Source organism: Cebus imitator, unplaced genomic scaffold (assembly GCF_001604975.1).
Source record: "Cebus imitator isolate Cc_AM_T3 unplaced genomic scaffold, Cebus_imitator-1.0 Scaffold105, whole genome shotgun sequence".
In the NCBI taxonomy this organism is placed as follows: Eukaryota; Metazoa; Chordata; class Mammalia; order Primates; family Cebidae; genus Cebus; species Cebus imitator.
Window position 1 is genome coordinate 748,484 of NW_016107420.1, and position 72,089 is coordinate 820,572.

Genomic DNA, 72,089 nt, shown 5'->3' on the forward strand with positions numbered 1-72,089 from the left:
TCCAGACATCCTATCAAACTTTACAGGACAAAAAAATAAAAAAATAAAAATAAAAATAAATTACAGAATGTTTAACATTTCTCAGGAGCTGTGAACATAAATGTTGACTAAGATGGCCTTAACATTCCCCTCAACTTGACCAAATTTTAGACAGATTTTTTTTTTCCTGATGATAATTCCCTTATCTCCCTTTTCTTAGAGCATTTACTTTCAAAAACTTATAATTGTAAATTCTTTCTCTCCCTCTTTGAGATGTAAATATCCCGAACTTCTGCCAGCTTAACAACACAGAATATCTTTCTCAAAGGTTAGGAAACATTCCTTTGAAATAGAGCCCTTAAGGAAGACAGGACCCTTATTTCTCAGTCTCTGTGATAGGGTAGGAGCCTGGCTCCTGTAAGCACCAATGTCAGTTAACAGATGGTCTAAGTGATCAACCTCTTCAACATCCTCCAGTGTTTTTCAGCTAGCTGGTCCCAGCACACATAGAATCTCCCATGGTTTGTTGCAGTGAAACTGAGTCCAATGTTGAATAAAGTCTTCCTTTCCTGTTTACCTCCATCTGAGGCAATTTTTCTTTTAAATTAGAGAACGCTCTATAGAGCTTTGTCTTTTTTTTTTTTTTTTTTTTTTTTTTTTTTTTTTTTNTTCGCTCTTGTTGTACAATGGCTCGATCTTGGCTCACCGCAACCTCAGCCTCCCAGGTTCAAACGATTCTCCTGCCTCCACCTCCCGAGTAGCTGGAATTACAGGCATGCGCCACCACGCCTGACTAATTTTGTATTGCTTTAGTAGAGACGGGGTTTCTCCATGTTGTCCAGGTGATCCGCCCAGCTCCCAAGTGCTGCGATTACAGGCATGAGCCACCACAGCCGGCTAGAGCACTGTCTTTAAAACGACAAAATTTGGTAGAAAAGGTAGAATAAAACTCATGATTACAAAGCAATAGAATAAATGTAATTGTAGTGATATACACATATTGTAAAATGGGAATGCAGAAGGGTGCCACCAATAATTGGTATGAACAAAGTGTAAAGCCTTTCTGGAAGTGAAACTCAAGGCCAGTTTTAAAGGGTGGTTAGTCCAGCAGAGGAGAAAGCATAAGCAAAGATCTGTTGATGTTATGTGTGGCCAAGAGAGAAGTTCAGACTTCTTTGAGATTGCTAAGCTAGATTAAAACTGAGGCTAACAGCATCAGGGGAACATATTATACAAGTGATGTAGAGAATAAGCCTGAGGAGGGAACATTAGAGATGAGCAAATTAATCGAAAGTTCTTAGGAAATATTATAAGCCTGAAATAGGGAAAGGTCTGTTTGCATAGAAAGTTACAGACACATGCAAATAATACATACGATGTGGCTCATGTCCATAATCCCGGAACTTTGGGAGGCCAAGGGGAGAGGATTGCTGGAGCCCAGGAGTTCAAGACCAGCCAGCCTGGGCAACAGAGTGAGACCCTGTTTTTGCAAAATAATAAGGAAAATTAGCCAGGCACAGTGGTGCATGCCTGTGAGGTCGAGATTGCTGTGAGCTGAGATTGCAATGCTAAACGCCAACCTGGGTAACTGAATGAAAACACTGTCCCTCATGAAAAAAAACAAAAAAAAACATTATATGTATATTATATAGGTTCCACCTCATATCTATGAGGTAGAATCACTGTGCTAATTTAATGAATTTGGGCTGTAAGAAGATAGAGAAGAGACAAGAATGTTTTACTCTTGTTTTCAGGCTCTTCTTTTGCATGACCGGTAAATGTTCATGTTATAAAGAGCTCTGTCATTGCCCTCTTTGTCTTCTCTCTGGTATCACGCAGTTCCAATTGACCTAAATATCTTCTATATGTTTTAAAATGCTTGAAAGCTGAAACAAATGTGGGAAATCAAAGGAGTCACTGAGGACAATGTTTAGACTAATGGCTGTCTAGATGAGAAATGCTAAGTACTGGAATTATGACAGTGATCAAACACACACATACATCGATGAGCTGTTTTAAGAGTAAAAATTGGTAGCAGCCTTCAGTATTGACAAAGAGACTAAAAAATATATATTTTTTAGGTACCTATAATTTGCCAGACAAAATCTAAACATATAATATTATAGCCAATATTTAATGTAGCTATTATTATACTGAAATTAGAGGCTTAAAAAATGAAGTCCAGTGAGTCACAGACTTGAATTTGGATCCCCAGTAGTCCACATACTGTGAAACTTTGGGTAAGCCACTTAATCTCTCTCATGCCAAAGGCTTTTTCCTCCAGTGTATATTATATCATTTCCTTTTTCTATATCTCTAGAGTTTCCTTTTCTGTTAATATGAGCTCTGGGCATAAAACAAGAAGATGTGCACTTAGAAAATTTGACCTGGCAGCTTAAGTAATTTGCCCAAGGTCATTCAGTGAATCAGTGGTAGATATAAGGGTAAGAAGCTATAATTCCTACTCCAATTTCCTGCCTGAACCATTAGATAGCTCCATCTGTTTTGATTCAATCATTAATATGAAGTCATATTTCTGTCTCTTAATAGAAATGAACTGATCTACTGGCTAAAAGTAGAGTATGAAAAATAATTTCCATAGTTTTAAATGCATCATTATTCTTCACAACTACAATCTTAAAGTGGTGCCGTTATACATTTAAATAATTTTTAAAATGTATTTATAATCCCAGTTTTTAATTATACCTGTAATTAAAAAAACAAAGTTCTTATTAACATGAGTATCAAATGGAGCTTTTTATGCTAAACATTAAGTTAAGCATTTGATGTTTTGATATATCATGGCAAAATTTTGAAATGATCAAGTGTTCATTAATGCCTGCTTAAGTTAAAAGTAACACTACATTAATTTGATCTGATTAATGTTAGCACAAGGCACAGTGATACATTGATAATGACTGGCCACTTTTCTTAAGCGATAACCAGCATATTATTATATAGTAAATGAATTGGATAGCTTCTGTAATGTCACTGTTCATTATTAATTCAGTTAATTAAATGTGTGTCTTACAAACCATTAATAACTTGATAATTCACCTCTCTTGGATGTTATCAAATCCTTTCAGTATAATACAATCCAAGAGAAATTGAATTTACAAATTTAAACGTTTCATGTCCGTGATATCTATTTCACATGACTTAAACAAAGTAATTTTCTTATTTTGAGTGCTAGGCTGGGATGTTTCCTAGATACTTGAGAGCTTCAAAATATTATATAAGGGTTTGTATTATTGCATTTACCAATTTAATTGTTTAAACAGATTAAATAACGGACATTTGTGATACTTTTGTCATTTTTTAAATTTTCTGTGATATATTTTTCATAAACATATTAGAGTTTTATTTTTTCAAATTTCTTTGCCCTATAACCTGTTCCACACAACCTTCATACATTAGTCCATTTTCCCACTGCTATAAAAATACTACCTGAGACTCAGTAATTTATAAAGGAAAGAGATTTAATTGACTCACAGTTCAGCATGGCTGGGGACATCTCAGAAACTTACAATCACTAAGGGAGGCAAAGAAAAAGCAAGTCACCTTCTTCACAGGGTGGCCAGAAGGAGGACCTACCAAACATTTATAAAACCCTCCGATCTCATGAACTCACTCACTATCCCGAGAACAGCATGGTGGAAACCGGACCCATGATTCAATTACCTCCACCTGGTCTCTCCCTTGAAAGTTGGGGGTTATGGAGATTACAGTTCAAGATGAGATTTGAGGTAGAGAAACAGCCAAACCGTATCACTCCACATCATTACTTTATCTGCCAATTGCCTTTAAATGCTAAATAAGTACCAGGGACAGATAAAGTCAAACTTTCAAAGAATTAAATATAAAGATTTGCATTGTTTTTCAATAATGGATTTCAAGGCCAATAGAATTTTACTTCAGTTCGATATGTGAGTCTAGCAGGGAGTTGGATATATGAGGTCTGAGCAGGAGATGTAGGTATTGGTAGTGTATAGATGCCCACTGTGTAAAAAAGTATTCTACCGGATCTAGTGAGGACAGACAGTACACTTATGTTTGTAGACACTAAATATTTGTTGGATTAGATTCAAGGACATGTAAGACATGCTATAGCTAGAGTTCAGAGCTCATTACTGTATGTCCTTCCAAGAAAAGATTGCAGACACAGGCTTTGTAAGTACTCTAATGTATTTCTACCATCCCTTGATATAGAGATAACAGGAGTGGCATGGTAAATTTTCCATGACCCTAAGGTAAATGTTTCTGTAGTCAAGAACAAACGAATCACGTTTTAACTTATTTTATTTACAAACATTCTATCAAACACAGTCATCAAAATATCCAGTAAAAAGTGTATTACCATTGTCAGTGAACAAAGTATTCAAACTGTTTTAGTGTCATTCTATTTATGTACGAAATCAACATCCCTTACCTTTTGTTTATTTTCATAGTAGCAAGTAGATTTCAGGCACCTGCCAATAATTACTTATCATAAGAGGATCTACCCACAAAAGATATGATATTTTGCTGTAAATATATGTTCTCTTCCAAAGTATAATCCCAGTTTGCCTGCAAATATGCCTCTTTGGAGTAGTATGCCTAGTACTCACATGTGCAGATTTCTAAATCTATCCCATGAGTCAAACTCTTGAACACATTTAAAATGAAAGTTCAAGTCTATATGCAATAACATTCATGAACATGTATCTTTTTTCTTGAAAATGATATCATGTTTTATATTTTTTCAATATAGTATGAATAGGTGTATAAGTGTATAACTTACAAAAATTGGTACTTAATAGTCAGAAGAAAATGGTGCAAGATATGCCAAACTTGTTTTACATAAAATTCTTCAAATAGAAAAGCAAAATTAGTTTAGAGCAGAACTTAAGATTTAAATATATGTTTTCACCAAAGAATACTGAATAGACTTTGATGAAAGAAAAACTGCAGCAGAATTAAATTTAAAGATGTTTAATTGAGTAATGAACAATTCACAAATTGGTTAGTCACCCTAGCCAGAGAAGGCTCAGAGGCTCCAGCACAGCCACGTGGTGGAAGAACATTTATGGACAGAAAAGGGGAAGTGGCATACAGAAAACGGAAGTGAGGTTCAGAAACCCCTGGATTGTTTACAGCTTGGCATTTTCGTTATTTGAACACAGTTTTAACAGTTGGCTACATTTGATTAAAACTCAGTGATTGGCACAAGTGTAGCTACCATCTGATTACACTTCCACTCATCCTAGTTCATGATATACAGAAAAATCTGTAGGCCCAACTTCCATGTGTAAGGAGGCAGCTTTAGACTAATCTTGATTTAACAACTTTAATATTACACTCAGCCATTTTGATTGACTAAATGATTCTTTGATTTATAAAACTTTATCTACCATGACAGAAGAAAGTAGTTTAGACTGCAGTTTGAAATCAGAATGTAAAATAACTAGTGAAGCTGGAGTAATAACTCTGGAGGTTGAATCGAATTGGCAAGTTTACTATATTATTGAGGTTACTCATTAAATGACGACTTATTAAATGATAATTTGGTGCAATATACTACAGATGTATTGAAGCAGTCTCTTTAATGATGGGATTTGAGGATCTAAATTTTTAACAAGTTCGCCAAATGATCATGATACATGACAGAATTTGAGAATGATCCTTCTGAAGATATCTATTATAATGTGTTTCACATATAGTACAATTAATTTAATACTACTCATGAAATTTAAACTTAAAGTTCACCAGTCAACTTTCTGTGTATTCTGGTGTCATACTTAATGAGGCTCACTGCTTCTTCATTAGCGAATGGTATAAACAAATACTGATTCATTGCATACTATATGTGTGGCAATGTTTTAGTCACAATGTTTTAAAGTGAGCAAAAGAGTTACATTTTTGGTTTTCATAGAAGTTACATTTTAATGGTGAGGAAAAGTGTTGATAATAACTACATAGGAAAATAACTAGCTTTTAGTAGATAGTGATAAGAGTTACAAAGAAACATCAAAAATAGAAAGTAGGACTCTTTACTAGACTCATCTACTATTAAAAAAAAAAAAAAGACCAAAAAATTATACAGTAGTCTGATCACAACAACCCAACATTCTTCCTGATTCCTAAACCTTACTCCCAATCTGAAAGAAAAGAAGATACATTTATGAGATAATGGATTAAAGGACAACCCTACATTAGCAAAAACAGGAAAAAAAAAACAAAGATTAATATAAGTATTACAGAAAGAACTGGGTGATATGACTTTGTGTTGTAACAACATATGTTATATGCATTGAGATTTGGGGTTGGTCAGTAAATATCTTTGAGCCAAAATTCCTTCATCTGAAAACGGAAGCAACACTTCCTGTTCCATTTAGCTTATGGGTGTAGTTTGTATAATTTATTCTTAAACCAAAAACATAGTTAAAGAAAAAACTTTATTTTTTTATAACTTAAATTCTGTCTCAAGTCATCATGAAAATATTGGCTCAAAACTTAGTATCAAACAATGATTAGTTTTTAAATCCTTTTACTTATTTTCCTCTTTGCTTCTTTGTCTTTCTCCTATATTCTCTGCTCTTACTTGGTGTATAGGAATCTCTGGATGTGTGTTGATATTCTAACATGTTTATGTTCCTTCCATGATCTTTTGTTACTATTATTTATTTCCTCTGGCATCTAATTAGCTATCTATAGTCACGGCATAACATTTACCCTTTATTTTATGCACTTCGTTCCTTCATGCTGAGTCCTCTGACTCTCTGTCAGAACTTTTAGGCGCCTCAGTGAGGTCACTATACATACATATATATATATATATATATATATATATATATACCCTATATATATATATATATATATATATATATATATATATATATACCCTAGATATACCCTAGGTTGCCTTGGACCACTGGCTCATGTTGGTTTAATGATTAATGATGCACTCTTGCATTCCCAAAGTTTCCCCAGTTTTGATGATAGATAGTAACCTTCGTGTTGGAATAGTCCCCCTGAGCTCCTTTGAGTCACTTAGTCCAGGAGTTTTTTCAGGTCTGCTTTAGCTAGACCTTTCCTGACATTATTGCAATTATACTACCCCCCATAGAATGATTACAGGAAATTTTTCTACAAGATTCTTCATTTTTCAGGCCATCAATGGCAAATGAGATAATATTCTCTTGATTCTATTTAAAGCAAACTCTGGGGTTTTACAACACTCCCTGCTGCCTGAGCAGAGGGTAAATGATACACCTGTACACCTGGCCCATTTTCTGAAACGCTTATCAAGAAATAATTTATTTATTTTTCCACCTTGTCTACAAAGTTCTTTCTAGTTTTGCTTGGTAAGGAAAGTGGGAGATTGGCTCTTTAATTTTTTTTTTTTTTTTTACTGGCAGAGGCTCTAAGTTTTGATTCCTTTGGGGTTTTGCTTTTGATATGCAAAAACAGGCTTTCTGAATTCTAAAACCTTTTCTTTCTCAAAAAAGATTTTTCCTTGCAAATCAAAACCCTGCTTTACAAGAGTACTTAGATAGTTAGAAGTGTATAATTTGTCTCTATTCTCTGTATCTGGCTACATCATTTTGCCTCCAAGGTAATAATTCCAGAACACCTTAGCTTAAGGTATGTATAGCTTTATAGAAACTAGAGGCAGCAGATAACAAAACAATCAAAAACACATTTTTGAACATGTGTGTATTTTTTTTCCCATTTATTTATTTTATTGCATTTTAGGTTTTGGCGTACATGTGAAGAACATGCAATATTGTTGCATAGGTACACACGTGGCAGTGTGATTTGCTGCCTTCCTCCCCATCAACACAACAAGTAAAGATCAAGTAATGTGTTAAAGATCAAGTAACGTGTTAAAAATAATGTGTTAAAAGGTAGGTTTTTTTCTTTTTTTTTCTTTTCTTTTATTTATTTTGTTTTTTGAGATGGAGTCACTCTGTTGCCCAGGCTGGAGTGCAGTGTAACCTCACTGCAACCTCCTCCTCCTGGGTTCATGCAGTTCTCTGCCTCAGCCTCCTGAGTAGCTGGGATCACAGGCACCTGCCACTACACGCAGCTAATTTTTGTATTTTTAGTAGAGGTGGGGTTTTGCTATGTTGCCCAGGCTGACCTTGAACTCCTGATCTTGTGATCCACCCACCTTGGCCTCCCAAAGTGCTGGGGTTAATAGGCGTGAGCCATCATGTCCAGCCCTATAAAAGTAGTTTATTAAACAAAAAAAGTGATCATGAAGTTATTAAGCTATAGAATCCAGAGCTGTCATTAGTGACTTATGATACTTGATTCATTAGAAAGGAAATGCCATGAAGTTAGGTAACAGCAAAGTTATTATTTTCACCTCTTACATGAAATAGGAAGTTACTTCCAGCCAAAAAGATTAAAAATATTGCTCTCACTCTCCGAAAAAGCAGAAGGCAAATTTCGGATGTAGAATGCAACCAACAGATAGAATTCTGTCAATCACAGAATTCAGAATTTTGTGATTCAGAATTTTCAGGTCAGTGACAGAGGTTAAGAGATACAACCTCACCATGAAACAGTAAAACAGGAAGCCAGAATTTTGGAGAATATATTGGAGGGAAGCAAAGCTATCTGTAGAAGATAATAGATTAAGATGTGATGTTTTAAAGACTATGCTTTGACCCCATGCATAGACAGACTAAGTCCCCTGAGGCAGACAACCAGCCCAAATGACCAAGCAAAAGAACTTTACTTAATTTTCATGAAAGGATTTCTAAAATCCTAAACAAGAAGCATTGAGAACAAATTAGAAAAAGTATATAAAAATAACTGAAACAAAACATTAAGGAGAAAATTTGGAGCATGGTATCAGAACCTACTGTAGGTATTTTTCATTAAAAAAAGATATATATTTAGAAATTTATGTGTTTCTCATTTCAATTAGTGAAGTCAGACATTTTTGAGAAATTATTTTTCAGTTTTCATAAAGACTTACAACTTTCAGTAAATATTATGCATAGATATTTGGGTGAAGCATTTCTATCTGACCCTAATTAAAGATTTTTCTCACTTAACATAGGCTAAATCAGTTAATTAACAATTACTAACTACAGTTCAATGTTGGGCTCTGTGCTATACTTCTGAAAATATAAAGTACTAAAACTAAATAAATAATATACATAAAAAAGATTATCACATTAAAATATTTCAGTATGACCCATTTAATGTTACAAAGTTTTCTTTTAACTCCCACTTCACAGAAGCCAGTCTAGAACTGTGATATGGTACAGACCTTGTTAGAACAAAATTCACTGAATGTGAGACAGCAGGGCATTCTTTCTCCCATCTAGAGTCCCTGCATTTTCAGTATTCTATGATGAAGCTATTAATAGACAACCCTGCTTCTTGAACCCTTGACCTCATATCCTGTAAGTGGATAAAGTATTAGTACATCAATATTTTATTGAAATCCTATAATAAGCAACATATGCATTACATTTCTTAGAAAAGAAAGAGACCATTTAAGTCACAGGAATTAGCACTCTATTGAGTATGAGATGACATTTGACTCGATGGGTCATTCTTTATAAGTCAAAATTTATTTAGTAATAGTAAAGTAGAAGAATGTGGGTAAGAGATCAATAAATAATGTACTCTGTTCTGGCTATTGGAGACACAAATAGGATTCAATCAATCATAATGAAGTTTATTTTTCTCATATATTCTAATTTGTTTTTAAAAAGGAATACCTGAAATGCTAATGGTAAGCAGTGCAACAAGGGATCTGCAGAAGTAAAGTTACATCCTTGGGAATGATTATGCATATCTATGACTGTAGATGGCACAGATGATGTTTTTCTTTTTTTTCTTTTTGAAATCAGAGTCTTTGCAAATTGACTTTACATAATGATCGCCTTTAATAATTATGTAGATATCAGTCAGACATTATAACCTCCTCCTTCTTTCTATCAATTATATTTCAGTTTTCAGGAACAAGCTCAAGTCCTAGTTCCTTTGAGACATTTGATTTGTTTTGTCTCTTCTGACCTCTAGTGATCACTCTGCTCTTTAAACTCCTACATTTTAGTGCCACACTATTTAATCTTTGTTTTTACACTGTATGTTTTTATTCTTAATAGTGTCATGAAAGTTTACAGTGTTGCATCAGTATAACCATAAGTATTTTGAAGTCAGTAAATGCGCAACAAAGAAACTCTTAAATTGGGAGGTTGACAAAAGTTAAGGCTGAGAAGAATTCTTAAACTGAGAGAATTAAAGTAAGAGCGGAGTGTGAAAAGGGAGATATAGAGGAAAAGGCATGAGCAACGGTCTTTGGTAGGAGGGAGCATAATATTTCTAAAAAACCAGAATTTGACCAGTGTAACTGGAGTACAGCAAACAAGATGGAGAATGCCTTAAGAGCCAGACCATGCAACATTTTCTAGCCCACATCTAAGACTTAGACATCTAAAACAAATCTACAGTTTACATGTACTTTGTTTCTTCAGAGCATAGAGAAGTCATCAAAGTATTTTAAGCAGCAGCGATGACATCATCAAGTTTGCATCCTGAAAAACGTCTTTCTGCAAACCGATAGAAAAAATGTTCCCCAGGAATTGGTGCTCTACCACTAGAGTGGCACAGTAAGTCCAGAGAAAAAAATGTGTCCAAAATAATATAATTCATATAACGTCTTCCTCAGCTGCAGAAGGATCTAAGAGATCATATGTCAAAAAGTGAATGAAGAAAGGAAGGTCTTAGGAAGTTCTGTTGTTGACTTCTGCCCCAGGATTTCAATGAGCAAGATACCAGATTGCTTTTCAAATTTAGGATCAGAATGAGCTAGCAGTCATTTTCAAGAATAAGGAAAATTTTAAGGCAAATGCACAAAGTTACTTTACCATTATTCATAGATAAACGGAACATTTCCCAGTGTCAGTTAATTTCAGGCAACACTGGCAGTTTAGGAAAATGAAAAGGGTCACCCTCCTGTGACAAGTCTCAGGGAGAGAGACAGAAACCCAGAGAGGCTTGAGAGAGAAGCAAATAAGGACATGCATGATGTATGCTTGGTTTCTTGGAAGAAGATGGTAGTGAAAATGGCTTGAAGATGGGAATGAAAACGGCTTGGTCTCAGAGAACTTCAGATAAGTGAGTGTCCCAAGGCCCCAGTAAGTGTACAAATAAGGAAGAGAAGTCCCTCTATTCTGCATGAAAGGCCCAAAGGAAATAAGAGCAAATTGCTGCCTTGAAATAATTTGTTAATTAAGGATACTTTATATGTGGATCAATGTCTGGATTCAATTGTAGGGTGCAGGTAATCCAGTGCCCTACGTAAGAAATTCAAGGTCATGCTGGTGCCACAAATGTCCTCGTTGAGGACTCTTTCTAGAGAATCATCACAGACCAGATACTTCACCATGAAGAAATTATACAAAGGCCCCGAATGTTGAGGCCGTCCTGAGAAAGAATAGGAGCAAGAAAATCCTAAATGGAGCAAAAAAAAAAAAAAAATCGACGTTTAAATTTTTTTTTCACAACTGTAAACATGTTGTGAAATATCATAATTATCCATATGTGTGTCTACCTATCCAGGATATGATAGTATAACATTTTGCTGTATAATAGGAAATAATATGAATAATATCAAAGAATATGAATAATAATAGAGTAAGTTTATTTTAAGAACGAATCATTTACAAAGGAACCTCCAGGTTAATGTAACCTGAGGTTTAGTTGCAGCCAAGCAGAACACCAGGTCAAATGCACTAAGAAAGAATGTAGTTGCTAGGAATTGGAAGAAAAGAACTGGGGGACATTTGTGGCCTTGAGAGAAGCAGTGACTATGATCACAGCTATCTCCAGACCACCCTGAAGGAAGAGAGCTAGGGAAACTCTGTGCTGAGCTCACTTTTCCTTCTGCTCCTTTCTCCTTCTGCCCTGCTGCTGCAGCTCTTCTTTGGGGAGCTCAACGGGAAACCAGAGGGCATGGAGACCAGCAAATTTGATACTTAGAATACAGGTTTCTGGACAGAGCAGGGTGAGGAAGGTGGAGAGACGATCTGTAGCACAAAGTCATTGGTACGCCCTGCCCTGCTTATCTTTAGAGGGGCAAAATGAGAGATCCAGTGAAAACTGCCTTCAGAGGAAGGTTTATGCCAACAATCTGGACTTAGGTGGTTCTACATAGAACTCTTTGAAGCACTACACAGAACCAACAATTTGTGACAAAATAAAAATCTGGTTTTGAATACTAAAGTGATGTTTATGCCATACACAATAGATTTCACAGGAATACTTCACAATATGAAGTAATATAAACATTCCAGAGGGTAAAACTTTGGTGTGCGGGGGACAATAAACAGGCAATTTGGCATCATTATGACAGACCCTGTGCCTTCCATATCTTAGCCACAATTGTGGAGCAAGGTGGGAATGCTGCCTTCCGGAACTGGAACTCTGGGAGGGTGGCTATTACCGAAGGGACGCTCGGTGCTCTGACTGGGTAAGGGAAAGAAAATAGACAGAAATGCATCTGAAATCAGGCCTGGAAAGGGCGTGATGACAGCTTGAGACTCAGGGCCTGTGAAGGACAAGAGGTCCAGGAGAAATATTTCATGCCCCTGAAAAGTACAAGCAAGATTCCTGGAGGAGAAAACTGGCAGCCTGATGGGACGTCCTGATTATGACCAAGTGATTGCAGCCTCGGATAGTAAAGTGGATCATATGAGCAGGAGGGCAGAAAAAGGCATCACAGCTTTAGTGATGTCCCCTGCTCCCAACACCTCCCTCAACAGCTAAAAAGTAATTATGATAAAGCTCCAAAGTCACAATGGATAATTGGATATATTAGCAGACATTTGTGCAGAAGAGTTCAAGAACACTCAAAACTCTTATTAACCTCAGAAGTTAGAATCAACTTAACATATAAAGAGAAGGAAGAAAGAAATTTAGAATTTGACTTGTAATGAATGAGAAATAAAGATATGAATGAATTTTAATGGAAATGACTAAATTAGGTTTTCTGCTTTGACGTTTAGCTTGATTCCATTTTCCAACCAAAATGCACTAAGGATAGTCAAAAGAAAACGAAGAAAGCCATATTTTTGCATGTCTTAATTTGTGTATGGTGAAAAATTGTATTGGCCATGGATAGACTGTGGATTTTGTGGCAGGAGCAGGTTGTGTTACCTGAAAAGCATCTATCTTTCAGATAAATGTGTGTCCAGATATTTTATTAGGGCTTTCTTTTGGGATCAGCACCTGCAGAAAAGAAGAAAAAGTAGAAATTTGAAGAGGAAGAAGTTGAACAGTGTTATAGCCTCAAAGGAAGATATAGCCAACACTATGGGGAATTCTGAAGCTAAGGGGAGCCTTTGAAATTTTCCCAAATTGGGTAAAAAAGGCTGGACCTTGCTACCCTTATGTCAATTAGTAATTTGATGTGGCTGCCCCAGGGAGGAAATGTGATTTGAGCAAAGAGGTTATCTTTAGTCCAAGCAATTCTTATAGGGGACTGAAAGTTTAGAGCTTTCTGGAGGCAGCATTTATGGTCCATCATTCCCAAAAGGCATTCCAGATGACACACGAAATCATCCATTACAGTCTACTCCTTGAACAGCTCTGATATGCTTGACTTGTGTAATAGGTCACCAAACATGAGAGTCGTTCCTCCAGGATTCTGGTGGGACTTATCTTACGCGGGAAATTTAGGTTAGTGGGATGAGAGACTGTTTCTGTCATTTAACTGGTTTCAGCTATGCAGCTCCCCCTTCTCACTGTCCTCTAAAATCTACATTCCTCATACCCTAGAGGAGTATTTTTTTGGTCTTGGGAGCTTATTGTTGGTATATCATAGGTCCTCACCTCTGAAGATGCAGAGCTCCTACTCATTACATATATCTCGAACTGTGGTTGCTGCACGTGCTCACTTATTGTCAAAATAAGGTAAGAGAGTACCATGAGATCTGCAAGGAGATTACTTCTGCGCAAGCACATTGTCCATGAGGCTATTAGGTAATAGATGTCTTAATTCCTCCTAATGATAGGCATCATTTTTCTCTCCCACAAAGGTAATGACATGTCTTCTTTCTTATTTCCTTGGCATGTGAAACCCAAAGCACAACAGTAATAGTTGTAGCTTATATTTCAATGGGACTCTTGCTCTGTCTCTTGGTGACAACATTCCCCCTTTGGGAACTGGAATCTTTAGACTTACATAGCCCAGAGCTGAAGAAATGAGAACCACAAATTTCCCAAAGTGGGGCACTGAGAAGCAGAGTTGCTCATGTTTCCACTGCTTTGTTCCCAGACCTGGCACTTCTTGTTCATCCAGTTCAATTACATGATGTCATAAAGATAGTGGAACAATAAGATGTTCTTTGAGATGTCCAACAGGGCCAGGTCCCCTCAAAATATATTAAGACAGAGAGCAGAAGAGTTAACTTAGTCCTAGGGAAAGACAATCACTATGTACTGGTATCCAGTCCAACAAAGTGTGAACTGTTTTCTGAAATTTATAATTTCAGCTAACCAATGATCACTTAATATATACTTGAAGTTGCCAGGCAATTCAAGTGCTGTAATCCCAGTACTTTGAGATGCCTATAATCCCAGTACTTTTGGAAGCTGTAGTTGGAGGATCACTTGAGGCCAGTCTGGGCAACACGACAAGACCCCATTAAGCACTTAAGGCCATTTTGATCTGCATTAGCAAAGATTCTCTATGTGGCAAAATCACTCCAACTGAAGCTACTATTTCATTGATTTTGCAATAGTCTACTATAAAACGCTTATGATCCCTCTGTTTTTTCAAGAACCTGACTGGTACATTAAACAAAGATATAATGAGGGTCATCACCTATGAATTCCTTAGGTCTTTAAGTGTGGCACTGCCTTTTGTCATCATATCTAGGATGTGATATTGTTTTATTTACCATCTTGGCTGAAGGGGGCAGGGCATAATGTCCAAAGGTTATACTTGGATTTCCCCAGTATCTTTTAACACACAGACCAGGAAATCAACATGTGGTTTGTGCCAGCCACCAACTATTTATTTCCCATTGTACATTCAGAGATTGAAGAAACCATCAGCATGGATCTGAAGACAATATTTGTTACCTGACCTCCATATGCCATCACTCTGATAAGGAGCCACAGTGACACTAGAGGTCTTAAGGTATCAATTTCAAGTCAGACACTGTGGCCAAGCATCCTTCAAATGTATTTTCCTAGTATAGAAATAGTCATATGGCCACAGGTGCTTTGGAGAAGGCCTTAGGGAATAATTACCATGTTCACTTCCCATGGCAATACAGATAGTTTTTCTTCTTTGGTACCTGACATCCCCTTCAGTGAAGGGGCCTGGGTCTGAAAACTTGCTCATGAACAAAAATTGGGCAAGGAATACTGACTTTTTATTAGTAAGATTGTTTATCCTCCTGATAATCCATCCTTTATTTATTTTGAATTATACATAAAGTAGTATTAGCATAGACTACTAATGTATTTTGACTCTGGAAATATCAGGTTCTATTAATCATCTTTATAACTCTCTGACAGCCCTTCCTGGCCCACATCTGATCTTGACACTATTTATAATTGTGTGCCCATCTTTTAACAGTTTAGCACTTCCACCTGACCTCTGTGGTTTTAGTATTCTGCCACTCCCGTTAGTATCAGTGAACACAGTTTTATAGAGATATCTTCTCCCACTAGCCCTGGCCTAAAAAGGGAAGCAACCTATGAGTATCTTAGTGAGATTTGTTCCCTTCTCCCTAGAGGTGACCTTATTGATTTGGTGAATAGTGTGGCTTTTGTGTTCTCATACGTAATAAAGTCCTCTGGTTGTTTTTACCAGCTGTCTTACATAGCCATCCTAGCACTACTATGTCTCTGAATCTTTTAATCCTTTTACATCTGTCATTCAAATACTGGCATTTCTTCATTCAGTGTAGACTATAATTTTTCTGTGTTTCTAGGAATCATGCAAGAAATATCTTCATATTATCCTTTGGTGTTATACCATCGTATTAAATTCTATATTCCCAGGAGTGATCTCAAGTCAGTAAAAGTCCTTTATCTAATCATGTGTTCTCTCCTTTGGTCAAGCACCTTCAGAATGTGATCTCATACATACTCTTCCAAATGCTGTTTGGACCTCATCAGTGGTTCCTGCAGTTTCTTTGAAGTAGAGCCTACTTTCTTTCCTCATCAGGCCCAGCCTTGGCACTTACTGGATTATGCTATGAGTTAAACTTAATGATCAGAAGAGAAAAGAGCAGCATATCCTAAAGGAGGTGAATGTTGTCCAGTAGAGGAGAGGCTTCTTGATTGCTTTCTAGCAATGGGGGGAATACTACTTCAAGAAAGTAAGAAACAGCTCTTCTGCAGTAACCGATAAGTCAGAAGAACCTTAGAATTCAGGATGATTTTTGCACATTGGTGTCTTCATCTCAAACAGGATTCTGACTGTAATATAGCTGATCTGCCTCGTTTGAAAACTTAAACTTCTTTCAGACTCAGCTATTTTTGTAATTAAATATTGGACCTGAACCTCAGTTTTCTATGCCCTTAGAGAGATGAGATCTTTATTATATACTACTAAAGAAGTGCTCTGTGTATCATGCTTAACTTTTAATTTCTAATAAATCACTCGGAAATTTTCTTTTAAAATGTCAATACAGGTTAGCAATAGATACACAATTCCACTGCCCTCAGAGTACCATTTCTCCATATTTCCTTCATATTTCTCAAATACCAGGCATATACATCAGTTAATGTATTATTTTCCACTTGTATTCCATTCCAGCTCACCCGTAGTAAGACTCTAAACAGTTACACTCACATCTTCTGCCAGGGGTTTATTTGCTCCACAAGCATTAGTGATAATGTACTTGTGGACAGCTGATAATGGGTGATCCAGCTCTAAAATCTCATATGTGTGTTCTCAGAACCCTGGCACAAATTTGGCATGTTGAGCTCCCTGCATATATATATATATATAATGTGTGTGTGTATATATATATATGTATATATATGTGTGTGTGTATACATATATACACATATCTATATATATACACACACATATGTATATACATATATATACACACACATACACACACACACACACATATATATACACACATATATATGTATGTATAGAAGGTTTATTATGAAGCATTCTTGAGATTGATATTTGTATAAAGAAGTAGAAGGAAGAGTAATCAGAGAGAAGTTCAGCTGTGATGCAGTCTCCATGGACATTTAGCCAACTCTATGAATTCAGTATCTGGGATGACCTTTCAGAGGTGATTCAAGCTGGGAACTTTGCCTTTGTACCTGCATGTTGATCAGTTATTAGATATGGACTTCCCTGGGAGGTGGTGTGACTTTGGATGATGTGGCGTTCTTCACTGTAGGTAGCTCCACAACTATGACCAGTTATGGGCTTTTTGCTCTTTCCCCACAGCACTTATAGCTGTTTGAGGAATAAATCCTTCTTTTGTGAAAAAGGATCTGAAGAGCACATCACAATGTTCATCATGGCTTAAAAGGTGAAAAATGAAAAAAATTATAAAACAAAGTCCTAATGGATTGAGATAAAGAAGATATCTATAGATTGGAAGTCAGGTGAAATTGGAAAACAATTATCGTATGAGTAATACAGGAATCTTAATAGATCATGCAAAACATTTTATTTTATTCTTAAGGTAATAATGAGGATTTACACAATGAGATAATGCTCCAATAAATGTCCATTTTCATTTACTGTATTTTTTCCAGAAGTTCATGTTAGACTCTAGACATGATAAAAAGTTTAGAGGCATTTCTCTATGCCCTAGTTTATTATAATAAAGCAATATATTTAAATAAACTATATTTTTGCAAAGAGTCATACACTCAAAAAGGCAAATACAAAAATATATATTCAAATTACTGTTATTAAAAAAATCTATTCCTTTGAAAGTACAGTATTAGAAATTTCCCTCATGGATGAAAAATTAAAACATTTTTAAATTGCTTGAAGAATTGATAGTTGATAAGAATCAGAAATAATCATGTTTTTAAAAATAGCAAGAAAAGACAGATATACCAGTGGTTGGTAAATATTACTGATGGATAAGAGGACATCCATTATGTACCCACAAAAAGTTTAAAAAAGAATTTGGAAGTCAAGCATAGTCAAGCATTATTCTAGACATTCACATACTTTAAGATTTTAACTAACTAATGAGACAAAATGGTAACTAAATTAACTCCATTGTTAAGAAATTAAATTTTTATATTGGGAAAATTAAATGGCAATTCACTCTTTATGGCAATAAAACATTTACTTTTATTTTATTCATTTATTCTAGTCACCTAAATGTATTGCACGTTTCAATATTTGTATTAAGTCATAATTTTATTTAACTTTTTAATAAACTCAATATTATATGCAATATTAGCACACTATGTTGATATTCAGGGTTGTGACCAAAAGTTGCTATCTGATTACTATAGTATTACAATATAAGCATGAAAATGATTTAATATTTTTAAATCCCATTAAAAAGCAGTTTTAAAGACAATTATTTACACTAAATAATTTTAAGTTTCTTTCTAGTTATATTTTGGTACATTTTTAAAAGCATGAATTTTGTACAATATAAAATTAAATAATTTAGGGGTGTTTTATTGAGGTTCAATGTGAAACAAATAAGATTGATTTGACCATTCAATCAAACCGCTTACTTTGCTCCACATATTGTTGTAAACCTGCAGATTTTTTATGTGTGCGTGTGTGTGTGTGTGTGTGTGTGTGCGTGTGTGTGTGTGTATGGTCCCTTCTCTCATGGAGCTAACCTTCTAGTGAGAGAAGATAATGTAGGCGGTAATAAGGCTATAAAAACATAATAAAGGAAAGCAATAAGAATAGAGAATATGAGTCATAGGTGAGCTTTCTGATGATGGAATTTTTAGTGGAGACTTTCAGAGGGAGAGAATAAATCATGCAGATATATTTTGGTAAAATATAAATTCTAAGGAGAGGGAAGAATAGGGGAAAGATACTAGGTGTGGTCATGTCCTGGAGCCTTCCTCAGAACAGTGAAGATAGCAGTATGGTTGGATTGATGATTGAAATTAATAGTATGTATACATCAAATATACATGCATGCATATCTACATGTATTTTATATACATGCTATAGGTATATTATATGCAAATATTTATTATATAACGTGCATATGTTTAATATTCAAACTTAGTAAGAGTCATATGACAATGATGAATGCCTAGCATATTTGAAGAATATTGTATGATTGTAATACATGAACTTAGAAAAATTCAAAGACATAGATCCTGTCTGTTTTAATAAAAGAAAAACTACATGGAAAACAATTTCTATAATTTTAAGAATTCAGACTTCAGACTTAGAGTAAAACAAACAGACAGACAAACAAAAACTGAGCCACAGTAAAATGTTTACTTCAGTTTTATAGCCCTGGTGTTTCTCATATGAACTATTCTTCTCATAGTAGGGATATGAAATATTTTCTTTTCCTTTGAGACAGAGCAACTCAAGATACATGGATTTCAGAAACTATTTCACAGAGTCATTCAATTCCATTTATTTCAAATACCACTGCCTCGGGAGTAATAAATATGCAACTGCCTGTAGACACAATAAAGTATTTAATCTTGAGCAAAAGGTTGTTGAGTTGTTAAACATGAAAGCCAGAGAAAGTGCTTCTTTGCTCTGAGGAAAATAAAATTTTGTTCTGGATATTTGTGTCCAAAAATGAACAAAGAGATTAAGGTCAAATGTGGACATAGTCACATTAAAAGGGTTTATTGTATTCTGTGATTTTTTTAGGCTGACCCAGTAAAAGGCAATGTAATACTTTTCAGAAAGTAAGTTGGTTGGAAGATAGGCAGGACTATAACTGTATACATGTAATATTTATATATATTTTAAGATTAGAAGTTAAATGCGGGATAAAATATGTTAAATAGGAATATTAGGTGAGCTGATAGACTTTCTTTCACAGCATTCCCTCATGTCCTGCCCAGGGAAAGATAGACAAACTCAATATAAAGCCTAAAACGAAAATGATCTGTGTTGAGTTTCACATGTGAGCAGCTCTGACACTCACCACAATCTGCATGTGTCTTATAAAGCCCGCACACAGGCCCATCCTCAAAAAAGAAGAGAGCACTACTACACCTTTAAGACTTACACAAAATGTTAATTTTTTTTTTCATCTTCCTGGTTGACCTCAAAAATTCACTCTAATGATAATGAACATTTAAGATATCTTTGCTTCTCTCATTCTACTTTTAATTTGCTTTGTTCTATATGAATTCTCAACTCATCCCAATGCTGAAGTCCATCAGGAAAAAAACAGTAGGGGGGATGTTAGATATTACATATTACAAAACATCCATATTACAAAACATCTATCTGATCATTGACTAATGAAATTCTAATAGAAATTTTCTCTTGAGAAATATATTACTATCAAATGTCCAATCATCCATTATCAGAAATAAATCATTACTAGACTTCTTATATCCATAGGTGCTGTGCTTCGAGGTGTGCAATATTGAAATACCAACAAATAAGAGACATGATGAAAACAGAGGGATACAGGACTCTTGTAAAAAAGGACCCCTTCCACTGCTATATAGACAAACTTCGCATCATAAAGAAAGTAAATTAAAATTACATTTTGAATACCTTAGCATACATCTATTATGACACCGAAAGTATTGTTGAAATGGGAAAAGTTCCCTTATCCCCCTCGCAGGGTGTGTGATGGGGGTGCGGCTCGCTTCTTCGGCATCTTGCTGCTCCAACATCTGGAGGGGCCTGCCCGGGGACTCCAACCCCAGGTCAGCATCTAGGGGTGAATGTTTACAGCTCCCGAAGCCCCAGTGGACGTGTGTTAATCACGCGCTCTTTTAGTTTTGCCATCCCTAAGCAGCTTGTGTTAGCTCTGTTAGACCTCCTGCCTACCGCAAGGTACAGGAAGAGTCGGATTGCACCTTGACTTAGAGAATGAGTGCACGGTTTTATTAAGTGGAAGTTGCTCTCAGCAGATCGGGGAGCCAGAAGGGAGATGGAGTGGGAACTGGTCTTCCCTGTGGTCAGGCCGCTGAGTGGCGGGGTCCCCTCTGACCGCCTCAGCCAAACTCCACGTGGTTCCGCTGCCGGTGCCTCTAGAGGGGCTCTCACCGTCCTCTCAACGTCCAGCCGGTTTGTCTTTGTGTGTTCTTCTTTCAGTTACCCTTCTCAACATCCAGCTGCTTGTGTGCCTGCCTGCTAGGGTCTCGGGGTTTTTATAGGCACAGGATGGGGGTGTGGTGGGCCAAGGTGGTCTTGGGAAATGCAACATTTGGGCACAAAGGCAGGAGTGACTGTCCTCACGTAGGTCCATGGGCACAGGCCCAGGTGTGGAGCCCTAGCCAGGGACCAGGCCCTGCCATTCCTAGCACTTCCCTGCCCCCGTTCCATATCATTATTAATCCCATTTTATAAACACTGGAAATAATTACAATAAAATAGGACAATAGTTAATGTCTAAAATGAAACAATCTTCTGATTAACAATGTAATGGCTGGGGAGATACTAGCAAAGCTAAATGAAATATCCTAGGATTGCTTCTAATTAGAGAGAAACATTGCCTCCCCACTCTACTCTACAGGCTGCAACCATTTGCACATGCTCTGGACTCTTCAAGTGGGCACAAAAATCACTTGGGACATTTATACCGCCTTCTAGACCGTTTAGCAAACCTTTTCCATAATGTGAAGGATAATTCTCCTGATGGCCTTGGACTCACCCAGTTCTCCCCATTTTCTCACCTGTAGTCTTCCAAAATAACTGAAGAACATGCAGGAATGCAACATCCTGCGATACAAAGGAACTCACTGCAGTAGCCTCAGTCTGTTCCTTTCCTTCCAGGAACATTCCCTTTCTGAATGTTCTCCAGTGCATTGGCCTACTGTGCCATGGGACCCCAAGGTACCTCTGGGGTACTTCTGGGGTCCCTCACGTGTGGTGCAAGTGGGTCATGGTGGACAAGATTCTATCTGCTTTTAGCAGATGGAGTGGGGAACCAGCTCATCATGAATCCCAGGCTCCTGTTTCCCTTGCTGCCCATCTGGAAGTAATAAACCAACTTCATGTCACTTGTGGTATGAGTGAGTGTTCTGTCTCACTGGCCTCAGGCTAGCGGTAAAAGTGCAGTGAGCGGAAGCCCCACCCTCGCCCCCCCAAAAAAAAAAATCAGCTGAAGTGGTAACCAGTGCACAGAAAACCTGTATCACATAAAGTTTACAGAAAGAGTAACTATTTTTGGCTTTCTATGAAGAATAGACATTTTAAATTTTTCAGTCTCTACGATCTCTGTCACAGCTATTCAACCCTGCTAATATAGAGCAAAGGCATCCATTGACAATAAATAAATGTAGCTGTGTTTAAATTAAACTTTGTTTACAAAACCACCTAGTGGGGCAGATTTAATCTGAAAACCACAGCTTGCCAATTCCTGTGCTGAATTAATCTATACGATATTGCCAAAAATAAGAAACAAAAATCTCCCAACACCTGTTACATGAATGGAAATTAGTAATTGAGTCACATATAAAATACTTAGTCAAATGACATCTGCTTTCTTTCTGAATCCTGAAATATTTCCCTATTAAAACTTTCATTAAGAATAAGTCTCCCATGTTCATTCTAGTGTTCTCTAAATACATCTAAACTTCCATAAGCACTAAGAATATCAGCACAATGAGTTACATATGTATCTTTTTTTAAATTATTGTAATATCCAGGGTTTCCCTTCTGGTATGGCTGAGCAAGCTCCTGCTAGATCCATCCTCACATAGATCATTCCGAACAAAATACAAAGGCACTGGAAAGTGAACAAAGACAGAATATTACAGAGGGAAGTCAAACACTGAGAGGAGAAAAAAGTCTAGGCATATTTTGCCGTTGCTTGCTGGCTTTAGTCTTTAAGGGAGACTTCTATGGTACAAAAATGATGGTCAAAATAACAATAGAAAATGAAGCCTTTTCAGCCTAAAGAAACAGAGGACAGAGTTTGGGCAACCATTTCTGTTAAAAAATGAAGGGTGAATCTGAGAGAGGTGTGAGCCAAGGTGAAGAAACCCCAAGTTCTGTATATAATCCATCCTGAATTTCTGACTTACATGAGAACCATGGCTACAAGAGACAAATCCCAGTTATGGATAAAATAACTAACCTGGCATTTGTGTAGCTACCTATAAGACAAAGCTAAATGCCTGCTGAACACACAAAGCAAAAAATCAACAATTTCAGAGTAACATCATATTCACAATTTTCAAGATGTATCCAATTGTTTCACATACAAGGAACTAGGAATCTATGATATATTCCACAAAAACAATAATTCATAAAACAAAAACAAAGTATCAGTAAAATATGAATGAGCTTAATAAAATTAATCAGTTTGAACTATTTGATGTGTATACAACATTTCCCCAACAGCAACACCAAATTAAATTTCAAGTAAGTAAAAGAAAATAATGAAGATAAATGTAGAAATCAACAAAACAAAAAACAATGATTGAACAAAGAAAATTTGTTTTGTTGTAAAGAGCAACAAATTTATAAGCCACTAGCTAGATTGATCAAGAATATTGAGCAAGAAAACAAATTACTTATATCAGTAATAAAAGAATAGTTATCACTAAAAGTAGTATAGGAATATACAGACTAATAAGACCATATGATGAACAATTTTCCATCAACAACATTAACAACTTAGATTAAATGGACAACTTTCTTGAAGAGAGCAATTTATCAAAGTGGAAATGAAACAAAGGGCAAAATCCAAATAACCCTGTCTAGCAAATAAATTGAACCCATTTTCATAAACCTTTCAAACAAGAAAACTCCAGGATCAGATATCACTAGTAAATTCTTTCAGTCATTTAAAGAAGAAATAACATCAAATTTACATAAACTCTGTCACAATACAGAAAATGAGACAATACTCCTGAATTCATAGAAAATTATATTAAATAAAATAATGCTAGAAGCTAATAGGTCCCCTAGAGCTAAGATACAAAATTAATTAAAAATTCTTTAGAAAATCAAATCCAGCAATGCATAAATAGGATAATATTGTAGCTGAACGGTTTTGTCACAGGAATACAGAACTGAGTTAAATTTCCAAATCAATTGGTGTAATTCACTGTACTAACAGAATAAAGAAGAAAAAGTTCAAATTTATTTTAATAAGTCTGAAAGAACGTTTGCCAAAATTTTATACTCTTTCCACATTAAAAATGCATAACTATTTAGTAATATCAGAAAATTTTCTCAATCTGATAAAGGAAAAGGGATTTATGAAAAACCTAGAGCTGCCAGGTGTGGTGGTGTGTGCCTGTAGTCCCAGCTACTCTGAAGGCTGAGGTGGGAGGATCACTTGAGCTCAGGAGTTCTGGGCTGCAGTGCGCTATGCCAATTGGGTGTCCGCACTAAGTTTGGCATCAATATGGTGACCTCCCGGGAGCAGAGGACCACCAGGTTGCCTAAAAAGGGGTGAACCGCCACAGGTTGGAAATGGAGCAGGTCAAAACCCCCATGCTGATCAGTAGTGGGATCACGCCTGTGAGTAGCCACTTTACTCCAGCCTGGGCAACATAGTGAGACCCCATCTTTAAGAAAAAAGAAAAAGAAGTAAAAAAAAGCGTAGCGCTAACATCACACTCAATGTTGAAAATGTGAGCACTTTCAAATATTCAAACCACAAAATATCCAAAGTGATCTTGAAAAAACAAACCTGAATAATATTCAGACTAGCTGTTTTCCAGTTTTATTACAAAGCTACAGTAATCAGGAGAATGTGGTTTTGGCAAAGGAATCAATTTATGTATCAATAGAATAAAATAATCCAAAAATAAACCCATATTTACATGGTCATTTAGTTTTCAATGTAGGGACCAAAGCAAGCTGGTGGGGCAAGAAAAGGCTTTTCAATAAGTGGTGCTGGAGTTATTGGAAATGTATATGAGAATAATAATTACCTTAATGCCTACTTCAAATTCTATGCAAAATTTAAATTGAGAATAAACATATATTTATACATAAACCATATAACTTGTAATTTCAGGACTTGAAGAGTGTGGCAAATACATCTTAGACAAGTCACAGAAACTTAAAGATAAATTAGACTTCATCAAAATTAATAACTTTTGTTCATAGATCTAAAATGTTAAGAGTAAGTAATGAAGCCACAGTCTACGTGAAAGTATTTGCAAAAGCATATCTTTGAGAAAGTACTGCTATCTAAGTACCGTGAGATACTATGAAGATTCCTACAACTCAATACTAGAAAAGACAAACACTCCATTAATAGAAAGTGGCAAAAACTTTAACTGGATGCGTCATAAAAAAAAAAAAAGATAAACAAAGAGTTAATAAGCAGCAAAAAAAATTTCAAGAGTTCAATATCATAAGACTTCAGAGAAATGCAAATTAAAAGTATAATGTGCTACCACTAAATACCCACCAGAATAACTAAAATTAAAAAAACTTACATAAAGTATTGGCGGGATTGCAAAATACTAAAACTACTTTGAAAACAATTTGACCATTGTTTCTAAAACTACATGTATACCTACGCTGTGATTCAACAATTCTAATACCAGGTATTTGTTCAAGAGAAATGAAAACAAATGTCACAAAAAGTTGTACAAGAATGTTTGTAGAAGCTTTTTCATATTAGCCAGGAACTGGAAACAATCACAATGTCCATTAATAGTAACATTAACAAAGCTTGCTACATTTACACAACTATGTGTGTATGAAATGGAATCTCCCTGTGTGGCCCAGGAGGAGCTGCAGTGGCAGGATCCTAGCCCACTGCATTCTCCAGCTCCTGAGTTCAAGTGATCCTCTGCTTCAGTCTCCCAAATATCTGGGATTAGAGGCATGAGGCATCGTACCCAGCTTCCATTGCTATAGCTTTCATTCGGCAATGAAAAGCGGACTTCTCATGCACTTGGAAGAATTTCAAGAATGTTACACTGAATGAAAGAAGCCTATGCACAGATTGCAAGATCATTTCATATTTATGAACTTCTAGAATAAACTAATTGAATATATGTGGTGAGAAATAACCATTAACAATGTTTGCCTGGGGGTGTGGCAGAAATTGATCAGGAAAGGGCAAGAGACAGCTTTCTTGGGGTGATGATGATGTTCTATTTGTTGATACGGTTTTATGTCATGTAGGTGTGTGCCAAAAGGCAGAGAATGTGTATTTAAATGTGTGTATTCCATTTTACATAAGTTAATATCTAAAGAAGAAAAACTCGACAAATATTAAAGTCTATTTAATGATATACATTCTGAGCTCTTAAGAAAAAATGGTCAAGTCTTTTCTTAAGAATGTGTTTTGAAATCCGTAAAAAACTTAAGTTTGGTCAATGGATGAATATATAGATAAATATATGATAAATCTAACATAGTGCAATGATGATAGGATTTAGATGATGGCTATACAGAATGTCTAGAAAACTTTTCCAAATTTGAAAATGTGTATAATAAAATAATAAAATACAATAAATCATATAAATTATTGAGCGTGTTTTGTGATTTTAGTTTGCTCTCATGGCTTGGAATTTTGTCGTTTTTCAACAATTATTAGCTTGGGTTTGGCGGTGGTGCTGAATTAATAACAATAGTATCAATTGCTATTGCCTACTGTGCAATTGTTCATGCAAGGCATCTTGTACCCGTACTTATTTTTCTTTTTGTGACAGAAAACACAGCATGAAATCTCATTTGCAAAAATATGAAGTCAGTAGAAACTTACTTCCTGAATAAGAATCTTTCCTGGCTTATTGAAAGTTGTATCACCCCTCCTAACTATTGGTATGCATTAGTATATGGGAAGTGATAACGTATTAGAATATGTATTAGGGGGATTTTATTAAATGAAATGAATAAAATTATTATCTCTTTCTCCTTGACAATTCATTTTATCAGAGTCTTTTGAAAGTTAGAGATGATTCTAATTGAGGCTCATCTTCTAGCACAAAACCATATGAAGGGTCCTAAAAAATAATTTCCCTCAAGGAATCTGCAATCTGGTTTGGTGATCTGCAGTCACATCAAGGGTGTAGGGTTTTGAGGGGATTTCAATCTCAGAGACACAAAATAGGGGAAAAGCATGGACACAGCCCCAGGCTTAATTACCTGGCAAAATGCCCTGCTTGGAGGATTAAGGTTAAGTATATAAAGGTGATCTAAAATTGCTCTAACCTTGCAACATGGTATAAAGTTGCAAATTAGGAAATGAAATGGAGCTTTAAAGGTCATGTCAGGACTCCTTAGAGAGGAAGTTCCACAGTGCAGTGAGGCAATGAACAAATTATAGATTCTGGAGGACAGATCATTCTTTATAATCACTTATCTATCTTATATCTTTCATCAGAAATAAGGACCAATTTATTTGACTTGACTTCCAAAGCCCTGGGCCCAGGAAAATAAATGGGGCTACATGTTGGAGCACCTATTACCACTTTCAAGTTGCAGGGCCTAGGTTCAGTCAGCTACCCTGACAGAGACTTGGATTCCTTCTTGGTAGAGTGGGGATAATAATGTTCATAGCCAGGCACGGTGGCTCACGCCTGTAATCCCAGCACTTTGGGAGACTGAGATGGGGGGATCATGAGGTCAGGAGTTCAAGACCAGCCTGGCCAATATGGTGAAACCCCATCTCTACTAAAAATACAAAAAACTTAGCCGGATGTGGTGGGGTATGCCTGTAGTCCCAGCTACTCAGGAGTCTGAGTCTGTACAATTGCTTGAACCCGAGAGGTGGAGGTTGCAGTGAGCCTAGATCACTCTGGCTCCAGCCTGGGTGACAGAATGAGACTCCATCTCAAATATATATATTCATAATGAAGTGTTATTGTTGGAAGTAAATTGAATTTTGAAACATTCTTTGAATTTAAAACATAACACAAATATAAGAAATAATTATTTGCAATGTGAAGGCAAAAGAAGATCCTTAAAAATTATGACATCTTTCATCAGTTCAAGACTCAAATGTATTTTTGTACATGTTGTTAACAAGATGGAATGGGTGGAACTCAGTGACTTGATATATTTTCTACATCTAGAATCATAGCATAGGAAGCTTTAGTAATAAAAAAGTATTCTCCACAATATATTTTGTTTGGATTACATGAATAATATCAATAATTTTTTTATTTTAATATATTCAATTTTCATAAAAATTTCTCATTAAGTTTCAAGATTAATTCAATCCTTTTGAGATCAGGCTGTAAAAAAATGTTGATTTAATCAAGCTTTGAGTGATCTCACAAAGAAGATAAAAATTTTTAAAATAAAAGTGACTTCTCAGAATTAAATATCTAAAAATAAATCTGCCTTGTTGCTATAATTAGATTATATGGCACTACGAACCAAAAATGCTTTTTTTTTTTCAATAAGTTGATAGACTTTTCTTTTTCAGTTTAACTCTACCAGTTGGGATTACATCGTATGATCTATTAGTGCACTAGTTATGAAAAAATCTTAGAAGTTGTTAGAGGCAAATTGAAAAATAAGAGACGAGGAGATAGGATATTTTACACAGTAACCTCAGAACATTGTTCAGTGCCCTAGGAAATGTTTTCTCATCTTTACTGAGTTTTAACCCATTTCCAACCCAGAACAGTTGAAGCTAAAAGCTCTACCTAGGAAATTGCATGAACTTTTTTCACTTCTATATTTAAAACACTCACTTGAAGAGTGTTGGAGAATAGCAGAGAAATAGCAAGAGAACACTCATATAGTACAGTAGTCTCATTCCTTTTTAATTTGTTGTGGCCAAGCATTTCTGCCATACTTGTGAAGAACGGAAAGGGTTATCCACTGTCTATTTTGGGGGTTTCATCCACTTCTTCCTTAGTCCCTAATTTCTCCACATACTCTTTCATGTTTTTGTAGGAAAAAAAAATAACCACATTACTAAAATAAAGATGAATAATGTAATTTCCAACATCACCTAATAATTATAGATTAAGACTATATTATCCATTTAGACCGTCCCTTAATTTTATGGATCTATTTTGTCAAATAAATATTTGCTTTTAAATTTCTTTTTCAACCCAGAGAATCTGAGTTTGGGAAAATGAGTTAGAATGTCACAGTTTGAGTAAATAAATGGAAAAGGATAAAAGAGACTTTTACTTTCCTTTTTATATATTTCCCTTTTCTAAGAGGAGTCCCTCCTGACTTTTCAGAACCTCTATATTGTCTGGTATTTGTAAACAAATGGGAAATAAATGCCAGCTCCATGCCACATTATATTAACTGAAAGTAAAGCCAGTTTAATTTTTTTTCCAATTGACTTCAATCTTTGTGACCCTTTGTCCTTCAGATTTAACAAGAATGGAGTTCATTTAAATCAGAGAAACTTCAGAGAAACTCAGCATCAGAGAAATAACATACCCCTCTCCTCATTGAGCTAGTAAACTTTGTCAGAGCTAAACTGATAGTTTTATAAAAGCTTGGTTACGATATTTAAACTAAATTTCAAAGCCTGTGGATATCTTTACAGCTGAGATAGCTAATATACATGAAATAGAATTGTAATGGGGCTTTCTTAGAGAGTTCAGAAAAAAAAAATTGTTACAAATAAGACTTTAAGTCCCAAGTCCAAGAACATTAAAAAGTATTTCTACAATCAAAATTAAAAGGGAAAGATATAAAACATATTATTTGTAACTGAAAAGTTGCATGTCAATGGCAAGAATGTGATATCAGTTTCATGACGCCTATGTATACTATGCTTAATTACAAGGTCTATTGATTTTTATTTGGCAAGTGAAAATCTACTTAGTCAATGTAACATCCCATCTCATCTCTTAAAGTTGCACTAATTTATAATATATGTAATATATTAAAATATTTTTAAATATTAATTTTGTTATTTAACTGGTTACTTTTAACATTTGATTCTATTAAGAGCATAAGAATTAGAGTAATGATAAAAGAATCTACAGTGATAAAATGTAACAGATTCAAAGAGTGGTCCAATAGCTCTACGCAAATCAGATTTAAAAACAATATTAAGACTAAAGAAATCCTAAATTATATTTAAAAATTGTATTAACAACCCAATGCCTGTAACTACTTTAGCAAAACCTCAATAATACCAATACTGGTAAAGAATTCTGCTCCTTCTTGAATTGATTAATTTGTGAAAATCCCAAGTAAAATTTTCATAGAAAGATTTTCCAATGACATGCCATCTCTGTGAGACACAGTTTTAACATTCATAATCCCATATAATATTATTCCAACCTAAACATCTGGAATCTACTTGCATCATGTTCCCAGCCTTTTCAATCTGGTTTCTTACATTAAAATGTCACTTACAGCTTTATAAATCTTCACACAATTATGATGATTAGGATTTAACACTTGAGACTAGAAAGTATTTTACACTTGAGACTAGAAAGAATCAGAGGGATAAAACAATTGGCTAAAAAGCACATGGTTACTAAGAGTTAGAGTTGCAATTACATCCAAGTTTAAATTTCTTATGCTGTTAGACAAATCTCAATTTCTTTGATAAACTAGATCAGTTTGTTTCCACATTTTAGCCTTTATTAGAGACATAATAACCTTTAAGAAACAGACAATAATTTTGACATTACTTGGCTTTAACTCTTTATTTTCCACAAGTTAACTGAAGGACAAATGATTAAGTGACTTAGTGCTACTTAATGTCTCCTCGATGCTCTTTCATTGTTTCTTTGTTTTCTTTCTTATTGAACAAAATTTTCTCAGTAGTTACTTTAAAAACATGTTACAAGTAACAATTATAATAGTAATAACAACTACAGTGCAAAGAGAAAGTTTGACAAATTAAAAAAAGAGACTCCACAGATTGTAAAAACAAATTCAAATATAGCTGGCTATGGTGGCTCATGCCTGTACTCCAAGCACTTTGGGAGGCTGAGGCAAGCTGATCAGTTAAGGTCAGGAGTTTGAGAACAGCCTGGGCAACATGGGGAACCTGTCTTTTCTAAAACTGCAAAAATTAACCATTTAGGGTGGCACATACCTGTAATTCCAGCTACTTGGGAGGCTGAGGTACAAGGCTCACCTGAACCAGGTAAGCAGAGGTGGCAGTGAGCTGAGATTGCATCACAGCACTCCAGCCTGGGTAATAGAATAAGACTGTCTCAAAAATAAATAAATGTTCATTTATATAAATATGCACATATATATTTAATATATATTTATATAAATTCATGTATACATAAATTCAAATATAGATGCAATAAATATAATTGTAAAGAGATTAAACTTAAAAAATACAGAAAGTCATGTAGTGGAAAAAAATACTAAATTAAGAAAAATACCTAGCTTTACATGGACATAGGAAATACAGTATATATTACATGCAAGGAGGTAGGAAGGTTGGAAATGGAAAGATATACTTGGCAAAGATTATTAAAGAGTTGGTACTACATAATGAGGGAATGTGTTCTCTTTCCAGGTCCACAAGGGGGAGTAGTTTTAAGGGCAAGAATTTCCTAGCTCTATGCACCCCTCCCATCTCTCTCCATCTGGGAGATTTAATGGTTTATGTTTAAATTTCACAGGGTGGGAAGAAACTAAGAGTCAATCACTCCAGCGGAAGTTCTAAGGAACTCCTTTCATTGGCCTGGGGTCTTAGAGAAGGTGGGGGTTCCTCCCAGGTTAAAAGTCCCCTTCTTCCACACCCCTTCGGACTCCATGTTTGGGTCCCCTTCTGTGAACACTCTCCTGGAAGCCGTCTTTCTCTCTCCTGGATTTTCCATCTGGAGTCCCCTTCCACACTCTCTCGTGGAAGCCTGTCTTCCCCTCCTAAACTCCGTCTCTCTCTATTACCTTCCACTCAGTGTGGAAGCTGCTTTCCTCTCCTGGATTCCATCTTTTCTTTCTCTCACTCAGCGTGTGAGTTAGCTGTTTCCCCGTCTGGAAACCCTTCTCACTCAGTGTGACAGCTAGCTGTTTCTTTCTCTTCTCCTGTTTCTCTCTCTCTTTAAATCAATCATTTTCTACAAACAAGTTTGAGTCTGCTATTTACTGCACACTGTGCCGTGGTTCCCTCTCACATTCTTGGGAGGGCAGGAGACCAAGAACCTGGAGAAACATCCTCTCAAGGGAGCTGAGGGCACCCTGAACCCCTGATCCCCAATATTACAATAATACAATGCAATCAATTAGGCTGTTAAATCATTCTTTTTATATTTCCTTTGGAGAAACTACAGAAGTCAAAAAGGAGCTTACATCTGAATAAATCACAGCCGCACATACACAGACGCAAACACAAACACTGATAGAGAAACTCCTGGGAATACACATGGCTGTTCTGATCTGGCCTGTGTGTTGCAGGGACGGGCTGTGGGACAGGAGGCAGCCTGAGGCTTAGTGAATCCAGAAGCAGCAGTTAAAACGTGGCTCAATGACAGAAGCCAGTGGTTGCTTTGGCATGTTTCCAGCATCGCAGAAGACAATTACTGCTTATTTACTCACCCTCTACATCTGCAGCTATAGCCCAAGCAGCAGTGTTTGTGTAGAAATATCTAGCAGTATATAATCCTTGGTGGGAGTAAGAAGTTGAATGACATAAGATCAGATAGGATCATCAAATACTCAACACCATTCCTCTTGCCACTTTAATGCTTTTTTTTGTTTGTTTGTTTTTTTTAGAGAGGAGGTCCCATTATGTTGCCCAGGCTGTTCTTGAGCTCCTGAGCTCAGGTGATCCTCCCACCTTGGCTTCCCAAAGTGCTAGCATTACAGGTTCAAGCACTGCACCCATCCAATGCCCACTTTATCTTAAGGCTCCCAAGAATGATTGTCAGCAACTGTATCTTCCGGGCCTATATTTCTTCTTTCTGGGAGTTTAAAGGTGCATCCCTGAAGAGTTGCCTTGTGAAGCAAAATCAAAATAGCCCAGTCAACAGTTCTTTGGTATTTGTGGTATTTGAAGCCTCTGCACAGATTCACCACATCTACCATGCCTAACTTTGCCTGACAGACACAAGCTGTATGTAAGCTGTTTTCCAGGCACACCTAGAAATAATGTTTTAACAATTATTTGGGCATCACTTATGCCAGTCAAGCTGACACATAAAATTACCCATCACAACAAGTGTTCAATGTACTTTAAAGCATAAAACTTAGATGTGGATTGAACAAAAAAACTTTATCAGAATGATTCATTCCTTAAATCATGATAACAAAAGTACATTTAGAATAAAAGTATTGTTATGTTCCAGAAATAGTAGTAGGCACAAAACACTGTATTACCTAGAATTTGTGTGTATTTTTAAGTTAAAAACAGATTTTCTAAAAGACTTGATTGCTCTGTTTTATTATTTTATGACAAGATTGACGATAGATCTCATCTAGAAGAGATGGCTGTCTCTTCTGCCAGCATTCTAGTTAAGGACACCCATCCGCTGCCTACTTCTCATTTACATATTGAACTACTCTAAATCTGCGGTAGAGTCTAATTTTCTCCTAATATCCATTCTCACATTCTTTCTCAGTAATAAAGCTCTCAATAACTACCCAGAAAAAGACAACTTGAAGTTAAATGTGGTCATGTGACCATTTTATATCTAATAATATAATGCAGTTATCATGTGGTATATTTAGGAAGTGTTCTTAAAAGGCTACACGGCCGTTCCTTTTCCTTCTCCTTCTTCTCCTTCTTCTTCTTTTCCTTCTCCTTTTTATTCTCCCTCTTATTTAATCCTTCCTTCCTTTTACTTTTTACATAATAGATATGGGGAGGAAATTTCAAGGAGTTGTCTGGGACCATGAAGTAGAAACCATTTATTATCTCGCAGTTTCTAAGGTTGGGAGTTAGGAACTGGTTTGGGCTGGGCCTGTGTCGAGATTCTCATGAAACTAACCAAGATGTTGACTGTAGCTATGATCTCATCTAATGCTCAGGGTCCTTTTCCAAGCTCATGTGGTTGTGGACAGAATTCAGTTCCTAGCAGTTGCAAGACTGAAGTGCTCTGCTCTAAGACTGCTCATCATTCTTTGTTTCGGTCCCTTCTCCACAACATGGCGGTTTACTCTTTCACGGTCAAAAAGCCATGAAAAGTCTTTATTGCTGCAAGTGTCTAACTTAAGGAAAGCCTAGAATCTTACTTAAAAGAGGTCAGCTAATTAAGACCTACAAAGGATACCTTCCCTTTTTATAACTTGAAATCAAGTGATTAGAGACCTAAATTATGTCTGCAAAATCCTTTTACCTTTCTTCATTCTGTAAATTAGAATGACATCACCGTTTTTGCCTAGATAACAGAATTATATATGTCGTGTACACTAGGTAGCAGCAATCTCATAGCCTGTGATAGAATTCTTCCTACCACACTGACAAATTTATGAAATCGCAAAATAAAATTTGGGTTTCTTCTACACATGAAAGAAATATGTATATTTTCCTCATACTGCTGCTATTTCATTTTGACCACTTGTAGTCAAAGCTAATTTTCACTAATACAATGCTTATTTTCCCACCCCTTTTACAGAAAACAACAGCAACACCACATAGCTGCTCACTTTGGGCTTCTCATTTTCTCCCGAAAATGACACCTCCTTCCCTGTGACTTTGTTTTTTTTTTTTTCTTTCATTCAATTTGGGTTGTCACCAAGACATTGTTAGGTATTCGTTGGATAATACAACTGAGTTGGAAAACATATAAGTAAAATTTTCTTCTCGTGTCTGTGAAACTAATTTCTAGCTTAGAAGTAGCTTTATTAAAATACTTTATAACTTTCTCTGACTTAGCTCAAAGTAATAAAAACACTGACATTTTTTTTTGCCATAAATACATGGGGAAAACATTTGCATTATGTTTTCCCCTCCCCCTCCAGCTTGTTTTCCTCCCACTTTAGCTCCCATTAATAAAAATCAAGATTATTGGCAACAATATATGCAGGACATTAATTTAGCATATTATTCTGAGGGAGGAGTTCTAGTTTATCTCATTTTTTAAGTACTCCTGGAATAAGCTACTGTTTAATTCATAAAAAGTAAAACAAAAATATAAACATTGTAGGAGACAGGATAAATCTGAGAATGTCTTAATCACCTAGACCTTTTTCCCATCCCTTTTATCTAATTTATGGTGGTAAATGATGAGCAGCCTCTCTCTCATCTTGCTCCGTTGCCTTTGTGGAGGGTCGTCTGGTTGTACTTTTTTGACTTCCTCACATTTTCCAGGACCTTAACTGTGAACTTAATTTTCAGACATTTTAGGGTTTATGTGTATCCACACTACCTCTGAGAAATTTTCCTTCATGAGCTTGAGTTTCTCTGTAAGTCACACTTCCTAAGTAGATAACAGCTTTAATTTCTTTTAAAAAATAGTAAGCATAAATGGAAATATATGGATGGTTAAGACAAACACAAACAAAAACTGATGTGTATGTGTATGAGAGTGAGCACACCTGTGTGTGCGTGTACACCTGTGTGTGTATAATTCTGCCACTTCTATTAGCTTCCACAAGTCTTTGACTTTTGATACTTAGCAATATTCCTAGGAAATAGCCTAGTTAATCCCATCACATTTTCTCACACAGACATTTGTGCAATTGAAGAAAGAAAATAGCAAGTAAAATTTGGGATGTCTGAATAAATGTTTTAAAGCAATAACCTAGAGTTCTTGAAAAGAAACATGAAACAATGCTTTGAGAAATAGTGTTGGACATAATAAAAAATGCTCAATTGGATCTTATAAATCAAGAGAAACTTGAATTGCTCAATGATTTCATCTCATAGAAACTATCATACTATCCTAAATATGGTCATTTCAGAATTAGTATGTTTTCACTATATTTATTTTTATTCAGACTTTTTCTGTGTCTGCAGTTAGCTTATGTAAATATCAAATTCAATTTTATGTCAAAGCTTTCCTTAAGATATTGACATTGTAAAATTTGAATAGAATTTCAAAGCCAAGGCAAAGTCCAGAAAACTGAAACTATGTAAAACCTAGACTAGATGGATTTAATACTGTTTTCAAGATTAAATATACTTAAGAATTTCATAGTTTTAAAATAACTCTCTGGTATTTATAAAATTTAAAAACACTCCGTCCTTTATTTTCTTTTCAACTGCTATACGTATATACATGACCTGCAAAGCATGTTAAATATGGTAGCCCCAATGCATGCGTTCACCAACCATATCTGCTAGGGTTCCATTAGGAAAGCAAGACCGCTGTGGGTAAAAATCAGGAACTTATTATAGAAACTAAGTCTTACACCATTTAAGGAGTAACTGAAGAATTGGAAAATAAGGACATAGAAAAAAAAATCAGAAAAAAAAACCATTAAACATCCCTGTGTGGATATAAAAGTCAGAGCTTGCAGGAAGCTGGGAGAAGCACAGAGCAGGTGGATGTTGTTGGTTCTTTGTTGCTACTGTCTCCGAGTTTACAGCGAAGTATCTAGTCGGTGCTCAGGGATAGAAATCACCAAGGAGAACAGGTCATGGAGCAGGGAAAAGAGAACCAACTGTAACTGCACTGTTTCTTCTCACTGTCTTAGATGATACTTTCAAAATGTGGAGGATTTTCTATCAACTTCTCCTCAGACTCAGAATATCTCTTATGGCCAATTTTTACATAAACGCATACAAGGAAGGAGACTCTGGGAAGTATCGGATATTTTCAGCCCAAACTCATGAAATACAAAATTACCCACGAAACCTGCAGCTGCCCATTTTCTCAGGGTGAAATCTGCCTTGTGATCATTTAGCTTAAACAACTCTGTACAGATGAGGAAACAGAGTGGCAGAGAGGGTCAGTTAATTTCCCAAGGATGTAAAGAGGGAGCTGATGCTTAAGCAAGTATATCATGTTAAATCCTAGCTCAAGGTCTTCTTTACTAACACAACAATGTTAACTTTCTCCACTTAGGAATGGGACTCTAGAGTGTTTTCAGTGTCACTGCAAAACTGATAGAGAAAAAGGCAGTACTAAACAAGGTACTATGCAGATTGTGTGGCACTAAAGTCTGTGTGAATTTTCCTATTAACTGCTGTATCTTTCAGAAACAATGTAAAATACCTTTTCTTCTTCCGTCAATCTTCCACTTAGATCATTACAAGAATTTTCCTCTAAATCATTTAAGTCACCTCATCATTTTATATTATCCTTGTCCATATTGTACTGTGTGAATTATTGAAGGTTAAAGCATCTATACTTTGGGTGACCAAGCTATGCCTGACGATTTTAAATATGATGTCATTCTTTTCCCCTGCTATAATGATAAATTTACATTATAATTAACAGCCAAAGAATTTCTTTTTATGCTAGATAATGATGCCTTCTTTCAGCTTTGCATTTCAGGCAGTGCATAATAAATCACAGGGGAAAAATCTTTATTTTTAATATTCTCCCATTTATGTATTTAATGAACATTATTGAATTTTTCAAGTACTTATCAGAATAGAGGAGAAATATTTGTGCACTTATTTATTTCAGTCTTAGAGAATGCAGCATTTTGCTGATGCTGGAATGTTAATAATTAGCACCTTCGTTAGAAGTCAGCTCCTGGTTTTTAGCAGCATTATGCTGGGAAGCTATGTTTCCCACGTGAATGAAGAATTATACAGTTTTATTAAAGAGGAGCCTTTCCTTTGAATACAATTTTAAGAAAATCTTCAAAGGAACAAATTTAAAGCCTCAAATCAGAGTACAGCACTAATTAGTGTGTAACAATGATTTAGGCGGAGAGCACCAGGCCTTGTTAATTTTCCCGGTGCATTCTGTAGTCTCTTTGCTGTATGTTTCTTTTGATGAGTCAATTTTATCTAGGTGCAGCTTTTTATATTTTAAATACTGTCATAACACTTCTAAAGTTTTAGAGAGTGGTACATACTGATGCTGAAATCTGGCAATTATCTTCTAACTGCATTTTAGCAACTAATTTTATGGCTCAGGTTAAATTGCTTAATTCAATTTCAAGTATTTTGCATTTCTAATATTGCTTTAAGTGGCATGTCTCTGAATAAAATAATGTAACTACCTATTTGTTTATGTAGCTTTCACACAGAAATAAAAATGTGCATCAATCATCAATTATAAATCAAGTTATTTAAGATTCAAAGGTGTCAAGAGTGTGAGTTCCCTTGATCATGTTCTATCTTGCCATGCCTTTTAAAAATTTTAAAAGTTAAAATATCAGCTTGCTAATTTTAAAATGCTATGTTCTACAAATGAGTTATCAGAATAAGCTGTTTTCTTCATTTAGTAAATAGTGAGGTATTGATCTGAGAATGTCATGGGAAATTAGAAAACAGTAACACCAGAATGTCATATGGCTATGATTTATGGCTTTGCCAATATGAAGTAGAAATTGATTACTATTGAGGTCAATATTAAGATTCATTGACTCAGGTATACATAGTGGCTAAGACTAAATTGAGAATCAATGCTTACATCAAGAAAATGTGTATCTTCCTATGGATAAAAATATGCCAATATATCCTGTCATCTTGTTATTACCTATTATGAGAATCTAATCTTTGAAGCATGATAAATACTGTACAATTGAAAAATCATCCATTGTTGCTTCTATTGGCCTCTGCATCATCAGTGATAGAATATTAGATTATTTCTATTAAAAATTGGCATTCATATCAAATACCAATGAATCCTCACTAGAGTCTTCTTCCAAATTATTAAAGAATCCAAACTCCCTTATATAGTACACTGAAGAACATATTATCATAATATTCACACCAGTGCAAACAGATATATTCTCATTCTGAAGCAGCTTGGAAAGAGGGTATAGGTGAATGAATATATAACTAAATAAAGTAAAATAAAAATGACCTTTGGAGTTAAGAACTACAAACTTGTAAGGCAGACACATTAAAAAAATAGATATAATATATACTAGTTTAAATAACTGTGCTTTATTATAGTCCAGCTTACCTAACATTTCTTGTGTATTTAAAATTAAAATTTTAGACATTTCTAGCCCTCTTCACTTTTCCAAAGTCCTTTTCGTCCATTAATTTGTTAGTTTCTTTTTAAAAAACTTCTACTTGTGATTGTTTCCACTTTAAATTAGATCAATATTTTTGTCTTTTATAGATGGTCACATGACTTGCAGACAGTATATTATTTGAAATTATAGCTGAGCTCAAATAGCTTATAAAAAAGTTTATCGAGCACTTGCTATTGCAAGGCTTATATGTAAGACACTTAAAACAGCAAATATGATATTACACTTGACGTCCAAAGAGCAATAGCAATTGCAATTACAACACAGAAATAAGAGAAAAAATAGAACCATTCCCTAGTGAATACTTTTTAGGCTGTGGTGCTAGAACCAAGAGGATTCAATAAAGATTCCTTGGGAACTACCAGGGTTAGAAGATAGGCAACGAGGATACAGCATTATGTAATAAGTATGTAATAAGTAATTACATAATTGTGCTATTACATAATCATTGTAATTGTTACAGTATACTATAATATTATTACATTATGTATATTCTGTTATAATACAATAATGTAGTCATTACTTTGTAAGTACGTAATAATTACATAATCATATAATTATAAAACACTTTAATCATGTCATTACATTATCAATAGTAATCACATAATCATGTAATAAGTTATAAGCATTCATGGCACTACTTTAAACTGCACAATATACTTCTTTAAAAAGAAATATGAAAACAAGTGATTGTGATTAAGACACTGGTAACCTACATGACATTAGTTCAAAATCCTGAGATTGTAATATATAAGTGATTCATAGACATATATTTAGTGTCCTCAACACCCCACTACAATTTTCAAGCTGATAACAAACTCATCAAGCATATGGTTAATTCTGGACCAGATACAGTGGTTCATGCCTGTAATCTCAGGACTTTGGGAGGCTGAGATGGAGGATTGCTTCAGCCCAGATGTTCCAGACCAACTTGGGCAAGAAAGTGAGACACCATCTTTACAAAAAATAAAATAGATTAGCCAGACATGCTGGTGAATGCCTGTAGTTGCAGCTACTCAGGAGGTTAAGGCACTAGGATCCCTCAAGCCCAGGAGATTGAGGCTGCAGTGAGTTATGCTTGCTTTCCAGCCTGGGTGACAGAGCAAGACTCTATCTCAAAACAAAGTAAAACAAAACAAAACAAAACAATATGATTAATTCTAGTTCATATAAAAATACAAAATAGGAATAGAATTGACAGAGGTGGAATAAAATAATAATAGAGCAGACCATAGAGCCATATATGTGTGTGCATATGTATGTGTGTGCGTGTATATATATGGAGAAAGAGGGAGATATTTTAAGGAGTTCTTTCTTGCTTGGAGTTGAGGGAAAGGAAGGGAGATTAGTCTTTGTTCTATTAAGGCCTTCAACTTAGTAGATGAGGTATACCCTTATGATGGATGGCAATCTGCTCTAATGTTAATCTCATCCAAAAAACGTCCTCATAGAAAAATTCAGAATAATGTTTGACCAAAAATCTGGGTCCCACGGTACAGCCAAGGTGACCCAGAAAATTAACCATTACAATTATCCCGTTGATGTTATGCATTATAGGACACAATATAAGTCATCTTAATAGTTTGGATAAGTCTTCTTAATAGTTTGGTTTTGCAACTTGCGTGTCTTTCATCAAACTGTCATAATTAGTTTATTGCTAAATATTAAGATAAATATATTAAGTATGTCAAAGGCAAAAAATGGAAGACAAAAGAAAACATTTAAGAAACTGAATTGTCTTAATTATAACTATAAATTTATATATTTATTTCAAAATTAAAATAGTTACCATGAAAATTATAGAATTTCATTAAACTAGTATCTAAACATTCTCAAATCTTAAGGTATACATTTAGACTCCAAGTTGAAGCAAGTTAACCTGTTTTAAAAATAATTAAAATCTCAGAAACAAAATAATATAAAAGTAGAAGATGTTTTCTTATTAAATTTATTGATATTTAAATTTTTATATAGCTAAATTATAAATTAACACAATAGTAAGAATTGCAGAGTAAAAGCATATCAACATCAAAGTATGTAATCAGTAAAGATACCATAACCTGTTTAAAATCACTAGTTATTATTATATAAATACAGCTTTAAAAACTAAACCATAAAAACAGACATTAAAAAACTATTAATTTACATATTTTATTGTTTTTTTCTTGGTAGTAAAATGAAGCTTTAAATATAAAATAATGTAAAAGTATTTTAGTTAATGTAGTTTTAATTCCATAATTTAAAATTCAGCACTCTATCATATTTATCCTGGAAGGCCACCATAAGCTCATTATAAAGTCAGATGTCAAAGATACAAACATTAATTCAAAAACGTCTAGAGCTGCTACCAATTGCCAGTACTCTTCCAGATACTAAGGATAGTTACTGAACAAAGCAGATCCAGTACCATTTCTTGTCAGGAACACAATTAGCAAATAACACACCATTTCTATATAGTTACAATTGTGTCAGGTAATAGCAAAGAACCTCCAATCTGACCAGGCAAAAGTATCACAGCTGGTGGATTAAATACCTTAGTTACTGGGGTATAAACCCAAACTTTTGTATATCAGTCATGTATTCCACAAAGGAATGTAGTTTACGCCTGTGAAATGGTTCCTTTCCAACTTCTGATTGTGTCCAACTGAGAGACGAGCTTGCTTTAGGCTTTTTCAGGATCCTTAAAACAATAGTTACACAGTGTTGTCAGAATAGACTGTAGATAAGTACAGTTAAAAAATCGATGTAGCATTTCAAATATTTTTGATTTTTAGGCATAATCAGAGCCAAAAGATAGAATAAGGAAACTCACCTTTAAGGATTTCTGGAATAAAAATGTAGTGGAAGAAAGACTATAGCAGTGCACAAAAAGATGGTAATGCATTATTTTCTGTCTAATATAAAATGCAGATATTATTATAGGGTGGCAATTGGAACACAGTTGACAGAAAACACTCTGATATGTATTAGATTAATTGTGTCTGTGAACACTGCATCCCAATAAAGACAACACATTGAAATAACATGCTCAAATTCAGTTCTTTCTCTGGCCAATTCATTTGCCTTTAATTATTAAAGATTTTTTTTTCCTGCAGATAAAACTGAGCAAGTAATCTGAGATCAACACCAAAGTGTAGAATCAATAAAGATAGCATTATATGTTTAAAATCACTAGTTATTATTACATAAATATACCTTAAAAATAAACCTTAAAAATAAACATTAAAAACTATTAATTTATGTTTTTTATTATTTTGCTCTGAGTAATAAACTGAAATTTTAAATCTAAAATAATGTCAAAGTATTCTAGTTAATATAGTTTTAATTAAATTGAAGTTTATTAATAGCCTATATCTTAATGGAAAGTCTTGGAAAGTCATAAAAAGTTCTCATGTTCCCATACCATTAATCAACATAATACAAAAGATATTTAAGCATTTAAAGAGTAAATTGCTCTTTAAGCATGTAAGGTGCAAAGAAAACAATATAACAAAAATCACTATCCCTTGATATAAGGATAGCAGACTGGTAGTTACCTAGTGGGTAAGTGGAAATGCTAATGACTTTCATTCTTTTAGAGTAAGAGGTTGAGCTATTCTTACTCCCCGTGTTACATGGCAGTTCATAAAACCACTTCTACTGTTTGAGCATATTAAACTCTCGTCTTTGTCCACTAATAGTTCCCCACACTCTGATGTCTCACTTTTCTCTGACCCTGTTACTCAGTGATACCGTAGCCACATCCTTTTTTAGCCTTAAGAAAATATGAGAGAACAAAGCAACAACATAACCTTTGCATTTGGGAATACCAGGTTAGAATGATCATAAAAGAGCAGGGTGAAGCTGCCACTATGAGCTCCCACTTGAATTTTTTTTGAGCACTCAGTTATTTTTACTCATTCTCATCCAATTTTTGTTTTATAACGGAACCACCAATTGCTGCAAAAACTGCATTTTACTTCTACAATGGACACACACTGTCTTTGTTTTCTGTCCCAGAAGGAGTGGCTCTTAGTATAAGAATACCCAAAATACTTTAAGTGTGACAGACAGAGGTTTTTATTGGTAAAAATCATGGAGCAGAAAAGCAATGCCATTTTATCCATTGATCTCATCTTGAACTCAAGTAAGTGAAAACTTTCTTAATTTCTATCTCAGTAGCGGATTCCAAAAGTACAGGATGAGGCAAGGCATGATAATGCTATTTAACTTTGAGTGATTATTGCTAAATAATGCCACTGGTAGAATAAATGCTATTATCATTGGTTAAAAAGAGGAAGAGAGAACATTTTGAGTCTGAAATGATAGACTAAATTATGAAGAATTACAACAACAAATGCACTTAGAACTACATTTCTAAAACTGTGTTGAACCTCATTATAAATAGAATCAGTAGCTGCATGAGAGGCCTGTATCTTTACTAATAAATCTGCTCCATTTTCAGTTCAGATTGACAACAGTAAGACACAGGGATAACTGATGGTACATTTACACTAAAATATGTCACAAGTTCTGTAGGACAATGATATATCGATTGAACATACAAATGCAGAAGTGCTTTCTAGTCAACCCCATTTTATATCTTGGAGAATGCTTGGCATGGCAGAGAATACTTTAAATATGTTTTTAACACAGGAGCACAGGAATTGCATGCAGCAATTGTCCTTTCCGCCTGAGTCTTAGAGTTGCAAGATCGCTTGGAGAACAACTCTCTGCAATCCAATGCAAATGTAGACTCTAAACTGTAGCACAATATGTAATGGTAAATTATTTAAAACTTCCAGTGCATTCAGCACAGTGTGTATTCACATCTGTCTTTGTAAATAACATGTTTTTTCTTCATGTACTGAATTTTAAAAGCTATAACCAGTTCATCTTGAGCAATCCTGCTCTTCTTTCTGACACATTATTTAGATATATTATTTTGGAAAGATCATCTTACATATCACCCAGAAATATTCAGGCCCTGGAGACGGTATTAGTGAGAAAACATTCCATTAGTAAATTCTGCCCCTCAGATGCAGGTATTCCACTTTCAACATGTTAAAACTTGTTAATATCACATTATATTCTCATCTCTCATAAAACAACACTTCTTCCACAGTTTTCCAAGGCATTTAGATTGTTGGCCTGAAAATGCCCCTCCACATAATCATAATAGACAAAAGTAATTCTATATATTTTTGTCCTGGCCATGCTTCAAGGGTTGTAATTAATTACCTTAGATAACTACTAACATCCTATAAAAAATAAAGTCTAGAAAATTGTTTCGATTTTGAACTTTGCTCATTCGGCCCTAGTTCCAAAAACTTTTTGTTGTTTTGCAGAGAAAATAAATACTTCAACTCAATGTCTGATGTGTGAACTTTGAATGTTAGCCAGGCGCTAAAGCACATAACGAAGCAAGTGACCTTTTCATTGTTCAGTGATGGCTGCATGAGATAGCAGTTCCCCGGGATGCATGTTTGGTACACAGAGTTATGTCTAATCATCTTGCTTACCATGTCTCAGCATGGACCCATTTGGGAAAAGCAACAACCTTTTTTATTTAATCTATTAGTCAATGGAATATAGGTCCATGTAAAAAAATGATATCATCTTGCTAATAAAACTGAAGTAAATTCAGTAAAATGGAGATTCATACTAATCTCAATTATATGGGTGCCTCACTAATATTCTTGCATATATCATGTAAATAATGCACGTGACATGTATTTTTAGGTTTCTTAATTATTATAGAAAAATATTATCTATTAATTGCATTAACAATCTTATAGTCCATAGTTGCACGCCTTAAGCAATTGTTAATGATTCCATTTTTTTCTCAAATCCTAATTGCTATTGAAGAATTTGCTTCATCAAGTCTTTCTTTATTAAACTTCTAAACATTTAAAATATGACATATAACAAAATTACACTTTATGAAGAAATCTTTTCTCTCAAACATCTAAACTTATTTTTCTGCAATTTCAAACGCGGTAGCAGTGAGTACATAAAGTTACAGTAATATATTATTGAGTATGTAACTCATATCCCTGGTTTTGGCTGGGTTGATAGAATAATTTATTTTAATTCTTCTAAATTAAAAACTGAAACATGTAATTTAGAATCAATAAATATAATCCAAATTTATTTTACTATCACTTAATTCCATTGCATATAGTTTACTCAAATTTGTATAGTGGAGGCTTCCAGACAGCCATTAACTCTATCAAAAATGTATTTCATATTTGTACCAGTTTGCTTTTTAAATCTTTATTGAGTTATAGTTGATACACAAAAAGTTGCATAAATGTAATTTATACATTTTGATCTGTTTTGACATACACCTACACCTGTGATAACATCACTACAATCAGGACATTAAACATTTCATCACCTCCCCTTACCACACACACACACACACACACACTCACACACACACACACACACACACAGAGAGAGAGAGAGAGAGAGAGAGAGAGAGAGAGAGAGAGAGAGAGAAACCTATAATACACAAAGCACAAAACAACACATGGAAATGTTTGTATCAGTTTTTAGTAAAGAAAATCCCAGTGTGAGTAGGTAACTCATTATTGCTGGAAATAAAAATTTATATCACAATAGGCAAATAATTACTCAAGTTATTTATTCCCTGGGCTATTTACTAATGATATATATTTTATTTTTTCTATGAAATGTGTTTGTATAGTATACTAAAATAATTTGATAAAAATTAATAGTTTGCTATAAATTCAGTCTTTTCTGAAACATTACTGTGGAGCTTCTCAAGAACCTAAGAGAAAGTCATATTGTAGGATACTATAACCAAATAGAAACTTCTTACATATTATATCAAATCTTAAAAAATACAATCATATACATATGTGCAATACATTCTTTCACACTCTGAGGATGATTCTGTATGATTTTCTGGCATCGAATAGTCTACACATGCTTTCTGGTCTGTGTTTCATGAAAGGGCCTTATATGTAAAATGACCCCCTAATGCTGAAGGACCCAGGAAACCAAAAAGGAGGCAGACAAATCCAGTTTGTAAGTATAAAGTTTTGCATTGAGGAAACTTATAGGCAGAAGCCTGGTCTTAGATAGTGTGGATCTCTGCACCATTATTCCTTAGACCCAAGGCTTCTATACCATAGGGAAGCAGCATACATGCTCCAACAAGACAATTAAAGGTAACCCTCCAGAACGGGCAAGAATGACATATGTATTATAGCCTGTAATTTGTGCCATAGCATCAGGTTTCTTTGTTCTTATATGAGGGACAGTAAGTAAAGTGGAAACCAGGAAGCATTCATGGGACTGGGGCCAATCAGAAGTTATTATGGCAGATTAGCATCCAGGACGGAGCCATTTTTGTCTCCACAGTATGGTATGAATTTGAACTTAGAGTAGCAATGTAAGTGGCAATTGGCAAGTCAACATTTGTCTTCCTTTCCAGATTTGGGAAAAAAAATGATCTAACGTAATAAAGAGATGTGCTCAAAGTCAGAGAACTAAGGAGTTATAAAGCTGGGGTAGAACATGGACTGCCAGTCTCCTGAAAAGGATTTTTTTTTCTGCTAAAGACTGCTGCCATCCCAGTGTTCATGCACAAAACAACTGCTAGACCCGCTGTGAAAACTTGTCTGATAGTGCAAAGGATTAACTTAATTCTGAATTCCTTCAAAGTTAATGAATACAAGAAATGAATTCTTTAATTACTTGAAAGTTTTAAAAAACTCTTCTCAGATTTCCCTTTTTTTATGTCACCCTGAAATGACACATTTGTTTCTCTTTGGTATTAACCATTGACAGCCACCTTACGATTTACCCATTTGGTGGCATTTGTTTTAGTTAAAGCTAACAATTTCAGTGAGAATATGTACAAGCCTCTCTAAGATATAACATGTCTATGGGGGATTCTACAAAACTGAAATGTCAGTTTGAAAAGTGTCAGTACTTATGTGACACACACAAACACATGCACACACACGTCACTCACATCTTACTGTTAAAGTCTTTAGACAAATCAACTTTATTAGAGTTTATTTGAGCAAAGAAGCACTCATGCATCAGGGAGTACCCTGAACCAGTAAAGTTTCCAAAAGCTAGCAAGTGGTCAGGCAGTCTTTATAGAGAGAAAAAGGAACTGATATTTAAATAACAGCCTGATTGGTGGCCTTTGCTTTAATTGGACATGTCTGAGCAGTTTGCATCCTGTGATTGGCTGAAAGCTCAGCTGCTATGATTGGCTGAGGCTAAGTTATTTGTTGTAAGAATATAGTCTCATTAGGCTGCAGGTTGTTTACATATTGAGTTGGGTTAAGTTCACTACAAAGGGAGGCAGATTTAGGCCAAATTTAATATCATTTAACATTAATCAAAAGTTTAAGAAATGATAAATGTATTTTCCTTTTTGATGAAAAGCGGCAGGGGAAGTGGGCATGGCCAGGATAAAGAAATTTTTAGGAATAGACCCTAAGTGGAAGAAAAAATAGTCAAGCGTGAAAAATGATTGCGTGGTCAAAGACATTAACTGTCTTTGACACAAATAGATTCAACACCCATTCCGTATTTCACAGGCCTCCACCTCACTTCCCTTTGTGCTCTCTTTCTCTACTTTTCAGAGAAATTGTATTAGCACTGCTTTCTTGCTCTTTGCTTTGCTTTTATTCTGCCACCTTGAGAAGGTTTGTTTTCTTTCCTTACCAAAGGTACCTAAATTTTACTTTGCATTATTTCCCTAGCTTCTCAGAATTAAACTCTTTATAGCTCTGAAGCATATTGATGCACTTCTTTTTACCACTAACTTTCCTCCTTAAACTATTAAAGAGAGGAGAGCCTGTGATAATTGACTCAAGTTATCCCACATATAACTAGGAAATTGAAACACTGCATATGCAAATCCTCACGGTATAGCTGAACCTTTAAGCATGAGTAATAAATGACCAGACAAGGTGGTTCTATCCCCAACAGAAAAATTCTCACGTTAGAAAAATAGTAATAAACCCGAGCAGCCTCATAGACACTAGATTTATGCATTATAACTGTTAAAGCCCCACACTTAACCAGCCGGTGGGGCAGAATCATTTCCCATGGATCATAAATCACTTGCTTTTCTATAGTACGCAGTTTTCACCTTCATGTTACTACTAAGACAAACGCTAGTTTGTAGTTCAAAGAAATTTGCATTATGTGGTAGAATTATATCAATTGCCCATCCGGTCCTCCTGAGTGCCTGCAGATTGTCATAAAATAACAAGAGCAATACTATATTATGAAATTGCTGCTCACAGCACTACTCTTGATGGTGAGCCAAAGTACTGGAGAGCTTTAGAGTTTAGTTAGAGCTTTAGAGTTAGACCATAAAAACACGTTTGAGAAATATACAGGTATTTGAAAAGCTTGTGTTCATTTTTCTACAGACCAAATGAAGCATGCAGTTCATGGAAACAGCATCAAACACAGTTTTTCCACTTAATTCCCAGCAATTTCTAATAGCCAGGATAACAGAAAATCATGAGAACCCTAAGAGATAATTGACTTCAGAAAATGAATTAACATTCAATCTTAGATCAATAAAGAAAACATAGAACCAAACCCTTTTATAGACATGAGCAGCCAAAAACATGTTTGGTAAAATGCTGACAATGAAAAATATGAGATAGCCTCACTTGTCATTTTCTGCAACATTTGTTCAAGATCTTCATTGATGATAATCGATTACTACTCTCATGTCCCTCCAAGAATCTAATTTTGTAATAATATGACCCCATAGTCTATGAATGAAGATACTTCCATCTTTATTATTGCACATGCCAGTAAATCTAAATCGTTTTACATAAAACGTTATGGTATAAAATAAATTAAAAAGAGGAATGTATATTTATATATTCAAAATAGTGCCTTGGTACATATATATTCACCTCTTTCTCCAAAAATAGCCTTGGAATTGGAGCACCCGTTCAAAACTGAGAAGTTAGAGCTCTGATATCACCACAATAATCCTGAAGTTAAAGTATCTAAAGAGGCTGAGAACAGTTTGATAAAAAAGTATGCCTGAGGAGAAAACACGTTCTTCCCTGTGGAGATTCAGAAAGCCTCCAAACTTGGATGGTTATATATTTAGAGAATGGGAGTGGGAGGCAGAACAGTAATTTCAATAGCCGTATTTGGAACACGTGGACCATGCAGCCTACCACCACCACCGGCATCACCACACAGTCAGAGAGAATAACAGAAGTGCTGCTGTCTCTCAAAGTACAGACAGATTTTGCATTTTAGGAGACTTCCATAATTTAGCTCAAGCTCCTAGTGGAAACATTAGGGTACAAGATAAAGGCTTTATGAAGAGAGTACATGTACCTTGGGGTATAGGAGTTTGTGCACTGAGGTGAATCCTGCATGCTGACACACCTCACTTATTCACTGAGTCTGCTCAGTCAGCCCTCCCAGTCAGAAGGTTCTGGAAGGGAAACAAATCCATCCAAAAGAGAGGAAATCCCTTCCATCACGCATATTAGCCAATTTTCTCTTTCATTCACAAATATAAACTAATTACCAATGATCTCCAAATAACCGAGAGGGAACAAAGTACAAAGAACAAATAAATTAAACAAAGAAGAAAATATGATAATCCAGAAAATAATAGTGATATTAAAAATTTTACTCGGTAATTTCAGATTGATTAGAGAAGATATTGCATGTAAACCATTTTTAAAAGCAGCTACATTAAAAAAAGAATACTCAGAAGACAAGATAAAACTCTTGGTAAGTAAAATTCAATGATGACAAAAATAATAAAAATATAACAGTCAAAAAATCTTCCAGATCACAAAGTCAAAAGATGAAGGGATAGAATGAATGAGAAAAGATTGAGGAGGCAGTATAAATCCAAAAGACAAAACACTGGTCTAGTACAGAGTACTAGATAATAAATAGAAGAAAAGGAAATACAGAATGGGAAGAATTACTGATAAATAGAGTAAAAGGTTCCAAGTCAGAAAATAAAACACATTTTATAACTGAGACCACCTTCTAATTGCCAAGCAGAGAACAATGAAAGAAACAAAAGGGTGAAGAGCACCTCTACATAAAACCTGTTCATTTAAAAATACGTAGCTACGGGATTCTGAGAAGAATGTCTTTATAAATAGTAATAACCGGAACACCACAACACAATTTTTTTTTTTAATACAGAATCTTGTTCTGTTGTCCAGACTGGAGCACAGTGACATGATCTCAGGTCACTGCAATCTCTGCCTCCAGGGTTCAAGCAAGTCTCCAGCCTTAGTCTCCCAAGTGGCTGGGACTACAGGTATGTACTACCACGCCTGGATAATTTTTGTGTTTTTAGTAGAGATAGGGTTTTACCATATTGGCCAGGCTGGTCTCGAACTCCTGATCTCAACTTACCTGCTCACCTTGGATTCCCAAAGTGTTGGGATTACAGGCATGAGCCACCATGCCCAACCGACAACACAGTTTAGGATAATATTTGTGGTAGATGAAAGTAAAATACTTCTTGTATCAGCAAAAAGGCGTAAAATAACATGTTCAACAAATATTTGAGTCTTTCTATGAGTTAGGCATCATTCTAAGTGTTGAAGCTCTAGCTATGCAGAAAATACCAATATCAGGTTCTTCATGAAGTTTGTATTCTAAGTGATGGAAAAGAAGCAATAAACTAAATAAATAATCTAAAGTGATAAATAGTATCAAGAAAATAAATCTGTTTAGGAAGATAAGTATTGATAAAGGTGAAATATAGGGAAGTTTGCAATTTTAGAATTTGGTAACTTAAAATCTAGAAAGCAAAGTCAATGTTCCAACTGTGAACAAAGTAAAACTTAGCATAACCCTGGATGTCAGATATCCAAAGCTCATATTCCCGTCAACAGGAGTGCCTTAACAGAAGTAATTTATGGTAATATTATATTACTAAACAATGTTTATTAAAACAATATTTATTGTTTCTAACAGTGTATATTATATTGTTTCTTAAGGGGAAACAATAAATGAGGGTTTGATTCTAGGGTTCCCTTATCTATAAAGAAAAAAATAAATACTTTCTCAAGTACCATCTATCCAAAAATTCTGTGACATTGCAAAGCATTGAAATTTTAAAAATCACTTAAGTTAAAACACATAAAACATATTTAAAATATGGCTACCTGTATCTAAATATGTTCATTGAAACACCACTTATAAAAAATTTAAAATAATAAACATTCCCATCAATAGGACACTGTTTAAATAATTACATTTTTTAAAGTCAATGTCATTTAAAGTAGCCATACAAAGGATGAAAAGCATTTCACTCTAAGAAAACAAAATCAAGTCGAATAAAACAAAAATCAAGTTAAAATGTAATATCATCTTATGTTGGAAGTACACAAAACAATATTAATAATGGTGTTCAAAAAGGTTTTTACATATTATGTAGGTTTTAAACAGATTATTTATTTTCTATATCATGTGAAGTTATTAGTGTTAACACATTTTAAGTTATCAAAAATACGTAAAATTATACACAGTAAAAGACATCCAAAACACCTTACATTTTAAAAACGTTTAAAAGTCTGAGATATTATTTCAACTGTATAAAATCACAAAAGAAAATCATGTAGTTTATACATATGTAAACAAAATACAGTTAAAAACATTTGAAAATACGGGTAGTATGTATATGCAAATGTTGGCTGAAATATCCTGAAAAGGACTTTAGAATCAGAGTTGGGGTCAGAGAAAGATGTATGGAAAAGAACATTAGCCTTTAGTCTTATTTGTTTCTGTAATTTGTTATTTAATGAGAACATATTGCTTCTATAAAATGAAAGTAACAGAAAAGATATCTCTATTTACACATGTATGAATAACTGAAAATACATGTATGCCATTTTATATATGCCATTTACATCTGTATGACATATGACATTTTAATAGCATTTAACTTTGAGTTAAGTTAAACAAGTTGCAGTTTTATTGCTTAATTTATAAATCAGTGTGTGACTTATTTATAAAAAAGAAATATTGTATTATAACTATTTTAATAGAATCATCTATGGGCAACATAAATATAATTAACCATTTCCAAATAATTTATTCAAAATATTCAGACATCTAACTTGGATTAAAAAAACAGAATCAATTAGTAATAATTTGGGAATTCTAACATATTTGTGAAAGTAATTGTACTTTACTGAAATTTATAGCACAATAGATTACCATAGCTGAAAAATATTAAATTTTTAATTTATTTTGGTATTGGTCTATTCAACCTGCAATATTATCTCTAAAATCTAAGGAAAGAAGGTAAGAATCAATTTAAATTTTTTAAATGAAATAGATATGCAAAATATGTTCAGAGAAAAACAGGCACTGAGTTTCACAAAAGAAAGTCATGTATTGAGCAAGGCAGTCACTCTGAAATGATAAAATACATTTTTGTGTTATTTTGGGCATTATATTTTGGACCTCTTTCTTAGACCAGATTATCCTGAAATTTAACTAACCAATCCTTAAACGAAGACATACATTTCAGTGTTTTCTGAAAGTGAAGAAGGATGGAGACTTCCTAAACTAGGTCCTAAGTATTAATAACCCAGAAATAAAGGGCATTTTGTGCTATCGGTTTAACCTTCTTCCTTAATTGTATACAACCACTTAGTAGCTAAATTTCTCCTTGTTCTTTGAGCTTCCATAAATTCTTTAAAAACTTTTCCCCCAATTTAATGCAATTCAGCAAACATTTAATTTGATCTAATTGCTTTTGCAGTTCAGAAAGCACAACCGTGACACAATAAACTTGAAAAATTAGCTACTGGTCATGCATGGGCTGTGAAGAAATGCATATTTTTCTCAGGTTCTCCCATCATGATATTTAAGAGTAATATGATGTATTAAGCTTTTATACAAAATTCAGTCCTTTTTTTCTCCATTTTAATGACAAATGTGACATTACCCAAAATTTAAAATTTTGGTTAATCTAAAGTTATTCGTGAAGTATAGAGAACCAAAATGGTAGGAAAATTGTCCATTTAAAAATGTTTTACTGCTGATTAACCATGTTATATTCCAACTGTCACTTTATATTTTCTAACTTCTCTTTCTGAACAAAAATTGAAAGAGAAAAATTGCCTTTTAAACTTTCACACTGAAATCTTTTTTTTTGCTGTGTATAATTCAGATCACCTATCTATATACATGTCCTAGAAAAAGAAATGGTAATCTGTAAATGCAAACTAAAATACAGTCCATACAATGAAAACAATTAATGTTGCCTGAAAAATCAATTATAGCTATTAAGACTACTCAAAGAATGGAGTGTCTCCACTGACCTGACCTCTGTGGTGGCAGACAGTGGAAACAAAGCTGAACGTGTACTACCTTCAGAAAGTCTTCTCCATGTGGTCCACAGACAGTGCTGCCTACGACCATGTACACTCCTGCCATCATCTTCCTTCACCTGGACTAGTTCAACAGCTATCTGATTTTACTTTTTCAGTTTTTCACCTTTACAGCTATAACAGCATCTCCACCAACCCGAGAAAATGAGTTTGTGCAAAGGAAAATGTTAACACATTTTTAAGACATAAAACCAAAATCTTCCAAAGACTTCTCATTGCAACCCAAAGAAAACCCTAACTCTGTAGGCCAGACCCAAAACTTTCCACGTAATTTCTGATTTCATTCCATTTTATAACTACTACCTCTGCCCCGCCCACCGTTTCTCATTCTGTCAAACTGGCCAACCTCATTCCTTTTGCAGAACTTCTTGTACTTGCTAATGTTATCTGCCTGTAGACTGAGAAAGACAATCTCCTTCCCATTTTTTTTTTCTTGAACTAAAATGTCATCTTACTCACAACATTGCCCATCTTATCAAAGCAATCCCAGCCCACATAATCCAACCATTTTCATTCTATATCACACTGTGGATTTTATCTTCTAATTTAATACTTACATTTACCTAAACTTACCTAATTGATTTTCTCTATGATTATTGTCAACCTGCTTCTCCTAGGCAAGGCATTTTCTTGCTATCTCTGCATCACCAATGCATAATTCAATGACTGGAAGAAAGGAGACACAACAAATATTTGCAAACTGACTCAATGATTAATGTCATTTGTGGTTCCACTCTATTTCCCTCTGGACTGCCTCTTGAAACAGCGAATATTGGAACTGCTAAATATTTCCAATATTCTTCAACTTGTCATTCACACTTCTTACCTGTCTGCGCTTTATGCACTATAAAAATTCATAAACGCTACCTTCCAGTACACAGATTTGATCTTAATTAGGGTCCCTTTTCTTGTTTAGTTGATATTAGAAGGGAGAGAATTCTCTTTTGATATTAAAATAACAGGGATGATTTATTTTCCCATCTATTTATGTTTAATAGATATGATAATATTTCTACTACTTCCAATAATATTTATTACCTTAGTATCAAAGTCTTACAATTTTGTTTAATTAATCTTGTTTCTTTTGATACAGGATTCTGCTATTTTATTTACTGTATGTCCTTCAAATATTTGCTAATTTTTAATTCTTTTATTCTAGGTAGTATTGGTTTATTCAATTAATTTTACTGTAACTATTTTTAAATTACTTAAAATAGTTAAAGTTACTTTAAATATGCTAATAATAAACAGTTTAGACATTGAACAGAGTCAGGTATATTTTCAAGAAGATTTCTAACTTTTTATAGGTAATAATAAAATAAATAATCATTTTATTACATGGAGGAGGAGATGCAAATGAGATATTAATATTCAGTGTGAAATAGATAACATAATTTTACTAATTATGTGATACATTACAAATCACATGCTTGTTACATGAAGGCTATCAAATCCTTTATTTGACAAAATAAACTTTAGTAAAGTAGGTTATTTGATCAATCACTTATGTTTCTGTTCATGAAATTAGCAGATATCAAAGTGAACTCTTTTGCTTCCGATGCACTTTCTTCTGAGAACATGAAACAGACAAATAAAAAAGCATTTAAATTGTCATGTTCTTCTATTATTTTACTTTGCACTTCATTTGTTTCTTTTATATATCCTTGTACTTTATTATTACCCATTGTTACTAACAGGCACGTTCAATTCTGTTCCAATAAAAGTTTCTGTCATCTATTAACTATGAAACTAATGACTGTAACATGTAGCAGGCTTAATTGCATGTATTGATTCTCAAGTGTTTATCTCTTTGTTCCTTAAAAATAATCCAGTGAACTCTATTTGTAATTTATTGATGAGTTAATCAACTTAATCTTGCAAACAAAAATCTTTTAAAGTCTACAGGTGATAAGTCTACCATCATTCATGTTACTTTGTGCTTGCAAGACACATAATATTTTATCACATTCAAACCAACATTAAGTATTATTCTTTGTTTTGACCTTCAGAGTTCATTATAACAGTAAAAGATAATATATGCCACTGGGCATATAATTAAGCCCCTTTAATATTTACATGACTCGTTTATGTGATGAGAAGAAGATATTATTGATATTGTTGAATTTCTCTCTGTGCGCATGTGCACACACACACACACACACACACACACCGATATATGAAGCTTTGGTTTTTGTTTCCATTCCTCAGTATATCTATTTTAACCATCTGAATATCCTAGGATACATTCCCATTAGATCTTACTAGATCTTAATGTTTTTAGTCATAAAACTGTAAAAGCAGTGACTGTAAAATCACTAAAAAGTGATTGTAAAATCACTCTTTTACAAGTATACATCTGCTTTTACAAAAACTGATTACATTTTTACTTAGCAAATCGACTTCAGAAAGCTCATAATCAAATTTGTGGCCCATCTAAAGCAAGTATGTGCTTTAATACCATTCCCAAATTTGCTTTAAAATTACACTTTTACTTTTCTTACCTATCAGTATGCAATATCTATTAAGAAAAAGAGAAATCGTGTATAAACACACACACATACACACACACACACACACACACACACACACACACACACACACATCCTTATCTACTTCTTTTCATGATCTCTACAGATACTCTAGTGCAAATCCTCACCATTGCTCCTGGGATTTGCCACACCCTATAACTACTTGAATGGTCTCGTGATTCATCATTACTTCTTAATGCAAGCGATTTTGTGTCCCTGCTTAAAACAGATGCCCGGCTACTCCCACACTAGAGTATTCTCAACTGCAAATTTTGCATCATCTGATCTTTTTCAACTCTTCAGCTTTACTGTATAGTTTGCCATTCTCTCCTTGATTTTAATGCTAACGCTCCAGTCCCACTGGCCTTCTGTCCTTACTTCCAAGATTTTCTCTCTGTCTGCTGTTTCACTGGCCACACGTACATCTCTCACCTATGCTCTTCCCTGGAATTTTCTCCGTCCTGGCATTATCTCTGGCCCACCTTCCAGTCTCAAATTCACCAGCATTTTCTAAAAATGCCTTGACTCCATTTAAAATTAAGAACGCTATCTTACTGTTTTACAGCATTTCTGTTTTTGCATCATAGAGAATAACTTGCCACCTTTGTCATCATATTTTTAACAGTTTTTGTCTTTTTTTTTCTCATCAATTTGCAAGCTCTCTGTGGTCACAGGGAACATATTCTCTTCCTGGGTCCAAAAGGGGGTGTAGTTTCAAAGGCAAGAACTTCCCAGAGCCATACCACACCCCACCTCTTCATCGGGGATTAAAGCGGTGAGGGGAAGAATGAACGAACAATCACTCCAGCGGAAGTTTAAAGGAACTCTTTTCATAGGTCCAGAAAACCTGAAGGAGGCGAGAATTCCTTCCAGGTTAAAAGCCCCCTTCTTCCACACCTCTTAGGACTCCCTGTCTGGATCCCCTTCCACAATATTGTGGAAGCTGCTCTTTCACTTTTCTATTTCTTTCACCTTTTCTTTGGGGTCTGATATTTACTTAATCACTCACCGCACCCAGCTTTGTCCCCTCTCCCATTCTTGGGTGAGTGAGAGATCAAGAGCCTGGAAGAACATCCTCTCTGGGGAGCAGAGCCTCCCCCACTCCCCGGAATTTGGTTACAAAAGGAATGTGTATCTGATTAGACACGGACTCTAAAGTGTTTAGAACACACCTTAGGGAATATAGACACTTAACTATTTGATTGTAAGTGAACAAATGTTCCTTCAAACACTTAAGATAGGAATAATATACAGTAATTTTTAAAAAGATTTCAGTTTTGAGTAATATTCCAGTTATTTTAATACTAACCCTGGGTCTCCATAGATGCTTAAAATATTTATTCAAAAATTTTACACATGTATTATTTTTATTAACAAAGCAAGATTGTGCTTTTTATATATTGAACCTAAAAGTAATTAGGCAACTGAGCCTGAACTGAATAGAATACAAACTCTGAAAAAATTGTGTCTCATTATTTTCCTAGCTTTCCTTATATGGAGACATTTCATATTTTTAATATTGTTTGTTGAACAAAACGGGTAAGCAGAAAATTTTTGTAAGAAAGAAGGCTATTTGTTCCTTTGCATCTATTTTGTAATTAAAATAAAAGTCCATGGAAAATAATGCATATTTTCATTCAAATCTTGACTGGCCCCATATTTACTGGATACAGTAGAGTACAATATGCCAGGGTTAATTTTTATCATTTAACATGTACTTATTAAGTGTGATGCTGAGACTCTATTTGGAGTTCCTATCCAAAGACTATCTCATTATCTCTATGGTTACATTTTTTTAACCTTGGAAATCGAAATATGTATAATCCTAATTGTCTAGTAATTATTAATGATAAATCAAATCTATCTAAAACTTTTGATCTCATAGCTGGTCACAAAGTCATGCTAAATACATTTCTTCATGTGTGGGACTTTAGAAAATTGTGTTGTTGGAACACGGTAGTGCTAAAGCTACAGTCCAGGGAGCATCCAAATTGGTCATGCTCTCATTAACATATTTACTTGGTTAACTGCATCTTAGATTTTGATTAAAAATATAATAATTCTTATGAATTTCTACCACAGTCTATGAGGGAGTAACAGAAATGTATTAAATTCCCACCTTCAATGCCAGAAAATCACCCAAAATGTGTAAATCAAAGGCTGTTGGATATGAGACAGCAGGCAGTAAAGACAGAATCTCTGAAAGAAGAGAATTAAAGAACATAAGCCCTAGGAGTTCCCAAATGTACTACCCGTGGAAAGTTTTCAGGACTACTGGAGAAAGGGTATGCAAAGATAGCTGAGTAGCCTCAATAGTTGAATAGACTGAGCTCAAAGTCCAGAGAAGCCAAAGTCGATATGATTTGTAGAATGAAGTATCAGAATGAAGGGACAGCACACAGAAAGTTGCAGAATTTGTATGGTGTCCCCTTCAAGGCTTTTACTGAGTACATCCATTCATGCTAGTGAGGAAACTACTAACACCTAGGAAGATCCCATTAGAAAGGGGTTAGATGAACAATCTCAAGTGTGGAAAGGTCTCCTAACACATCAAATATCTAATATAATCCTAGGATGGCATTGCCTTAGTAGTGAGCCCAAATTAGTCTTAAACTCAAGGATGCTCTGAAAACCTCTAGCAAAGCCTAAAAGCAAAATGCAAAGAAATCAAGCTGATTCCACATGACCGACTTGCCTCCCAAAACAAATACCCAACTTATAAAGATACAAATCTACCATTTAAATGCAAAAATTCACATCTAACATCCAATAAAAAAGTTAAGAGAAGTGTAAAGAGAAATATAAAAAATCATTGTCTTAATCCATTCAAGCTTTTATAATAAAATATCATAACAGCGTGGCTTATAAATAATAGAAATTTACTTCTTAAGGTTCTGGAGGCTGAGAAGTTCAATATCAGGGTGCCAGCTGATTCGGTGTCTGCTGGGTTTCTGCTGGTTTATAGATAAAGTCTTCTAGCTGTGTCTTCGAATGTTGGAAGGGACAAGGCTGCTCTTTGGAATCCCATTTATAAGAGCATTAGTACCACGTATGAATTAATAATCTTAATAGCCCTTCATGAGCTAATAATCTCTCAAAGGCCCTACTTCCTAATACCATCATCTTGAAGGGTTAGGATTTCAACATATAAATTTTGGGAGTACCCAAATTTCTGACCATAACAACCATATAGCTATAACCAGTGGGGAAATCAATAAATGGAAATAGACATATAATTGACACATATTACATAATTAGTAAAAAAAATTAAAAGAGCTATTATAAATAAAGTTGACATATTCAAGAAGGGAGGGAAGAGTATGAAAATGATGTAGAAATAAATGTAAGCTGTAAATAAGCGCAAAATAAATTTCTAGACATTGACGATAAAATGTTTGAGAAAAATATGTTGAATGATATTACTAGCAAATTAGATATTGCAGGAAGAATATAGAACTGGAACACATAGCACTAGAAACCAACCAAGGTAAACACACACACACACACACACACACACACACACACACACAGACAGACAGAAGAAAAAGTCTGAAAAACTAACATAAGGCCAGGCATGGTGGCTCATGCCTGTAATACCAGCACTTTGGGAGGTCGAGGTGGGAGGATCACCTGAGGTCAGGAGTTTGAGAACAGCCTGGCCAACATGGCAAAACCCCATCTCAACTAAAAAGACACACAAAAAATTAGCCAGGTGTGGTGACAGGTGCCTGTAATCCCAGCTACTCGGGAGGCTGAGGCATGAGAATAGCTTGAACTCGGGAGGTGAAGGTTGCAGTGAGCCAAGATTGCACCACTGCACTCCAGCCCGGGTGACAGAGTGAGATCCATCTCAATAAAAACAACAACAAAAAAAAAATCAGTGAGCTGTGGAGTAATGTCAAGTGGCCCATCACTTCCACTGCTGGAATCCCAAAAGAGAGGAAAGGAAGAGAGAATAGGAAATATTCAAAAAAAACTGTAGACAAAATTTCAATTTTGATAAAAATTATAAACCCTCAGATGCAAGAAATTCAATCAACCCCAAGCAGAAGAAATATAAAGAACACCACACCAAGTTGCAACATTATAAAAATGCTGACCATCAGTGGTAAAGACAAAATGTTTAAAGCAAAGGAAAAAAAAATACACATTATGTAACAAGGAACAAAAATAAGAATGATAGCAGATTTCTCATCAAAAAACCATCCAAGCCAGTGGAAAACAGAGCATCAACTTCACAGTATTGAAAACAAAAGTGAGTAAATTCAAAGCTATCTACCAAGACTTCAATAGACATTACAAGTATCTTTCAAAAATGCATGTGAAATAAAGTGTTTTGGTCATATGAAAGCTGAAAAAATTTATCAACAGCATATCAACACTGCAAGATATATTGAAGTTAAATCTTTCACACAGAAAATGATAGCAGATGGAAATTTGAATCTACAGAAAGTAATCAAGATTTTTGAACATGATGACAAGTGGATAAATATATATGTTTTTAATATTTTACTCTAATTTTTAATTTTTGAAAGATAACCATTAAAACAAATATAATAACAATGTATGTTGGGCTTTATAGCATATTTAGTTGTAAAGTATATGACAATAATAGCTTAAAGATCAGGAAAATGTGTATGTGCAGATATATGCATGTGTGTATACATATATATACACACACATAAGGTTTTTACATTATACATAAAGTGGTATAATGTTATTTGTGAACAATTAAACATGTATAGCATAAACTCTGGAGAATCTACACCCCAAAATGGAGCTATAGCTAATAAATTAAAAGATAATTTTGTTATAATGCTTGGACTCTTTATAGTATGTCTTTCATAATCAGTTAATATAATACATATTGAAGATGTAAGGAATATGTAGTTTTCCACAAATTTGAGGCAATATTTAAAATGTTTTTGATAATCCCATAAGTAAAGAAAGCATAAGAAACAGTTCAAGAATGCCTGAAATGTGGAAATTTTAAAATTTAAATCAATGCAATGACAATGTCAGATTAACCTTTTTTTCTAAAATATAGTTTGGGTTATGTTACTCTTCTGCCTAACACCTTCAATGGCTCAATATTTGTACTCATAAAGGACCAATTAAGAATTTTAGTTCCTCTGTAAATCCTTTTCTGAATTTTCATCAATGAAATTAATCACTTAAAGAAATTCTGCTAAAGTTTGAATGTTTGTCCACTCTAAAACTTATGTTGTAATTTAACTGCCATTTTAACAACACTAGAAAGTGGAACCTTTAACAAGTGATGAGGTCGTGAGAGCTCTTCCCTAAGAGATAGGATTTGTGCTTTTAAAAAAGGTCAATGTAGCTCTCTCTTCCCCTGTCTCACCCTTTAACCTTTCACCATGTAACGATGCAGTAAAAAGATCTTTGCAAGATGCCAGAAACTGTATGTTGGACTTCCTGGCCATCAGAACTGAGTCAATATATTGTTGTTTATTATAAATTACCCATCCTAGGTATTCTGTGATAGCAACACAAAAGGGACCAAAGCAAAATCCTCATTGTACTTTAGTGATTAAAAAAATATTGCATTGTTAATATCTAATGCATGCAAGGCTTAAAGCCTAGATAATGGGTTGATGGGTGCCGCAAACCACCATGACACATGTATACCTATGTAACAAACCTTCACATTCTGCACATGTATCCCAGAACTTAAAGTAAATAAAAAATAATAATAATAAAGTAAGACAATATGTGTTTGTGTATGTCTACACACACATGCATCCATACACATACATACACAAAAAAATTGCCATTTTTTTCTTCATATTTGTTTTTATTGGCAAATAAAAATTATATACATTTATGGTGTACATCATGATGTTTTGAAATCTGTATACACTCAGATGGCTAGATCAACTAATTAATATATGGATTATCTCACTTTCTTTGTGGTGAGAACAATAAAAATCTATTGTCTTAACAGTATTCAAATATAAAAAGCATCATTATTAACTATAGTCACCATTGCTATCCAGTAGTTCTCTTGAATTTATTCTTTGGTGTAATCAAAATTTTGTATCCTTTGATCAACATCTCCCCAGTTTTCCATCTACCACCCCACCTCCACCCACTGGTTACCACAATTCAACTCTCTACTTCTATGAGTTTTACTTTTTAGATTCCACATGTAAGTGAGATCATGCAGTATTTTTTTTTTTCTGTGCCTGGCTTATTAAGCTAAGACCAGCATGAGGAAAGAAACTGATAAAAGTGATGATAAATTTGGAGGCCTAGACCCAAAACTGTGATTTATGGGCTCAAAAAACAGAGGAGACCATTGTGCCCAGAAAGCAAGGTGGTAAGGAGGGACGCTGGCCCAAGATTATCCAGGTTCAATGACAAGATTTGTAGGACAGAGTAAGAACTTGGAATTCCATCTGAAAAGTGCCACTGAATAATGGAAACCATAGATATCCAACATGAATTCATTTTCATTTAAAAAGATGAGGTTTTTAAACAGGAAACCAGAAGACTAGTTGGTTAGCAGCAGGTGTTTTGGCAGTTGTTGACGGTGGCTTTAATTTAGTGTTAGTGATGGAGATAGAGCACCAATGGTTTTGTTGAAATATATATTAAAATTAGAACAATAGAATTAGCTGATAGATTGGGTGTACACAGTTTAAGGGAAAAAGAGGAGCAAAATATTTTTAAAATTTGCTGATAAAAATTTTATGTTAAAAACATTTTTACTTTCCCTCTACATGTATAAAGAATTATGGAGTTTGGAAAGGTACATAGAATAAGACAATTTTAATATGTATAATATTTGCATTTCTTCAACATTCAATTTGTACATTTGTAAAATAAATTCTACTTGGGTCAAAAATTACTTCACCTCAAAGAATGTAAAAGGAAAAAGCCTCCCAAAGAAAGTGCAGCAATGACATAGCAGAGTTTAGAATCACTGTGGTCCCATTTCATGAGATCCCAGCAGGCATTTTTAGTTTGTGAAGCTTTTTTAGACCCTCATACATAAACAAATATAAAAGATGAGACAAAGCTTGAATAATTTCACTGGGAATTTCTAGCATATTAAAATGTAAATATTTTCCTTATGTCAACATTTTTCTTTGAATGCTCACACAGGTTTAATCATTATTATAAGCTGACAAAAATCTGTGAAAATTCTCTGTTGATCTGGTCAAATCTAATTGCCTCCTGTCGCTAATTCCACTGGCCCCATGTGCAGTTGGTCTTAATACTGCCAACTTCAATCAGGGTAAGAAGAAAAATAATATATTAAAATTGCAGAGAGAGTGAGCTATTTTAATAGTAAGATGCTATTTCAGTATTTTAACTTATTAATATGTTTGCATACTAAAATTTCTATCAAGATTATTGAAAGTGATATTTTTTTTTCTGGATAACTTCTTTCAAAGGTTAAAATTGTAGAAATAAGAAGGATGCTGATTAATTCATGATTATGAAAAGCACTTTTTCAACTAAAAGAGCTCTCTAAAACTAACAGTGATTCAAATAAACTTGCACCAGGAGACTGACCAAGCAGATACTCCTGAAAATCATTTATTTGATTTATTTTATCATGAAAATAGAAAGGTAGACCTTTCTAAGCTTAATTACATAGCATACATCAGAATGTTATATTCTTGATATATTTATGATTTTTGGAGAGCCAACTAATTTTATATATAGCGCTTCTAAATGAAATACGACATAAGTAGCATCATGGTGACTGTTTTAGGTGACAGATTTGAAATGTCTTTCTATTATATCATTTCTAACTCATTTCTGTATGTATATGTATTTGATTTGGTTAAAGTCATATCAGAATGTTTGGCCATAAAACCAAACCTAACTCTACTAGTGTCTTTCAGAATAGTAATTAATCTTTTCAAAAAGGGAATATGACCTTATGTTAATGTATCATGAAAAAGACAAGATTTCAAGTCCTATATGGACTAATTTGTCAAGAAATGACTTATTAACCGCACTGCAATGGAGATGAGTCAACGTTCCTAATTCAAACAGTCACTAATTTGTCCTGAAATTAAGAATTGCTAGAGAAATTAACTACGGAATATAACTGAAGAAATAGTAACATAGAATAAATAACACATTTTTTACAAAAAGCGTTTCCCCCAAATTTTCAGTACTTTAGATTACATTTATTTTTCAAGCAAACTCAAGTTTAGTATCTCTCATCCATGTAACCAAAATCGGAATAATTCCATTTATTTCAATGGAGAATACCGTATTAGTCAGGGTTCTCTAGAGGAAGAGGACTAATAGGATATATGTATATATGAAAGGTGTTTATTAAGGAATGTTAACTCACACAATCACAAGGCGAAGTCCCCCAGTAGGCTGTCTGAAACCTAAGGAGTGAGAAAGCCAGTCCAAGACAAAAAAACATCAAAAGTAGGGGAGCTGAGAGTGCAGTCTTCTGTCTATGGCCGAAGGACTGAAAGGCCCCAGCAAACCACTGGCGTAGGTTCAGGAGTCCACAACCTGAAGAACTTGGAGTCCAATGTTTGAGGGCAAGAAGCATCCAGCACAGGAGAAAGATGAAGGCAGGAAAACTCAGCCAGGCTAGTCCTTCCATATTCTTCTGCCTGCTTTTGTCCTAGCTGCACTAGCAGCTGACTAGCTGGCGCCCACCCAGATTGAAGGTGGGTCTGCCTCTCCCAGTCCACTAATTCAAATGTTAATCTCCTTTGGCACCCTCACAGACACACCTAGGAGCAAAACCTTGTGAACTTCAATTCAATCAAGTTGACAATATTAACCATCATGAATACTCTATTGACAATTTAATTCTGAAGGAAATTAAATACTACCAGATTACATATACTATCGGGGTATTATAAGAAACTTATCTATTATTCTTATACCTGAACAAAAATCATAAATTTGGAAAATTTGGCATTCATTCAAATGCCAAATGAATGCCAACTTTTACGCAAAATTAGTTACCCAACAGGTTATCTGTCAAGAATTTTAGAATCAATTTTAGTTTGGATAGAAAAGGTCTCTAACTTCCTAATTCATAGGATAAATTTTCTTTGTCTTGATAATTTACCTTTTTCCAGCTGTAGCCTGTATTCTACTGTAGGTCTCTATGATTACAAAAAAATTATATTCCTGTACTAGCATTACGTTTTTCCTATTCCTACAGGTGATAATTTCATATAGGTATATGATTTTTCATTATCATACTATGAAAAACTGAGTTGACTACTATTTATTTTCAACTAAGAGCTTTGACGCTTTTTGATAAAACTGGAATTTAAGTTTTTCAGGGGGAGACAGTAACAATGACATAAAAAACTTTTATTTCTGCTTACTCAAGATATGCTTACAATATAATCAAATATTATTCCATTCTTTGCTCTATTTGAAGCTGCCCTATAATGAAACATCCAAACATCTGTAAGTGTTCAGCAGAAAAAACTAAGAAAAATTTTAAAACTGAAAAAATACAACTTTCTTTTTGGGCAACAACAATTTTTAAAGTTTGAAATATTTCATAGGTATTATTACATATTCATAATTCTAAAATGTATGTAGGAATGCAAATAAGTAAATCATTTTTCTCTTTTTGATATGTAATTCTTCGATTGTTCTGATATTATTTTTCTATGAAGCTAATAATTAGGAAGTATATATATATACATATATATAATTTTCTAAATATTTTCTTCTCTTCCTGTTTCATGCAGAATGTTGCTGTGGAATAAAAAAAGATCTCAACTTTGATATTTACTTGATATACTGAATTACTGCAAATAGTGAATATTCTGAAATATTATCTTATTGCTTTATTCTTTAGAGGTTAAACAAAAGTTAATGTGGATATTGAAGAACAGACTTTCTTCACTTAATATCTGAGCACAAATTTAATAAAATAAGTATTCCAAAATATTAACATTTGCTGATTATGTAGAATACTGTATTAGTTATCTCTATACACATGATAATAATTCTTAGGTTAACACTGCAATCATAAAAAAAAAACTAAAGTAAATATGTTCAACTTTATAGGCTTGATTAATGTTTATCATATTTTCCTTAATTTTGTCATTTTTTTCAGCCTCAAAGCATCGCTTTAATATTTAACTTGTCAAATAATGTGTATATTTGCATAAATCTGTAGTTAACATTTATTCTATAGGCCCCTAGACAGGAATCTGAGTTGGCTTATAAGGTCAAAAATATAAGATTTGTAAATGTTACAATAGTAAACCTGATACATCACAGGAATAATATATTAAAAATCAGACATAGTACTCTAGACAGGAAATGTCCTCCTCTCTGAAAGCAATAAAATAAATCAGTGTCTAACTGCTTTGACAATAGTAATGTAAACCACTGAATTTTTTTTTGGTATATCAAGAAAGTATAAATTAAGCATTATCTATCTTTTAAGATTATTCTAGTTTCACAATGATATGGTCTGTTAGATCACATATAAATTAGAAAAAACTGTTTTGATTCATTTCCATGAAAATATTTGTGTATGCTTAGGCACACTCTAAAAAGTTAATACAACTGACCTTTGGAAACATGAGTTTCAAGTGTAGGTCCACTTATATGGATTTTTAAAAATAAATATATTGTAAAATTGGAGATTTGCAACAATTTGAAAAAAAATTTGCAGATGAACTATGTAACCTAGAAATGACAAAAAAATTAAGAGAAAGTTAGATGTGTCACAAATGCATAAAATATATGTAGATGTTAGCCTATGTTGTTATTTACTACCATAAAATATGCACAAATCTGTTATAAAAACGTAAAACATCAAAACTTACACACAAAAACTTAGACCAGAGACATGTAAACATATCTAAAGATGCAGTATTAAATCATAACTACATAAAATTTACTGTAGTACATACTGCACTACCATGATCATTTTGTAGCCATTGCTGTGAGCTGAAGTATTATGAGTATCCTATCAGTTTAAAATGCCTCGTGATGCTTATCATCTCTATGTGAAAAGTTTGTTTCTCCAATATATTTAATATATTGTGTGTTGTAGTAGAAAGTGATTTCTCACAGTTCTTGTGTTTTTTTTCATCTTGTTTACTGAAACAATGTAAACCTTGAACAATATCATAGGACTCATGAAGGGCCACTAGTGATGCTGGAAGTCCTCTCAAGAAGCAGAGATAAGTCATGATATTATGAGAAAAAGTTAAATTGCCAGCTGGGCACGGTGGCTCACGCCTGTAATCCCAACACTTTTGGAAGCCGAGGGAGGCAGATCACCTGAGGTTGGGAGTTCAAGACCAGCCTGACCAACATGGAGAAACCCCGTTTCTACCCAAAATACAAAATTAGCGAGGCAGAGTGGCGCATGCCTGTAATCCCAGCTACTCAGGAAGTTGAGGCAGGAGGATCGCTTGAACCCAGGAGGTGGAGGTTGCGGTGAGATGAGATCACGACATTGCCCTCCAGCCTGGGTGAAAAAAGCAAAACTCCATCTCAATAAAAAAAAAAATGTTGAATTGCCTGGTATGCACCATAGATTGAGGCCTGAAACTGTTATTGCCCACCATTTTAAGACAAATGAATTCACTGTGAGAAATATTTTTTGAAAAAGAAAAAAAGAAATTTCTGAAGGTGCTGCCATAGCTACAGCAGCAGGTACAGAAACCTGAACTTTTTGAAAAAGTTGTGCCTTTTTATCTCATACTGAAAATGCAGCTTTTATGTTGGTGCAGAATTGCCATAAGAAGGTATATGGATAGACTCTGATATGATTCCAGAAGAAAACAAAATTATATGACAAATAAAAATGAAAGTGAACAATCAAAAGCTGTATAATTTGAGGCCAGCAAAGGATAGTTTGATAATTTTGGAAAGAGGTTTGGCTTTAAAAATGTCAACAGGAGGGGTGACTTTTGCTGAACTACATGCAGCAGAAGACTTCCCAGAAGCCATTAAGAAAATCATTGAGAAAGGAGATCCACCTGAAAGGGTTTTTAATGAAAATAAAAGTGCCCTATGTGGGGTTGGGGGAGGGGGCAGGAAAGACAGAAAAGACATTTATTAATAAGGAAGAGAAGTAAGCACCAGGAATTAAGTCAAGGAAGGCTAGCTAACTCTACTGTTTTATGCAAATACAATTGGGATTATGATCAGGACTGCCTTTATGTATAAAGTTGCTAACCCCCAAGCATTGAAAGGAAAAACTAAACACCAGCTGCTAGTCTTTTGGTTGTACAGAAAGAAGACATGGACGAAAAGGATGCTTTTGCTGACTTGGTTCCATCAATGCTTTGTCCCTGAAGTAAAGAAGTACCTTGTCAGTAAGGAATTGCCTTTTAAAGTTATTTTGATATTGGACAATGACCTTGACCACCCAGAGCTCTATGAGTTCAACACAATGTCTCTAATTCAGCCTCTAGATCAGGGGATCACAAGGAACTTTAAGGTTAATTACATACAGTATTTTATGGAAAGGATTATCAATGTTATAGAAGAGAATCCCAAAAGAGAGAACATCATGGCAATCTGGAAGCACTACGCTACTGAAGATGCCATTGTTGTAATAGAGAAATCTGTGGAAGTCATCAAGCCTGAAATAATCAATTCCTGTTGAATAAAAGTGTCAAGATGTTGGGCATGACTTCACGGGATTTAAGACAGAGTTGTTCAAGAAAATCATGAAAGAGACTGTACATATGGCAGAAAACGATGTGGAGTGAAGCGTTTCATAATGTGGATTTTGGAGAAATTCAATAGTCAATAGGCACCACATCAGAGGAATTAACAAAAATGTTGATGGAGAAAAGCATTTCTGAACCACTGCCAAAAAATGAAAGAGAAGACCTAGAAGAAGCAGGGCCAGGAAACAAATTGACATTAGACAATGTGATTGAAGAGTTCCAGTTATTCAAGAGTGCTTTCAACATCTTTCATGACATGGACCCTTTTATGATACAGGTACTGACACTAAACCAATTGGTGGAAGAAAGATTGATACTCTGTGGAAACATTTTTAGAGAAACAAAAAAGCAAAGGTGTCAGACAGAAATTATGTAGCCCCATAAATGTATACCAAGTGTACCTGCCACTCCTGCTTCTCCTTTCAGCTTCTCTACTTTTTCAGCCTCCACTACCCCTGACATAGCAAGACCAACCCCTCTTCTTCCTCCTCCTCAGTCTGGACAATGGGAAAATAATGAGGATAATGGTCTTCATGTTGACCCACTTCCACTTAATCATGCAGATATATTTTCTCATCCTTAATCTTTTATTGATAGCATTTTCTTTTCTCTAGTTTATGTTATTCTAAGAATACGATATATAATACATATAACATACAAAATATATGTTAATAGACTGTGTTATCAGTAAGGCTTCTGGTCATCAGTAGGCTATTCACAGCTAAGTTTGGGGGGAGTCACAAGTTATACATGAATGTCTGACTATTGGCAGGATCAGAGACTCTAAACTTTATGTTGGTGAAGGGTCAAATACAGTTTGTGATACAGTAAGAAGAAAAATGATTTTTTTTTCCACATAGAAGTATGAAGCCAAACAAATGTCAAACCTTTTACATTCTATAATTTTAAGATTTGGATTTGTACCTTTGGTTTAGATATATATGACTGACATTTCAGTTTTGATTCTTATACTATGTTAAATATTTTATAGTCTTATGCATTAATCTATGTATTTTATTAAATTTTAAAATTAGTAATGTGTTTCATTTATGGTTCTTATTTCTGTTTTTGATAACGATGCATTAAGATTCTAATTCAAATATAGTACAATAAGCAGTTATTCTGAGAATCCCCAAAAATGTGCATATTCTCACAGTCTTTGGTGAGGAGTACATGTTCAGAGGACAGGATAACAGAAGATATATAAAGTAAATTCCCTTTTAGTGGCAGTTAGTCTGGGATTAAAGTGCATTTGAAGCCATGAAAGACGAAGATGGAGCAAAGGTAGAAAAAATTAATCTTTCTGTTTGGGAGAACTAAAAAACTGAAGGTGGGAAACTCTGGCTGCACAAGAGAGTGTTAGAACCCTAGAGAAAAAAGATCTAGGAAGGAGATACTCAAATTCTCTCTAATAAAATGTCTGTCTGAACCCGAGCAAGATATGAACAGACTCAAATTAACTCTGCTAAAGGCAAAATAATGAAACTGTGAACTGAGCTGAAGCCCAATAAACAGTTTACAGGTCAAATTCAGCCGAGATAATTACCCATGAAACAACAGAAAAAACACACAATGGGAAAATAAAAAATAAAATCACCATCTTTATACCCTATAATATTCATGAAGTCAAGGATGAAATCTAGACTTATTCAACATGAACAGAATCACTAAGGGTTCTTAGATAGAACACACCATTAAGAAAATAGAAATCAACTGTGATCAAACCTCACATGGGTCAGATAATGGTACTAATAAATTAAGGGTATTAAAGGGACTATTATAACTATCCTCACTGAGGCCAAAGAAAACATATTTATAATTATGGAAAAGACAGGAAGAATTGGTAGACAAATAAACATAATAAAATAAGGCAATTGAAAATTCTAAAATTTGATAGTACAAATTCCAAAATTAAAAAGCAAAATTACCAGAATTAGCCACTGCTAATGGTCTAACACTTTTTTCTCTTTTTCATTTACATTCGATGATTTCTACTGGTCTATAACTTATTGTCATAGAATGGACAGAGAAATTAGTATGTTAAATAAATGATAGACCAGTAGAAATAATCTAATGTAAATGAAAAGGAAAAAGTAAAGTGTGGATAAATAAAAAGGAATAGATTCTCAGGAACCTGTTGAATAACATGAAAGAGTTTGATATACATGTAATCAAATCCAGAAAGAGAAATGGGGAAAAAAAATTTTTTTTTTAAATTAAGCCCCTGAAGTTACCAAATTTGATGAAAGACAGATGCCCGCTGCTCAATGAACATCAAGCCAAATAAACATGGAAGTAAAAGCCTATGTTGCAGCACATCAGAGTCAAAATATTTAAAATCAAAGATAAAAAGCAAACTTTGAAAACAGCAAGAGAAAACAACACGTTAAATGCTGGAAACAATGATTCAATTAATAGCTGACTTCTCATTAAAAACAACTGAGTACAAACTTTAAAAGTTGAATTACATTCTTAAGGTACTCAAAGAAGAAGTCCTATCAACCCAGAATTCTAAATCTTGTGAAAATACCCTTCAAAAGTAAAGGCAAAATAAAGACATTTTCAGGTAAGAAATATTTTTGACAGCCAGGCTGCCCTTCAAAAAATACAAAAGGAAATTTTTTAGACTGAAGAAAATGATGTCAGATGAAAATCTGGGTCTTCAGGAAACATTAGACAAAATCAGAATTGATAAATATCAGTGCACATAAACGAGACTGTTTTTTTCCTTTAATTGCGTTATAAAGCATGTCACGACTCAAAGCTAAATGATAATATTGTCTTGTGGGGTGCACATTATATGATAATTTAATGAACATAACTATACTATAATGATTGGGATGCTTAGATGAACATATATCATGTCAAGATACCTATATTATATATATAGCAGTTCAATACTATTTATACATTGACTGCAAAAAATAATGCAAAGCAGTAGAGCTGAAAACCAATGGAAAAATTGAAATTGAATTCCAAAAAGAATAATGAAAAATTCAAGAAAAGGAAAAATAGAATAACAAAAAACAGAGAAGTCACACGTTAAACAAAAAATAAAATGCTAGACTCTATTGCAATTATATGAATAATCACATTGAACATAAGGGACTAAGCACTGCAAATAAGAGGAAAATATTTTCAGAATATATCTATAATAAAACGCAAGCAAAACAACACCCAGCTATGTGTGGCCCACAAGAGGTAAGCTTTAAATAGAGAGATACACATAGGTGGAAAGTATATGAATGGAGAAAGATATACCATGCCAAACAAGAAGGATAATGCAGTTGAAGTGGTAATATTAACATAAGGTGATACGGTTTGTCTCTGCGTCCCCATCCAAATCTCATGTTGAATTGTAATCCCCAATGCTGTGATCCCAAGTGTTGGAGGTGAGGCCGGGTGGGAAGTGATTGGATCATGGGGTGGGTTTCCCTCTTGCTAC